The 72,089-nt window shown below is 46.8% G+C and overlaps 1 protein-coding gene, 1 long non-coding RNA gene and 2 pseudogenes across 15 annotated transcripts; 2 read left to right on the forward strand and 2 right to left on the reverse strand.

Annotated features, from left to right (window-relative positions):
* Positions 1-236: 236 nt before the first annotated feature.
* On the forward strand, positions 237-2,161 carry LOC147978157 (uncharacterized). 2 transcript variants are annotated; one of them, XR_015599545.1, is made up of 3 exons: positions 237-509; positions 677-742; positions 1,987-2,161. It is a non-coding gene; the product is annotated as an uncharacterized LOC147978157 (long non-coding RNA). The 2 variants fall into 2 exon arrangements; XR_015599546.1 differs by lacking the exon at positions 1,987-2,161 and adding an exon at positions 817-954.
* Positions 2,162-26,678: 24,517 nt separating this feature from the next.
* On the reverse strand, positions 26,679-28,296 carry LOC147978158 (lysine--tRNA ligase pseudogene; annotated as a pseudogene).
* LOC147978159 (lysine--tRNA ligase pseudogene) lies at positions 27,499-28,290 on the reverse strand (annotated as a pseudogene).
* A 353-nt stretch (positions 28,297-28,649) lies between the features above and the next one.
* Positions 28,650-33,204, forward strand: LOC147978160 (uncharacterized). 13 transcript variants are annotated; one of them, XR_015599550.1, is made up of 6 exons: positions 28,650-29,028; positions 30,449-30,510; positions 30,586-30,696; positions 30,873-31,189; positions 31,357-31,422; positions 32,662-33,204. XR_015599550.1 is itself a non-coding variant. In XM_087516526.1 (5 exons), exons 1-4 carry the CDS (start codon positions 28,800-28,802, stop codon positions 31,420-31,422), a joined length of 468 nt encoding a protein of 155 aa, XP_087372652.1. In that variant the 5' UTR covers positions 28,650-28,799; the 3' UTR covers positions 32,662-33,204. The 13 variants fall into 13 exon arrangements, 5 of the variants coding, with proteins under 5 accessions (XP_087372652.1, XP_087372651.1, XP_087372649.1 ...); XR_015599553.1 differs by having other exon boundaries at positions 31,361-31,422; XR_015599551.1 differs by lacking the exon at positions 32,662-33,204 and adding an exon at positions 31,497-31,634.
* The last annotated feature ends 38,885 nt before the right edge of the window (positions 33,205-72,089 follow it).

Below are 72,089 nucleotides of genomic sequence, written 5' to 3' on the forward strand. Positions count from 1 at the left end.
CCAATCTACTGTCGAGGTGAGCTTCTGCCTGAAATTATATTTCGTACTTGGATGCAACTTAGTAGTTGGTAGTTCAAAAGGTTTCGCAAATAACATTAGATTATACTATATGCATTTGATCCATGGAAGTTGATTATGTAGAATCAAATCATTTCAAAATTCCTTTTGATTTTGTTGATTTGAGGTAGACAGTACACCTGCTGCAGTGGACTTCGTCGTCTCATCGGCATGCTCGCCCGCGACAGTACACCTGCTGCAGCTCCGGTGAGACGCTGGAGCTCATGGCGGCGCTCACGGCGGTGTACCTCATACTGTACCTCAACTAACATATTGATCTTCTACTTCTTTTCTGATCAAACTGGGAATCATACTATTCTCTTTCTGTCCAGTAAGCCCCACTAATCACTTCTCATTACTCTTTCTATCCGACGTGGCATGTGAGAGCGGAGGATAGAGGTTGCCACGAAATACCCAACCAATGCACTTGTCGATCGTCTTGCTCTTATTAGGTAGTCGTTTCAATGAAAGTATATCTGCCGCCTGTTCATTTTTCAATTCACTTTCAATAGACAGTTTGCATTATTTGTTTTTTTGTGGGAGTTGAAGCAAAGAATTTGTTATGTTTCCTTATGCTGTGAATCTGAAGTGTTTCTTGCTAACTAAGAACCCTGCACAGCTAGATGCTGCACTGTCGGCCCTCAATCCTTGGATATTGGGAAGTTTGAAGAAGCATGTGGTGTAGGTATGTTTTTGCAATCAATATATATATTTACATGCTTCTGCAAATTATAAATCATGTATCCGCATGTGGTGTAGGTATGATTTGATAATGTGGTTGTTTGGATGCAAAAAGAATAATAAATCGATGCACATTTTTTATGATCAGACGTGGAACGGCCAATGTTTTGTAATGGAGTAGCATCATTAATGCCCAATTGGACCTTTTTTTTGTGTGTGTGTATTGAGGGGGGGGGGGGGTGTCAAACTTTGTATTTATCAACTATTAGTGAATTGTCCTGCCTGTGAATCCAATGGATCGTACAGTGGACCTACGACATTGTACTATAATTGTTCTCGGAATGTTCTAAATGTTTGGTGCTTGATAAATATCAAACTTCTAGGCCCTTTCCGAATAAATTTCAGTAGTCAACAGTGTAAGTGTTCTAAAAAAAGTCAGAGGACCAACCGATGGCCTAAAGTTACATATAATCAATATTTCATGTTCTCTATTACAATAACAGTGTTTAAAGAAATAGTAATACTAGAGTTGGAAAGCATAATGCGCCTTGGATCATGTCTTTTTTTCTCATTGCCCAAACACTGCTCGTTCTGCTATATGTCCCTTCTTTCAGTCATAAGGTTTATACATGTATTGATTTAACAAGATTAGATTCACAGTTAGTTCTAATGGTGTGACATGGATTGTGTTTGTGATCTTCCAGTTTTCCTGTTTCTTCCATGCATGTGAAGGACTCATATCTTACAACCTGAAAACTGAATGTACGTCGTACAAAGGCAGCTTGGCAGTTGTGGCGCTCTTATATAGTAGAAAAAATGTTATTTGGTGAAAAGAAACATAGCCTGTGCAGTAATAAAAATAAATACACTGATCCACTTCATTTCTGAGATAAATGATTAGTGTTCAGATATAAGAGGAGATGATTTGAATTCGTCTATTGCAGCTACAAATCAATGAACAATTTCAAAAATGGAGCTGCACTATTGTTTAGTGTTAGCCTTCACAATCTTTTCTTAGACAACGTTTGATTCTGCAACACAACTCCACGCTGTGACAAGCATTTCACCAATGAACACGTTTTACAAAAAATATCACCGGCCAAGCTTTATTGATTAGGGTTTAGCATAACCGGAACACAAAGAACTTTAAAATTGTGAAATCCAACGTATTCTGCAGCGGGCGTTCTGGACGGCAAGGTGATTGTTGAGGCCTCATATGGAGGCATGACCTTGCTGTTCAATTTGCAGATGGTGCCCACCGACGCTGCTACCTCCGGAAGGTCGCAGAGGAGGCCACCCGAGCTGGACGACGCACTACCAGAATAACGGCCGCTGCCGACGGCCTTCTCTACGCCGACGGCTGCCATCGGCATAGATGGTGGTATGCCGACGGCCGCGGAAAGACCGTAGGCGTACTAAAGACGTCGGCAAACCTCCATCTATGCCGATGGGGGCCGTCAGCGTAGTAAGGCCGTCGGCGTATATTCCACTATGCCGACGGGGGCTGTCGGCATAGAGCCGCCGTTGGCACACAGGTGGGTCCGCCGACCCAGGTCCAAACGGAGGGTCGACGCCGTCACCTCTATGCCGACGGCCTTGATGGAGGCCGTCGGCATAGCTTGTACATTTTTTTTTATTTGGCAAAAAATCACGTGGGCTTTCTATGCCGACGGGGATACCGTCGACATATATATAATATGTTTTTTATTTCTCATTTTGCATTTTTTTACTAAACTTTAGATTTGATTAATTTAAATCTAATTTATATAAACTTAAACATACACAAATTATATATGAAATTGGGGCAGAATTTTCCATAGATTATGAATATCCTGTTTGTTTTTACTTTTGATTATTTTAAAATGTAACTTCACGTAATTTTGCATATAGGTCCTTATACTTAGTAAAAATCACAAGTAATTGATACTTCACTAGATTTGGATAACTTTTAAATGATTTTCTTATCATAATCTCGCACCAGGACATGATGCGTGTGTGAATGTGTTGTGACATGCGTAGACGCCCTTCTTGGGCTTCGAGGTGTGCCCCCCCTCCCCCCCCCCCCCTTCACGGACGGCAGTGCCGCCATCACTTTGAGTGGGAATCGTGCGCGTCGGGTAGAACCGGAGGGAATCTAGTGGTGGGTTGGGTCCAGGCCATATTCGGGGATGTTTCTATGGGCTGACCTATCGCAACCAGTGGAAGAGTCCACTGGTCAAAGCCCGCCAGGAGAAAGTCAAAGGCCTAGATCTCCTGGTCAACGAGGCTAGGGTTAGTCCGGTCAGTGGGGCTTCGAGGTGTAGCTATGCCACCGAAACACCGTACCGGGTCCCGATGCGTGTGTGAAAGTGATGTGGCATGCATAGACGCCCGTCTTGGGTCTTCGAGGTGTTTCCCCCCTCCATGGACGGCTGTCCCGCCGTCACTTGGAGGGGGAATCGTGCGTGTCGGGTAGAACTGGAGGGAATCTATTGGTTGGTTGGGTCCAGGCCGTGTTCGGGGATGTTCCTATGGGATGACTATCAGGGCCGTCTCCAAAAATTTGGGGCCCCGGGGCAAAAATCAAAATAGGACCCTAAATTTACATTAGGGTCGAACTAAATAATCACACGATACATATATGATGATTTTCCAACAACCAAAAAAATCAAGAACTACTGAGTTCAAACTTAATTGTGTCCTAAATCTAGCCTCGTTCGGCACTTCCCGCCTAACCTAATCAAAACAAATGAACTTATTACCTGATAGTGGAAGACCAGAGGTGATGGCGCTCGTAATTGATGGGCCGTGGGCGATCGACGGATGCCGAAGCAGGCAGGCATTCAGGTAGATCTGGCACCGTAGTCTCTGGTGGGCGATCGGAGGAAGCAAAACCAACGGGCGTTGTTGGGGCCTGTTAGCAATCAGTGCACTATGGCAAAAAAACGATCGATTGATCGATTCTCTAGACCTCATGGGCCTGTTATACATGCTGTTTTGGGCGAATGGGCTCATGAGCTTTATTTTTCCTGATTTTAAACCTACAGCTAATAGACTAATACTTAGTGATTAGGGGCCCCAAATATTTGGGGGCCCTGGGCGGTCGCCCACCTCGGCCCCCTCCATCGACGGCCCTGATGACTATTCACAACCAGTTGGAAGAGTCCACTAGTCAAAGCCCATCCAGCGAAAGTCAAACGCCTAGATCTCCTGGCCAAGGGGCTTCGTGGTGGCCTTCCGGTTGTGGCAATGCCACCGAAATAGCGCACGCGGTCTTGATGCATGTGTGAAAGTGACGTGGCATGCATAGACGCCCGTCTTGGGTCTCCGGGGTGTTGCCCCCTCCACGGATGCCAGTGCCGACGTCATTTGGAGGGGGGGAACGTGTGCATCAGGTAGAACCAGAGGGAATCTAGTGGTTGGTTGGGTCTAGGCCGTGTTCGTGGATGTTCCTATGGGCTGACCTATCGTAACCAGGTGGAAGAGTCCACTGGTCAAAGCCCGTCCGACGAAAGTCAAAGGCCTAGAGCTCCTGGTCAACGGGAATAGGGTTAGTCCTGTCGGTGGGGCTTCAAGGTGTAGCAATGCCATCGAAACACCGTACCGTGTCCCAATGCATGTGTGAAAGTGATGTGGCATGTGTAGATGCCCGTCTTGGGTGTCCGGGGTGTTGTCCCCCTCCACGGACGGCAATGCCACCGTCGCTTGGAGGGGGGATCGTGCGTGTTGGGTATAGAACCGGATGCAATAAATGTCTCAAATATTCCAGGCGGGCCCAAAAAATGCCATGTCTTGGCACATGTCATGTAATGCCCCCCTTTGAGAGAAAGACAAGTTTCGAGGTCAATGGAGCAACGGGTAGCACACTTCCTTCACAAACCGGACACATTCCCTCTTGATAGCCAGATACTACCTAGGAGATGGTGCAATCTACAAGTGGCTTTCGGTCAGGCTTCTACGAAACACACTCAAACTTTTACTAGACCCTACAAGGAACATATGAACATCGTCCTAGGTCCTGAGGATTTCCGACATCGTATGTTTTCTGTGGATTTTAACAGCTAGATCCGGCATGCCGCCGAGGTACATTCGCCCCCCGGTGGTGTGTCCTTCCCCTCCTTTTGTTGCACTAGGTATACACATTCCGAAAAGACATCATATACGATTGTACAAACCACTTTTTGACATCATTTCAGGTGGTTGTCATGCATATCTGTAATTTCCCGCATTGAAACCCTACGGATGCAATAAATGTCTCAAATATTCCAAGCGGGCCCGAAAATGCCATGTCCTGGCACATGTCATGTAATACCCCCCCCCCCTTTAAGATCACGAGAAGTTTCGAGTTCAACAGAGCAACGGGCAACACCCTTCCTTCACAAACCACACACTTTCCCTCCCGATAGCTAGATACTACCTCGAAGATGGTGCAATTTACAAAGGGCCTCCGGTCAGCCTTTTGCGAAACGCGCTCAGATTTTTACCACACCCTACAAGGGCTATATGGTGACACCATGCCCGGTCCCGAGGGTTTCCAGCGCCGTATGATTTTCCGTGGATTTTAATGGTTAGATCCAGCAACAAGTATTCAGTATGGTTTTTACACAAAAAAATAATATTTTTCGGCAATCAGAAATTGAAAACTAAATTTTGCTCGAAAATAAAATGAAAACTCCCTTCATCAAAATTGTTTTCCATTCTAAGATGCATACTTATACACAATATGATATCACTATAAATATGCCATGAATTAGACCATAACATTCGTCATTTTGCGGATGTTTTTATTTATTTTTTAAATGCAAACAAGGTGTAAATAAATATGAAATTTTCCATGGTATTGGTTTATTATTCCTAGAAGATTTGGATTTTTTTTATTTTTTTACTAAATTTTAACATGAGTATTTCCTGTTCAAAAAACTGTGCAAAGAAACACGAAATCTGTGCTGGCTTCCTATTGGTTGGAAGCAACCTCCCACGGATCGGTGACGTGGCAGGGCAGCCTACCCCACACGACACCAGCCCCACCTCTCCCTCCCTGCCACCTCTCTCCTTCCTCTCTCTCTCTCGTCTCTCCCTACCCCCGCCACCGCTGCCTACGCCGCACGATTCCGGCATGTTCCGGCGAGCCTCGCCAACGCGCAGCACAGATCCGAGCCCCCTGCCTCCGCTCTTCCCTTCCCTCCGGCCAGATCCGCCTCTCGTGGCCCCGAGAGCTCAGCCACGACCCCTTCTGATGGCTAGGGTTCCGAGGGTGGCGTCCCCTCCAACTCCGGCGCGGCGACAGCGACTCTGCTCCGCCCTCTCCGAAGCCCACCGCAAGTCCCATGGGCGGCTCCGCCTCGTGGATGGTACTCCTGCACCCGGTGGCTGCGGGGCGGACGCGCGCAGCGGGTAAACTCCGGCGAGGCGGTGGCTCCCTCCGGCGGCTCCCGCCACGGCATGACGGCGGTGCACTGCATCGGCTAAAGCACCACCATGGTGAGCCCCTCTCCATCCTATGTTCCCTCCGGTTGCTGCCATGCACATGACGTGTATTTTTCTAACTGTACAATAACACTTACTCCTCTACTGTCACATACTAGATGATTGCTACTAGACTAATAGATTAGCCTTGAATTCATCTAGTTTGGATCAAAACAGAACCATTGATTAATACTAGATGATTTTTACTGTAAATTTTGTTACAGATTTCTTTGAACTAGTTTGATTCCCTGTTGATCTATATTTTTTACTTATTCACATGCTGGACTGAATTTGCTACTGCTGTTACTCTAGTGTTGAACGAGATAGGCATTCTATTGCTTGTTTCCTTGCTTCCACAAATTAAAATTCAGTAATCTTGTTAACTGCTACCGTTGTCATGAACCACACATCTGAGATGAACTTGACATTGATTTGCTCCTTTGTCAAGTATGGATAGACTTTGCTATTCACCAGTATTCAGGCAGTTGATGTGTGCGTGTTGCTGCAGCTGTTAGGACATTGTTGGATTGTTATCACTAGTACTAGTCCTATCAAATTGCATGTGAGTGGTTCATTACCATGCTATCCAGGGGATATTCATTTTTGTGCCTGTGAATTCGTTCTTGTTGTGTATATATGTATATGTGCTAGCAACATGAGTAGGATTTAGCATCATGCTGGGCCTGGATGAATTGCATGCATACATTGATCCTGGGAGAAGTGCCTGGCTGATACAATCCTCTTTTTTACAAAGCTATTATATACTTTGGGAAATATAGTAGTTTGTTATTTACTGCCTGCACTGCAAGTATGGATGCTCATGCATGCATGCATCCAGGGTGAGTCGTACCTAGTTGTTCTTTATGCATCTCCAAGTTACTATTGAAAAAGCTCTCATAACTAGTTGTTTCTTTTCAGTTTAAAACTGAGACCTCTTTTGTTTTATCTTGAGAGCTATGACTGATGGCCAAACCGTTGTTTTTCTGTGCTAGACTCACCCCACAGCTTTGTTTTGTTTTGTGCCACCTGATCATTATGCCATCCTATTGATATTGATGCAATGGAATTTATAGTTTTGTTGTCCCCTGAGCTGAGATGCTTATCTAGTGTTTATGGCTTAGTAACTGTCCTCTGAATTTGAAATTATACTAGTATTGCTCTACACTCAGCAGCTAGCTCTGTTTTGTGGCACCTGTTACTTATGCCACGGTATTGTTTCAATGGAATCAGTACAATTCCTTTGCACATTGGGATTGCTCTGTTTGCTTCATATTATGGTGTTAATGTCTTACTAGCTAATTGTGGTGGCCGTCTGGATTGTCGCTCATAGTATTGCTGGTGGTGGTGCTGTTGTGTAGGTTGACAAAAATGCTCTGCATCTTGAGAAGCAAATATCTTAAAACTTTGACTTGGATCTCGACGGCGACGGCATCCAACGAACACAAGGTCGCTCCCAACCAACAAGTTTTTTTCTTCCAAGTTAATAATGTGGATTGTGACGTTTATCTGTGCACTGATTTTCAGAGTGGATGGCCGTACCATTTAATTTTGATTACTAGCACTAGTAGTTGTATTCAGTGTGAGCTGGAAGACTAACTGATTCAGTTTTCGAAGCCATCTTTGCTGTTCTGGTTGTGTTTGCGCAGCTCACTTGTTGCCAGTGCAGTTCTCTTACACATATTTGTTTGTTGGGATTTAATTTCTAGAATCATGTCTCTAATTGCATTCGTAAATTTCTAGCCTTAATTGTTTTTTTTTGTTATGGTCAGCAAGTATGCCGATGGTCTAACCGTCGGCGTAGCTATGCGCCAGGCCTGCCCAGCAGCTGACATGTGGCACTGCTAGGCCGACGGTTAGACCGTCGGCATAAGTTCTAGAGCTATGCCGACGGCTTTACCGTCGGGATACCTGTGCAACGTGTCAGCACATGGTTGGCTCGGTTTTGACGGCGGAGCCGTTAGGCGGAAAATTTTGCCGACGGTGCATGTGTGCCGACGGTGGTACAGACGCCGTCGGCATAGCGGCCTATACCGACTGCTTTGCTATGCTGACGACCGCCCTGGGATATGCCGACGTACGAGTTGCCGACGGGGCTATGCCGACGGTGGCCGTCGGCATAGGCCGTCGGCAACGTAGCTTATTCTGGTAGTGACGGGGCGTCTTTGGATGTGGAGGAGGTCCGACCAGAGGAGCGGCATGTTTGATGTATCTAAATATGTCTTTGTTAACAATTTTATTTGGTAACTATTATTTATGTTTGTTACTTCCATCCTGATGCCTCCAGACCAAAATTAACGAGCTTTACATACTGGTTTGCTCACTTTTGTTTGTAGAGCAGTCCAACTCATTACCATCTTATGTAGTATCTCTTATATCTGTGCCTTGTATCCTTAGTAGAGCTCAATCATTGATCTGCTTCTATCTCCCATCCCCCAGTCTTTGATCCTTATGTTTTAATGGTTCAAATTCACATCGGGGAACATTACCTTGACCAATCTCAGTGACACACTCGAGGAAGATAAAATTATGATGGACCGTATAGCGTTAGGCATAATATACCATTGTTTTTCTGTGATTCCAAAGATGTTAGCTACTACTCCTTCCGACTAAAGTTGTACTAAACTAACGACAAGTCTCAAAATCTTAGTTCAAGTTTTAGAACTCAAGAGGTATCCTATACTCTTGAAACTTTTATTAGGAGGTGCTCTCTTTAAATACATGCTTTTGCTCTACCCCCTTTTACTAGCAATTCGATGGTGCTGCTTGAATATTTTGTTCCTAATGCATGAAACACAATACATCCCTTATCTGCATAGATCTGCTTGTTCTTGAATCGGTTCAAATAAGTATGATGCTGATTTGGTTCCTTCTACTTCTATAGGTTTGAATACTATGGTCAGATTTTTCCCCAAGAATCCACAAGTTTTGCTTGTCTTGAAGAATGTATTAAGTTCATTGCAAACTTAAAGTTCAAAGAAGATATGCAAGGAAGGGCGCCGCCTCTCCCTCACCGTCCATTGTCTCAAGACACGACGTCGTCAGCAGCACCTGCTATCTATATATATGAACTATCTATCATCTTTAGCTAATCTCTAGAACATCGCCATCAGCTGCACCTGCTATCTATATATATGAACTCTACTTTTCTTTGAAGATCGTTTTTCTTTTGGAGCATGTTAGTCTTTGATTTCAATTCAATGTTGTGCTCTATCATCCACCTTGTAAGATTGTGACCTACTATCTTATAATATGCACCTATTACCTTGCTATGTCTCTTGAATGAACACTTTTCTCTAAGTTTTTGTGATTTGTACCCTGGCCTGCATATGCACGTGCACAGCTGCACAGCCAAGGCAAGTGCGCACAAGAACACACAGGAGGCGCGCCCAGGGCGCGCCCCACCTACTAGTATGCAAAGAAGAAGAGACGACTATGCACTTGTTTGGACTCAAAATCGAACAGAACCTACCGTGACTTGCCAAACAAGCAACCCCACGACCCCACCCCGTGACTCGTCGGATCCTTTTGAGCGTAGCCGTTGGATCCAGTCAACGCAAAACTGGCTGCCACATCAACGCAGCCCCACGCAAGGAGCTCCCCTGAAGCACCCCGATTCATTGTCATCTCCAGCACAACATTGAGATAAATGGATCTTTAAGAAGAAGACGGACGTGGGCGGTAATGTTACCGTCTATGAAGCTCGACTTGTGGCAAAAAGGTTTTTCACAAGTTCAAGGAGTTGACTACGATGAGATTTTCTCACCCGTAGTGATGCTTAAGTCTGTCGGAATCATGTTAGCATTAGCTGTATTTTTCGATTATGAAATCTGACAGATGGATGTCAAAACAAGTTTTCTTACCAGTTTTCGTAAGAAAAGTTGTATGTGATACAATAAAAGGTTTTGTCGATCCTAAGGATGCTAAAAGGTATGTTGGCTCCAGTAATCCTTCTATGGACTAGAGCAAGCATCTTGGAATCGGAATATATGATTTGATGGAGTGATCAAAGCTTTTAGGTTTATACAATGTTTGCTAGAAACTTGTATTTACAAGAAACTGAGTGGGAGCACTACAACATTTCTGATAAGTATATGTGGATGACATATTGTTGATCCGAAATAATGTAGAATTTCTGGAAAGCATAAACGGTTGTTTGAAGAGTGTTTTTCAAAGGAAGACCTGGATAAAGCTGCTTACATATTGGGCATCAAGATCTATAGAGATAGATCAAAACGCCTGATGATACTTTCAAAGAATGCACACCTTGACATGTTTTTTGAAGGAGTTCAAAATAGATCAGTCAAATAAGGGGTTCTTACCTGAGTTGTAAGGTGTGAAGTTGAGTAAGACTCAAAGATTGACCACAGCAGAAGAAAGAGGAAGGACGAAGGTCGTCCCCTATGCTCTTCTCATAGGCCCTATACGGTATGCCATGCTGAGTACAGCACCTGATGTGCGCCTTGCCACATGTCTGGCAAGAGGGTATAAAGGTGATCTAGGACTGGATCGCCAGATAGTAGTCAAAATTATCCTTAGAGGAATAAGGAAATGTTTCTCGGTTATGGAGGTGATAAAGAGTTCGACATAAAGATTTACGTCGTTGCAAGCTTAACACTTGTCCGGATAGCTCTGAGTAGAGATACCGGATACGTATAATGGAGCAATAATTTGGAATAGTTCCAAATGGAACGTGGTAGCAGCATCTACGATATAAAGTTTTGCGAAATACATAGGGATCTAAATATGGCAAGACCCGTTGACTACAACCTCTCTCACAAGCATAACATGATCAAACCCAGAACTCTTTGAGGGTTTATCACATAGTGATGTGAACTAGATCATTGAGTCTAGTAGACTCTAGGTTGTTGGTCACATGGCGATGTGACCTGTGAGTGTTAATCACATGGCGATGTGAACTAGATTATTGACTCTAGTGCAAGTGGGAGACTGTTGGAAATATGCCCTAGAGGCAATAATAAATTAGTTATTATTATTATATTTCATTGTTCATGATAATCGTTTATTATCCATGCTAGAATTGTATTGATAGGAAACTCAGATACATGTGTGGATACATAGACAACACCATGTCCCTAGTAAGCCTCTAGTTGACTAGCTCGTTGATCAATAGATGGTTACGGTTTCCTGACCATGGACATTGTATGTCGTTGATAACGGGATCACATCATTAGGAGAATGATGTGATGGTGAAAGTGCGTTATATCGACTAGAGGGGGGGTGAATAGGCGATTTTTATGAAAGTCTTCAAAACATGGAAGTTATGAAGACAAACAGTAGAGATATGCCTATTACTATGCAGCGGAAACTTTAAACTACACTAGCCAAGCCATGGTCAAGTATCAACAGAGTGAAAGCACAGTGACAAATAGCTGTTGTGTAATTAGGATCAGGTAGGAAGATACTATGAAGTCAAACAGATCATACACTCACGTTGTGAACACAAAAGATAGAACAGACATGCAATGACTTCATAATGAGCGATCAGTAAGTAAAACGAAGTGAAGATGAAACCAGTGACTCGTTGAAGACAATAATGTGTTGGACCAGTTCCAGTTGCTGTGACAACTGTACGTCTGGTTGGAGCGGCTAGGTATTTAAACCTTAGGACACGCAGTCCCGGACACCCAGTCCTGAACACGCAGCTCAGGACACCAAGTCCTCACCGTATTCTCCTTGAGCTAAGGTCACATAGTCCTCGCCCAATCACTCTGGTAAGTCTTCAAGGTAGACTCCCAAACCTTCACAGACTTTGTTCACTGGCAATCCACAATGTCTCTTGGATGCTCTGAACGCGACGCCTAACCGTCCGGGGATGCACAGTCCTCAAGTGTAATAAGTCTTCAGATCACACAGACAAAAGACTTAAGTGATGCCCAATGTTCTCTGGCCCTGGGTGGTTAGGGCTTTATCCTCGCAAGGAATTCTCTCTCTCAAAGGCTTCGAGGTGGGTTTCTCTCAAACGACAAAAGCCGTACTCTCAATCTGAGGAGCCAACCGTTTATGGTTGTAGGGGGTGGGCTATTTATAGCCACTTGGCAACCCGACCTGATTTGTCCGAAATGACCCTGGGTCACTAAGGAACTGACACGTGTCTCAACAGTCAGATTTCAAACTCTCATGGCAACTTTACTTGGGCTACAAGCAAAGCTGACTTGTCCGGCTCTGGACAAGATTCGCTCTCATTGTCTTCACTCGAAGACATAGGTTTTTTGTTTAGGCATCGCTTCAGTCATTCTGACTTGTTCTCCTGGACCCCACTTAACAGTACGGTGGTTCCTATGACTCAACACAAAAGAAAAAGAACTACGAAAGATCTAAGTCTTCGAGCTCCATAGGCTTGATAACGTGTCTTCTTTTGTCATAGTCTTCAATGTGAATATCTTCATATACCACCTTTGACTTCAATGTCTTCATACATTTTTAGGGGTCATCTCTGGTAGTAAAACCGAATCAATGAGGACTTCTACCTGTGTTATCCTGCAATTCTCACAAACACATTAGTCCCTCAACTAGGTTTGTCGTCAATACTCCAAAACCAACTAGGGGTGGCACTAGATGCACTTACAATCTCCCCCTTTTTGGTGATTGATGACAAACTAGTTGAAGTTTTCAACGGGGAATATAGTCTGTGAAATTGTAAAGGATAAGGAATTGTCTTCATAAGTTGAAAGGGCTCCCCCTGAAGATGTGCATATAAGTTAATTTGCTTTTGGAATGCAAATGCACATGGCAGGTTGTACTTGTGGAGATCCACTTCAGCTTATGATGACAATCCACTATGCATGTGAAAGTATATGAAGATAATGACATGCATAATGGAAAATGGACGTCTGCAGAATGAGATAAGTGCGGAATTTATCGTCGCACATGCGGAATTTATCTTCGCAAAGCAGGGTGGCAAACAAGTAGCAGACGACCATCTGGTTTAAGTGTTACAACTCATAAGAACCAAATGTAGCAAAAACGAGAGTTGTAAGCACGAAGCAAAATATAAGGCACCCGCCCATATGAACCCGCTTGAAGACTATCAATCTCATATGCTTCTCCCCCTTTTGTCAGTAATGACCAAAAAGGTTTGAAGACATAGAGCCTCTACTCGTTCCCATGAGGAGTAGATGAAGTAGCAGGGTTGTTGGCGTTGTTTGGCGGTGCTGAAGAGCTTGGAGGTGCTGAAGCAGGTGGCGGTGAGGTAGCATCGTCTTCTTCATCAATGATTCTGGCAGTGACTGTGGCAGCAGAGGAAGAAAACTCAGAGTCTTCAAGAGATGGAGTCCCCAGCAACACAGCTCTTCGAGGAGGTGTGGAGTCAAATTTGAATCTCTCAGTGAAGCCATCCTCTTGAAGATCAGCTTCAGAAAGCATCATCGTTAGCCCTTTCCATGTGCGGCGACAGGTTTCATGGGCAATGAAAGCGTTCTTGGTGGCAAGATTTCGGATGCGATTTACATCTACGAAGAGGCTCTTCACCTATCTCTTCAACCAGTCATGATGCCTATCCTGCTTTTGATGAAGGGCCACAAGAAGCTCTCGGTCGTTGAGAACACGAGTGCGCTTCTTGGGTCTTGAAGCAGTGGCACTGTCAGTGGCTTCAGTTGAAGCAGGGTGTGGTGCACGTGTAGTGCCAGCCAAAGGATACACCCTGGAGATGGCTTCAACACCTTCAACATTCTGAGTGAAGCTCTGGTGTTCTGCATTCTGAAGACTCAAAGGTTGCTTGGCAGGCTCAGGATATCTAGCTTCAGCAGAGGTATCCACATCTGGCAAGAAGATCCGATGGTTGCGGGCTGAGGCCTGATATGAGATCGCAGAGTGAAGCTTGATCAGTCTCATTACCCAAGGAGCATAGAACTTCAAACCAAGTAAATCTGAGCCTGATGCAGCAAGTTGGCGTATGAAGAAGTCCTGTGCGTTGAAGCATTTGCCATGAAGTATACAAAATATCAGAGTCTTCATTGCACCCTCGATCTTGGCATTTGGAGAGTGCCCTTTGATAGGCCAGAGAGTCCACCAGATAATGTGATAGATGGTTCTGGGCAGGTACTCAAAGTCTTCAATGAAGAACTCTGTTGGATAAGGAGAATCATGGGGCAATGGCTTCATCATGGAGAGCATCTGACTCATATTCGGTTCAGGCCTCTGGAATATGCTCTCAAGAGCTTCAGTGTGTAGTGGACATCCTTCCTCGAAGGATTCGCCAGGAATGGGCAGGCCGGTGAGCTCAATGATATCAAATGCATTGGCTTCGTGATGGACATTGCCGGTCATCCACTCCAGGGCCCAAGTCTTCGGATCTCTGTTGTATCCTTTGATGTGGAGGGTGGCATAGAATTGCAGCAGAAGCTCTTCATTCCAGTGCTCTTCATCAGTTACGAACTGCAGTAGACCCACTTGCTTGAAGCAACCAACGCTTCCTCTAAACAGGGCAGACCAGCAATGGCTTCAACATCAAGGCGCTTGTGCGGGAAGATGCGACCTTGGTTGTATAGGATGCATGAATAGTAGCTGCGCTGAGGATAGCTCCAGAACCTATCTGATGAAATCCTTTCCCTTGAATAGGGGTTCTTGGAGCTGTTGAAGAACGTATTATCTGCCTTGAAGCTATTGATGTTAAAGGAGACAGGTGCTGATGCAGGACCTAGGAACCTCGGCAGCCTTTGGACTGGCTTCTGGACATGAGGCCTGTGCTCAACATGGTAATCAAATTGAGGACCTGCAGCAGACTCAGGAACAGAAGTGTCTGGATCAGTAGCTTCGCTGTCTTCTGAAGCTTTTGGTGGGGAGGGCTCCACATTGGCTTCAGTGTTGGTTGTGGCAGCCTCAATATTTTCAGCCTCCGCTTGACTAGCTGGAGGGTCGGTCACAAGCACGTTCTCCTGGAGAACTGCTTCTTGGTGGAGCATAGGAGTGGGCTCTTGTGGTGCTTCTTCTGCGGCTGATGCAGCCGGAATGTCTTCATAGACTTGAGGCCTTGGACCTTTGCGAAGCCTGCGGAATGCAGACGACGCCTGTGGGGTTGGAGTGGGCTAGGCCTCATTGTCTTCTTCCTCTTGAGGGCGATCCGCCCATGAAGCATCCTGTGCAATTGGCGTCAGTGGACGACCAATGCTGATGAGTTTGCTGTGTTCTAATTGAGGAAGGGCTGCATCATCTTCTACATTGTCACGATGACCAATGTCTTCAGCAGTGATGGGATCAGCTGCTGGAATGTCTTCAGGAACAGGAGCCTCTGTGGAAGCAGGCTCATGCACCGTCAGTTGATGTTCTGCGTCAGGGTGAACCATAGAAATAGGTTCAACTATCAAGGGCTTTGTGGGAGCAGCTCGAGAATTCTTGGTCTTTCTCTTTTTCTTGCTGGGGGCAGTAGGAGAGGCTTCAGAGCTTTTTCTTTTCCTGGCTTCAGCCTCAGCAGTTCTTGTCTTCTTGAGCTCTGAAGCTGTGGACCGGCTCTTTGGCTTCGAGCCAGTCGTTGCAGTTGGGAAGACAAGCGGAACTGCTTCCTGCCTTGGTGCCTCTGGTTCAGCTGGAACAGTCTTCTTCCTTTTCTTTGTGGCCATCTTGGGGTCGATGCCAGGACGCCCAAGTGCCTTGCGCTTCTCAGCCTCATTGTAGGCTTGCACACATCTGTCAGCCAGAGACTTCATCCGCTCACGTGAACCCTGAGCTTCTGCACGCTTCTTCAGAAAGTTTTCCTTTAGCTCATGCAACATGATCTTGAAGCTCTTCACTTCTTGCACGCTGAGCTTGGCCATATTCTTCTTGAACTGTGCCTTTTCATGATCAATTTTCTGCTTCAGTTCAACAATGCGCTGGGCAATGGCAAGTTCTGAAGCAATAGCGCCTTGGAAGGCGACGCTGAGGCCAACGGGCAGCTGCAGATCTTCGAAGCTGATGTTTGGTGTGGCAAACCATTCGTCGATGAAGTTGTGGATGATGGCGACATCAAAGAGAGGCAAATTGTTGAAGATTTCAGCTTCTTCTTTGCTCTTGATGAGCTGCTCGAGAGCGTCATCTCCAAGATCTTCATCACTTGACAGATCAATGGCTTCGTTGCGCAGAATGGCAGCAGCTGTGAGCTCTTTGCTGGTGTGTGGCTGAGGCATCTTGGCCTTCTGGGGCTTGGAGACGCGGGATACGTCTTCAGACTGCACACTGTCTTCAGGAGGTGCAGTTGCCAATGGCTTCGCCCTTGAGATTTTTGGTGAAGGGGCCGGCTTTGAAGCTTTTGGCTTCTTCGACTGCTTTGGCTTCGGTACAGCAGGAGCTTCATCAGACTCAGAGTCAGCTGGAGGGTCATTCACGGCAGTCCCTTGGACTAAGATGCGGGTGATGAGGCCCTCTAGGTTGGCATACGGACCGATGATATTGGGTTCTGCGTCGCGTGTGCCATCTGCCCTTGGTGCCGAGGGACCAGGGTTGAAGTCTAACCCAAATTTCTTCTTGTTCTGCTTCACTGATTGTTGGGCAAACTAGAAGTTGCGCTTGAACAGATTGTCGTCACGACACCAGAGTAGTGACGACGGATGTGCATCATCAGGCTGTGGCCCACAGACCATGCATGGATAGAAGCTTTGGGCAATAGCTTCATCTCTGGACCTGGGTACAAGGTTCTTGTATAAGATGTCTCCCCACGGTCTTTTGATGGCACTTTTCTCATCATACTCTTTGGTTGTGAAGCGGTATTTGAACCATTGTTCTGTCCAATAGCGTCGAATCCATTGGATTCGGGTCTTGCGCTGCCCATAATTCTCTTCAGGATCTGTTTTATACATTTCTGCCAGTTCATCAGGCAGATCTTTAGATGTTCCTCCACATCGCTGTCTGCCCCCCTTTCTTGCTGCTGTTTCTGAAGCCATAAACCTTAACTTGGAAGGCTTCAAGACGTTCAAAGGCTTCAAAGGCTTTCTTTTGCTGGACCAACAGGAACTGGCTTCAGGAGAATTTATGTGATGCTGTAAGAACTCTGCAAATGAATGCAGACTATGAGAACCAAAGGATTCTCCCACGGACATGTACCTGTGACAGCATTAAGGTGCGAGGGAAGGGGAAGAGGTCATATGCATTCTCAGAAGATTTTGAAGATAAATCAGTTTAGAAGACATTGACCTCATCGTGCGAAGACATTCACTCATAGATAAGAAGTTGGTTTCAGATTTGTACGAATCCACAGATCAGTACAAGTGAGGAATCTAACTACTTTTTGAAGCACAAGTGAATATTCTAGGCATGTTATGAGATGCAGTTTGAGAGAGATCTAGTTTGTGTCAGCAGAAACTTCTTGTGGTAGAAAGTGACAGATCAATAGGATCAACGGTGCTGTAAAAGGCAGTTTTATTTACCACACTGAGAACTGCTAGACGGAGCGAGAGATGAGGCCGAGCAGTTCACTCGTCCGTGCCCTAACTTGGCGATGGAGGAGACCTACGGCGACGGCGGAGAGGATGATGTCCGTGGTCGGCGTGAAGACGGCGTCGGAGAGGTTGCGGCAGCGAAGCGCTTCGTCGCCGGCGTCGTCGAGAGCTAGCGGTGGCGCTAGGGTTCGTGCGAGGGTCGAAGAAGAGATAGTTACCGCTGTGAGTGTGTATTTATAGGCACAAGGGCGGCACTGTGCTATTACACAGGTGCCCCTGGCGATTCACATCTGAGGAACGCGTGGCCAGTTTGCAGAAGTTTGGGGTTTGTTCCACGTCCCACGCACGCCTGGATTGTCGGGTGGTCGTTCCTGCTTCTCCGGATTTTATGTGGAGGAATAAGCATTGAAAACGGACTTTATGGTTATCTCTATATCTTCTGCTGACAAGGACGCAGTGAAGACATTCGACAGTTTCAATAGAATGCATATAACTTAGAGAGATAGAGTTTGAGATAGAAAGCATAGAGAAGTTTGGGGTCCGATCACATTCACTTAGTTCAAAAGATTCAACACGAAGACATAGCTATAAGTGAATGTTGTAGAGGACAGAACACTAGCATATATATATATATATATATATATATATATAGTCAACACAGTGAAGATAATCATGATAATATGTTCGAAGCCAAACCAAATGTGAAGACATTGCAAGGTAACGCCATGAGTGAAACACTTCAAAATAGAACGTTTGGTGGTGGCGTTACCCACCGTATAGGAAGTATTAGACCCAGACACGGCGCACAATTATCGTGGCGCTCCGAAGTCAAATTCCACATTAATGTATTCACACTTAGAATGTATGTCTTCATTGATTGAAGATATACTTTACTTTGTGTGTTGCACATCTAAGTCATCATATGCATAAGTGTTAGGATGTGTGCCTGATCACAGGACATTTGAGGATTCCAGGATATTTAGCTCACACCGTAACTTGCAAAACCTCTTCTCATCCAAGGGCTTGGTGAAGATATCTGCCAATTGCTCTTCAGTGTTGACGTGTATGATATCAATGTCTTCCTTCACAACATGATCTCTGAGAAAGTGATGACGAATTTCAATGTGCTTTGTCTTCGAGTGCTGAACTGGGTTGTTGGCAATCTTGATGGCGCTTTCGTTGTCGCAGTAAAGTGGCACTTGCTTCAGATGAATGCCATAGTCCTTGAGTGTTTGCTTCATCCACAGAAGCTGAGCGCAGCAAGATCCAGCAGCAATGTATTCAGATTCAGCAGTGGAGAGAGATACACAGTTCTACTTCTTTGAAGACCAACATACAAGTGATCGTCCCAGAAAGTGACATGTGCCTGATGTAGACTTGCGATCAACTTTGTCACTAGCATAATCATCATCCGAGAATCCAACCAAATCAAACTCTGAGCCCTTTGGATACCATAATCCTAGAGTTGGTGTGTGAGCCAAATATCGAAGAATTCGCTTCACAGCTAAGTGATGCGACTCCTTTGGTGCCGCTTGAAATCGAGCACACATGCAAACACTAAGCATAATATCAGCAACAGTGACACCTTCTCCAGCCTTGGGAACGCCGTTCTCGACGACATACCATAGGTCGACGTCAATGGCTTCAAGATGCATACGCATCTTATTCTTCCAGTAGGGATATTCAGTTCCATCAAAGACGGGGCACGCAGCGGAGACTTTAATTATCCCTGCAGTCGACATAGCTAAAACTCCAGGTGGTTAAACCGAATCACACAGAACAAGGGAGCACCTTGCTCTGATACCAATTGAAAGTGCGTTATATCGACTAGAAGGGGGGTGAATAGGCGATTTTTATGGAAGTCTTCAAAACATGGAAGTTATGAAGACAAACAGTAGAGATATGCCTATTACTATGCAGCGGAAACTTTAAACTACACTAGGCAAGCCATGGTCAAGTATCAACAGAGTGAAAGCACAGTGACAAATAGCTGTAGGGTAATTAGGATCAGGTAGGAAGATACTATGAAGCCAAATAGATCATACACTCACGTTGTGAACACAAAAGATAGAACAGACACGCAATGACTTCACAATGAGTGATCAGTAAGTAAAAGGAAGTGAAGATGAAACCAGTGACTCGTTGAAGACAATGATGTGTTGGACCAGTTCCAGTTGCTGTAACAACTGTACGTCTGGTTGGAGCGGCTAGGTATTTAAACCTTAGGACACACGGTCCCGGACACCCAGTCCTGAACACGCAGCTCAGGACACCAAGTCCTCACCGTATTCTCCTTGAGCTAAGGTCACATAGTCCTCGCCCAATCACTCTGGTAAGTCTTCAAGGTAGACTCCCAAACCTTCACAGACTTCGTTCACTGGCAATCCACAATGTCTCTTGGATGCTCTGAACGCGACGCCTAACCGTCTGGGGATGCACAGTCCTCAAGTGTAATAAGTCTTCAGATCACACAGACAAGAAGACTTAAGTGATGCCCAATGTTCTCTGGCTCTGGGTGGTTAGTGCTTTATCCTCACAAGGAATTCTCTCTCTCAAAGGCTTCGAGGTGGGTTGCTCTCAAACGACAAAAGCCGTACTCTCAATCTGAGCAGCCAACCATTTATGGTTGTAGGGGGTGGGCTATTTATAGCCACTTGGCAACCCGACCTGATTTGTCCAAAATGACCCTGGGTCACTAAGGAACTGACACGTGTCTCAACGGTCAGATTTCAAACTCTCATGGCAACTTTACTTGGGCTACAAGCAAAGCTGACTTGTCCGGCTCTGGACAAGATTCGCTCTCATTGTCTTCACTCGAAGACATAGGTTTTTGGTTTAGGCATCACTTCAGTCATTCTGACTTATTCTCCTGGACCCCACTTAACAGTACGGTGGTTCCTATGAATCAACACAAAAGAAAAAGAACTACGAAAGATCTAAGTCTTCGAGCTCCATAGGCTTCATAACGTGTCTTCTTTTGTCATAGTCTTCAATGTGAATATCTTCATATACCACCTTTGACTTCAATGTCTTCATACATTTTTAGGGGTCATCTCTGGTAGTAAAACTGAATCAATGAGGGACTTCTACCTGTGTTATCCTGCAATTCTCACAAACACATTAGTCCCTCAACTAGGTTTGTCGTCAATACTCCAAAACCAACTAGGGGTGGCACTAGATGCACTTACAGATGGACAAGACCCAATCCTAAGCCTAGCACAAGATCGTGTAGTTCGTTTGCTAAAGCTTTTCTAATGTCAAGTATCATTTCCTTAGACCATGAGATTGTGCAAATCCCGGATACCGTAGGAGTGCTTTGGGTGTGCCAAACGTCACAACGTAACTGGGTGGCTATAAATGTACACTACAGGTATCTCCGAAAGTATCTGTTGGGTTGGGACGAATCGAGACTGGGATTTGTCACTCCGTGTAAACGGAGAGGTATCTCTGGGCCCACTCGGTAGGACATCATCATAATATGCACAATGTGACCAAGGAGTTGATCACGGGATGATGTGTTACGGAACGAGTAAAGAGACTTGCCGGTAACGAGATTGAACAAGGTATCGGGATACCGATGATCGAATCTCGGGCAAGTATCATACCGCTAGACAAAGGGAATTGTATATGGATTGATTGAATCCTCGACATCGTGGTTCATCCGATGAGATCATCGTGGAGCATGTGGGAGCCAACATGGGTATCCAGATCCCGCTGTTGGTTATTGACCGGAGAGTCATCTCGGTCATGTCTGCATGTCTCCCGAACCCGTAGGGTCTACACACTGAAGGTTCGGTGACGCTAGGGTTGTTAGGAAGACTTATATGTGATTACCGAATGTTGTTCGGAGTCCCGGATGAGATCCCGGACGTCACGAGGAGTTCCCGAATGGTCCAGAGGTGAAGATTTATATGTAGGAAGTTGTCATACGGTCACCGGAAAGGTTCGGGGGCATATAGTTATTGTACCGGGGCCACCGGAGGGGTTCCGGGGGTCCACCGGGAGGGGCCACCTCTCTCGGAGGGCCTAATGGGCTGTAGAGGAAAGGGGACCAGCCCTACATGGGCAGGCCATAGCCCCCCCTTGGGCCCATGCGCCTAGGGTTGGGGGGGGAAACCCTAAAGGGGGCGCCCCCCTTGCTTGGGGGGCAAGGCCCCTCCCCTTGGCCGCCCCCCCCCCCCCCTCTAGATCTCATCTAGAGGGGGCCAGGCCCCTTCCTCCTTCCCCTATAAATAGAGGGGCAAGGGGAGGGCTGCATAGAACATCCAAGGCACAGCCCCTCCCCTCCCCAACACCTCTCCTCCTCCGTAAGAGCTTGGCGAAGCCCTGCCGGAGTACTGCAGCTTCACCACCACTACGCCGTCGTGCTGTTGTTGGAGCCCTCTTCCTCAACCTCTCCCTCCTCCTTGCTGGATCAAGGCGCGGGAGACGTCCTCGCTCCGTACGTGTGTTGAACGCGGAGGTGCCGTCCGTTCGGCGCTAGGATCTTCGGTGATTTGGATCACGACGAGTACGACTCCATCAACCCCGTTCTCTTGAACGCTTCCGCTCGTGATCTACAAGGGTATGTAGATGCACTCCTCTCTCCCTCGTTTCTAGATGACTCCATAGATTGATCTTGGTGATGCATAGAAAATTTTAAAATTCTGCTTCGATTCCCAACACTAGCAACTCCCGAGAGGTGGCCGGCCCTCCTAGCTTTGTCCAGGATGCCTGCCAGAGCGTCCACGGCGAGATTGAAGAGCAGGGGGGTATCGGATCCCCTTGCTTCACTCCCGTGGAGGATGAGAAGAACGGCCTCACATCACCGTTAATGTTAATCGCAGTCTTGGCAGACCGTACCAACTGCATAATCCAGTTGCACCATTTGTCCTCAAAGCCTCTGCGCTGCATAACGAGCCGCAGGAAATCCCAGTCTAGCCGATCATAGGCTTTCTGGAAGTCCAGCTTGAGGAAGACACCCTTTTGTCCACGCGATCGTACCTCGTGCACAATCTCATGCAGGGACAGAAGCTCGTCATGAATTCGTCTCCCTTTCAAGAAGGCTGTCTGAAGTGGGTGGTTCATCCTCTCGACTACCAGTGCGAGTCTAATTGTGCATACTTTAGAGAAGATGCGCTCCAGGACGTTGATAACTGTGATAGGTCTGAATTGGCGAATGTCCGTCGCCCCAACTACTTATGGGATCAGGGTGATAACACCAAAATTTATACGCGCCATGTCAAATGTTCCGATATAGAATTCTTGGAACATTGGCATGATCACAGGTTTTAGGACGTTCCAGAATTTCTGGAAGAAGGCAACCGGCAGGCCATCCGGCCCCGGCGCCGACCCCGCCTTCATTGAGGCGATCGACCTCCCCACCTCCTCCGGCGAGAACGGGATAGCGAGATCAGTGCATACATGCTGTTGCTCCGTGCTTGTCCTGCTAGTGCATCCGTTTTGTTTAATATGCAACTTTTTGGACCTTTGTATCCTTATTACAGGGAGGGTCTGCGCTCACAGGCTGATATGTGCTTTTGGGTTACTAGTATCTGGAAACCTGTAGTACCTTGAAGACAATAACGCACGGGTCTATCACAGCTCGGCTGCACCTGCTTCTGTGTTTGCCCCCCTCTCCTTTCGATTTGCCCTCCTTTGTGTTACACTGAATTTTGATTGCCATTCCTTTTGGCGTCCATTCAAGGGAAAATATTTTCACTGCCAAATAGAATGTCGCAAGACAAAGTAACATGTACGAGTCTAGACTGTAACTTCTATATGCTGCAAACCTGCTGCAAAACATAATTCGTAAAATTCCGAGAGAACAAGCTGCGCATAACACCAATCAGGTATAGTTTATGATCTCTCAATATGGTGCAGAATTTGACTCCCTAAAATTGTTGGAGCACAACATCATTAAGTGTCCAAAATGTGTGACATCTTATGATTCAAAGTTGAAGTGTTTCATGGTTGCAACTTTTGCACTGTACAATGGCAATGTGTAAAACTTTTTGTGTACATTCTGAGGATCAGTAATGGTCATCCCTCTAATTTTTTTTACATGAACCAACACATCGCTAAACTATATTGGATGGATTGAGATTTCTGTTGGACAGGAAGTAAAATTCTGTGGCAAATTACAACAAGTTACCTACTGGGGAGCCGAGGTGGTAATTTCGCTCCAATCTGCTTCTGCTGTTCGGAGCAGAAAATTCTTGTTGTATCTGGGGTGTGGTGGCCTGACAGGAGGTGGACCCCTGTCGGGATTGAGTTATCCTCTTTTTCAGAAAAAAAAAACATCAAAAAATATTACATGCAGCATGGTCAGAGATGAGGTTAATTATATGCAACTCAATGAAAAGGAAAACCATATTGACAATGGGGAATTACTGTCCATTAAAATACGACAGAACTCGGAAACATTGCCTTGTTATTCCTCAAAGTACAGAAATAAACTATTTGTGAAAAGGAAGAGAAATTAACTATTTGTGATTACCACCACCAAGGTTTTTAGTTTGGAAAAGAAAACAATTTTGGAACTCATCGAAATATGTGAAATTTCATTGAAAATTTTAACCATGACGGCCACTACGGCACTACCGGGTCACTGGAATAACAATATCAAACACAGCACTTAAAAGAACAGTACGAAGTTGCGTGACTTGCGGCCAATGGAAGGTGGCTGCCGAGATCAGGGAGACGACTAATAATCAAGGCCCCACACAAATTGATTCTACCTCCTGGATCCATCTTTAAAAGGGAGGAGTCCCATTCCTTGCCCATTTCATTTTCCTCTTGCCACATGCAATACTCACAAACACAACTTGTACGCCTGCACATTTGAAATCTCGATTGTTTCTAGTCATTCTGACTGACAAATTAAAAATGATGATTAAGTTGTCAGAAAATAATACTTGGATGGCATTTATGTCTTGCCTCTCTACTTGTAGGAGCAGGAGGCATCAGGAAGTTAGGGAGATCCAAGCAACAATATGCCACTACTGAAATGTCTCCCCCTTTGCAGCCCACTACTAGGATACGTAGTGCTAAGAAAACAGCCTCTCTTTCCTGGCACAAGATACTCTCACGTAGCCAATACTATGTAAGAGAGACAATGCAAAGAAGTTTACTAAATTGCATTAGATGACAAATATATTTTAGCCCCATGTTTTTTGTGTAACTTGCTTCAATTGGACGTTAGAAAAAAAATACATCCAGAATGATGGTAGTACCAATATGTAACACTAGTTTCTTATACTAGTTTATACTTGGATGTATCTCTAGGTGATTTTAGTAATATACCCAAACTAAACCTGTCAAACTATTGCTTTGGGTCTAGCTCATTTCCTCACTTAATGGACACCTGGTGGTGATTGCACATACATATTTTTGGTTTGTCCAAAGTGTAAATCTACTGAAAATAACTGGCAACATAAACAGTGACATACTCCGGCCTGGTCTACATATGATGGTAGTCACTTTATAACATGGTGAGTTATATCACTATTAAGCGACATTGAAGGATCGATCAACATATGCAAGTGACTTTTCTCCTTTCTGCTACAACTTATTACAACATCACTGGGTCTGTGTACCACATGATGGGTGACGTGGCTAACATTAAGACCGCAGGCGTGACAATACTTCTACATCCTCTACTTTTAAAAGCTCACCCTTTCACTTGCTGCTTTTCCATTCTTCACTAACCTCCCCGACCCTCTTGCATGCAATTGCTGACACACTATGGTGAAACCTAAACGTATATCAGAATGCAGTAAAATCGGGATCAGCTCTAAAGCTTCAATAGAAAAATCGTAGTCAATGTTGCTGGAAGCATATAGGATTAGGAGGCATCAGAAAATTAGCAAGACATGGTGGCAATGCTCGGAATTCTGGGAATGCTAGCGCAGACGCTTCGACCATCTGTCGTACTAGTGAAAAATTCCGGTGCCGTGGGGTCTGCATGCCCCTCGTCTGCTGGCCGGTAGCTGCCTTTCTTGCTTTCGTAATATGGGTCCGAGTGAAAGAAAGAAGCTGCGGCGGCGTTGTTATTTCTTTGGATTAACGACTACTTCTGGTCGATAAGGGTCGATCGAGCCAGGTGTAAGGGCCCAGGGTGAAAATTATCCTAGACCAAGCAAAAACCCAATTTATGCTATTTTGTCTAACTGTCCATCAAAACCGTGTCATTTAGTCAGACAAAAGGAATGATGTGCTACTGGATCAAAGCCCCTGTGACATTTTGCTCAAAGTATAAACCGCTCCCTTCCGACCTGAAGACATGAGAATAAGTTGAGCATGTTTATACACAATCTGTAAGTAGATATGTCCATTGCAAATCAATTGATGTATTATGTGAGGACTACTATGTGACTTGTAGATGTTTGCCAGATTGGAACTTCTATACGCTGCAAACCTGGCGCAGAACAAATTCCATGCAATTCTTGGAAGAACAAGCGACACATAACAGCAATCAGGTGTAAGTTTCTGATGTTTCCATATGACTCCCTGCGGTTGTTCCAGTACAACATCATCAAGTGTTTAAAAAGGGTGCCATCTTACAAATTTTAAAGTGTTCCATGGTTGCAACCTGTGCTGTCTCTTGCTTAAGGTTGAGTAATGATGGCATTGCGTCTACTTTTTTACTTGGACCAACACATCGCAAAGCTTTGTTGGATGCAATGAGATTTCTTTTGAACAAAAGATTCTGTAGCAAATCACGGCAACTTACCTACCTGGGGAGCGGAGTTTTTTAAGTTTGCTCGCATCTGCTTCGGCCGGCGAGTGCAGATGTTTCTGCTCTACCGTTTGGAGCAGAAACATCTTGTCGTATGTGGGATTCTGGGACCGGAGTTGTCCTCTTTTTCAGAAGAAAAAAACACCAAAACATATTACATGAACATGAGGTTAGTTATAGGCTTATAGCAACTCAATGAAATAGAAAACCATATTGACAATGGCAGTTACTGTCCATTAAAATAACATAGAACTAGTTAACATTGCTTGTTATTTCTCGAAGTACAGAAATTAACTATTTGTAAAGCACAGAACTAGGAAACCTTATTGACAATGGGCAATTACTGTCCATAACTTAAATTCCATTTTGTTTCTTTCATAGGACAAGAATTTCATCTTTTCAAACAGCTAGCTGTCTTGAGGCTTCACGGCCGGGAACAGGAGGACCTCCTTTATGTTCTGGGAATCCGTCAGCAACATGGTGAGGCGATCAATCCCCAGACCCCAGCCTCCGGTCGGTGGCAGGCCATACTCAAGGGCAGTGCAGAAGGTTTCGTCCATGGCCATCGCTTCATCGTCACCGTCCTGACGATCCCTGAGCTGCTCCTCAAACCGCTCCCTCTGCACGACGGGGTCATTCAGCTCCGTGTAGGCGTTGCACACCTCATGCTTGTTGATGAACAGCTCAAACCATTCAGTCAGTCCAGGCCGGGCTTCGTCCCTGTGTGACTTTGCGAGTGGGCTCATGATCACCGGATGGTTGATGATGAACGTCGGGTTCACGCATGTCTCCTCCAGGAAGTGCCCGACAAGCGTGTCCAGCAGCCGTGCCGTCGTGTGTGGAAGCGGGCACGTAATGTCGTACCTGGCACAAGCCTCCATCAAGTACTCGTTGGCATCATCGGTCGACAGATCCTCCTCCGGTATGTTGAGATCGGCCATGTCCTCCAGTCCCTTGATCATGTTGATCCGCGAACGGAGGAGTAAAATCGATCTCGATAGGCGGCTTGTCGGCGCCGTTGGCGTGGTACTGTACCTTGTAGCCGCCCGTGAGTTCCTTCACCATGCCGCCCAGCATCTCCTCCGTGAGCTCCATCAGGTCGTTGTAGTCCGCATAGGCCATGTAGAACTCGCACGTCGTGACCTCGGGGTTGTGCGTCGTGTCGATGCCTTTGTTCCTGAACTGCCTCCCGATCTCGTACACGCGGTCCAGTCCGCCGACGACGAGCTATTTCAGGTAGAGCTCTGGCGCGATGCGCATGTACAACTTCATGTTCAGGTCGTTGTGGTGCGTGACGAACGGCCTGGCGGCGGCGCCACCGGCAACCACGTTCATCATCAGGGTGTCCACCTCCAAAAACCCACGCTTGTCAAGGAAAATCCGGATGAAGGAGACGACTCTGGCTCGCTCCATGAAGACGGACCTCACCTCAGGGTTCACCATGAGATCGAGGTACCGTCGGCGGTACCGTGTCTCCTGGTCCTTGAGGGCGTAGCTCTCCATGTTCCTGGGCATGCCGGGCGCCCATGGCAGCGGCGGCGCGCGCCGGTGCCTATTAGCCTGCCGCGGCAGCATGTGCAGGCAGGGTGAGAGCACGACGAACTGTGCAGGGAATATGTTGAGCTCGCCTCGGTTGCTTTTACCAGGGAACCCACGCACGTCCACCACGTCGCCAAGCTTCACGCTAGAGTGGAAAGCGGAGAATTCCTCGAGAGTCTCCAGCTCCGAGGTCCCGGAGTCTGCCATGACCTGGACCTTGGCGCCGCCGCGGTGGAGGTCGTAGAAGAGGAGGCTGGAGGACGACGTCCTCTTGCTCATGATCCTCCCAGCCAGGGACTCAGTGACGTCGACCAGCTTCTCCCCGTCGGCCAGGCCCCTGTACCTGTGGACGTAGTCGGCGACGGAGACGGTGGGCTGGAAGGCGTGCGGGTAGGGGTTGACGCCGGCGGCCTTCTGCGCGGCGAGCGCGCCCAGCCTGTTGTGGTAGTACTGGGTGGGATCCATGCCGTCGTCCGCCATGGCGCGCCGTGCAAAACTCTCTCCCGTACCGTAGTTGGGGAAAAACAGAGCGTAGACTTTGTTGACCTAGCACCGATTTCGTGTTCTCGTCGGTTTATTTATATCCAAAACATTAACGTGCGCATCAAAGGCGCCTCCTCACGTCGTTCGCATTCCTCGCGCGTTCGCATGTACGACAAAAAAATGCATCCATCAGGCTCCCATCGGCATCCCTCATCCCCGTCTTTACTGTGGCGAAGTATAAAAAAAATTCCATCAGGCTCCCATCGGCATCGCTCATCCCCGTCTTTACTGTGGCCAAGTATAAAAAAACTAGCGATGGATCCCTTCCTTCCCTTGGAAGGTAACTTCTACTTTTCTTTCGCCCCACATCGTCACATCAGCTCTCGCACGCAACCTCCAAAGCCGCCGCCGCCGCCGCCGTCTCAGCCATTTCTCTCGTCTGCTCCTCCCCTTTCCCCTGCCCTAGCCTATTTCTAGCCCTCCGCCTCTCCCTTTCTTCCTCGAGTATGGCAGCGGAAGGGGGGCCGCGACGGGAGAGAGGTTCTCCACCCCTGACAGACGACGTCACCGCCTCCGACCTCGGCCTCGTCTGCAGCAGCAGCACGGACCTCTGCCCGTGTGTCTCTGTCTCGCTGCTCATCCTCCGGGAGGGGACTCGGAAGGAGGGTCATGGTCCTGGTTGGGATCTCCGTGCTCCCTCTCCTGCGCCTCCATCTGCGTTCGATCTCGTCACTGGTGAGTAGTGCTCTGCTCAGCGTGGGGATGACCTATGAGATTCTTAGTTTGAATTCTGATGTGAATGAGTAGTTCTCTGCTCAGCGTGGGGATGACCTATGAGATTCTTAGTTTGAAATCTGATGTGAATCTCCTAAAAACCGAAGCAAATCTGTCTTGAGAACATAACCTTCGAATCACGGAACCTTGAGATTTTCTGAAGCTTTATTCCCAAGCCTGAAAATGACTAGCTGGCTAGGTTAATCGTCGCTCTGAGGAAATCAAAATCGTCTGTGGGAATGGCCCCTCAGAATGTTCTGAACCATCCCTTGATGCTGTCTCTAGGTCTGTCCAGGCCCTGCCGTCCACTTGCTGACTTCTTCTTGGCGCAATGGGTTGAGTACGTTGGTCTGTGTTGGTCGCGAGTTTTGGTATTGTTGTAGAGGTCTTCGGCAGCGGTTGTGATGCGGCTCGGTTGCTCTGTGGCTTGCCCAATCGCCATCGGCATGAGGTTGGCCTAGGTGAAGCAAGTATTGTAGTACGCGTGGTGGGTGTGTTTGGTGGATGTGGATGCTAATTCCTGTGATTGGCATTGTAATGGCCGAAAGGCATTCTATCCGGCTTCTTTGCCGCTTCTTCTTTAATATATGATATGCATGCTCATGCGTATTCGAGAAAAATGTTCTGAACCATCCCTACCCATATAAAGAAAATGTGGGAGCGGGACGGCGGGATCTGCTCCAGGCGGTGCGGGACGCGCTACTGTCGCTCATGCAGCAGAACGGCGTCGACCTGATCTTGTGGAGGGCGGGTGAATTATTTCTGTTCTTTATTTTTTCCCTATTCTTAACATTGGCAAACGATCTCAGGATTCCGCACATGTGCAATCTTCACAATCAATAATTCCTTGATATAGAGTCGAACCAGAACATGTATTAAGGGACCATGACATATCTAGGATCGGTATCTGAAGATGGCAAGATCTGGTCATGGCATCTGACTTTTGACAAGTCAGTATCTTCCAAGAAAATTAATCCTTCTCGGCCTCTTCGCGTGGTTCGTTGAGTGCTGGGTCGTGCCATTGTCTAACTGGGTGCCCCTCGCGGCCACCGTCTGGGCGATCATTCAGGTAGCTGTTGTTTCTTTCCCCTGTGTTGGTCAGATCATAAATGGATTCATAGTTCGTTTGATGCCATCTTACTTTTAGTATAGCATGTATAATGTCTTATATTGGGCATTCACATGATACTTTGTAATTTCTGAAAGAGAAACAGAGTGTGAACTATAGCTTTTTATTTGTTAGGAAATTCTGATATGTTTTGTTTTGTTAAGTGCTAATAATGATTTTGAAAGTGAGATTAGCAGAAAACAACATTTTATCTAGGCCCCTAATGGTTCTGTTTGTCTTCTTAGTTCTCACCCTTTTGTATCCGTGATGCAGTATGGGGCTGTAGAAGATTTGAACAAAAGATGGAAGCACCATATACTGAACACAACAGTACAGTATGTGTTGTTTCCTTGCTCTATTTACGTTATTGTTTGTTTATGGAGATAGTCATGCTCACTTTACCTCTATAGTACCTTACAACTCCAATAAAGCCTTGGGAGGGGTTGAACAAACTTTTGATTGAAGTTCGGCCCAACTACATGGAACCGAAACTATCAAGGAAGTTCCAATCTACTGTCGAGGTGAGCTTCTGCCTGAAATTATATTTCGTGCTTGGATGCAACTTAGTAGTTTGTAGTTCAAAAGGTTTCGCAAATAACATTAGATTATGCTATATGCATTTGATCCATGGAAGTTGATTATGTAGAATCAAATCATTTCAAAAATCCTTTTGATTTTGTTGATTTGAGGTAGACAGTACACCTGCTGCAGTGGACTTCGTCGTCTCATCAGCATGCTCGCCCGCGACAGTACACCTGCTGCAGCTCCGGTGAGACGCTGGAGCTCATGGCGGCGCTCACGGCGGTGTACCTCATACTGTACCTCAACTAACATATTGATCTTCTACTTCTTTTCTGATCAAACTGGGAATCATACTATTCTCTTTCTGTCCAGTAAGCCCCACTAATCACTTCTCATTACTCTTTCTATCCGACGTGGCATGTGAGAGCGGAGGATAGAGGTTGCCACGAAATACCCAACCAATGCACTTGTCGATCGTCTTGCTCTTATTAGGTAGTCGTTTCAATGAAAGTATATCTGCCGCCTGTTCATTTTTCAATTCACTTTCAATAGACAGTTTGCATTATTTGTTTTTTTGTGGGAGTTGAAGCAAAGAATTTGTTATGTTTCCTTATGCTGTGAATCTGAAGTGTTTCTTGCTAACTAAGAACCCTGCACAGCTAGATGCTGCACTGTCGGCCCTCAATCCTTGGATATTGGGAAGTTTGAAGAAGCATGTGGTGTAGGTATGTTTTTGCAATCAATATATATATTTACATGCTTCTGCAAATTATAAATCATGTATCCGCATGTGGTGTAGGTATGATTTGATAATGTGGTTGTTTGGATGCAAAAAGAATAATAAATCGATGCACATTTTTTATGATCAGACGTGGAACGGCCAATGTTTTGTAATGGAGTAGCATCATTAATGCCCAATTGGACCTTTTTTTTGTGTGTGTGTATTGAGGGGGGGGGGTCAAACTTTGTATTTATCAACTATTAGTGAATTGTCCTGCCTGTGAATCCAATGGATCGTACAGTGGACCTACGACATTGTACTATAATTGTTCTCGGAATGTTCTAAATGTTTGGTGCTTGATAAATATCAAACTTCTAGGCCCTTTCCGAATAAATTTCAGTAGTCAACAGTGTAAGTGTTCTAAAAAAAGTCAGAGGACCAACCGATGGCCTAAAGTTACATATAATCAATATTTCATGTTCTCTATTACAATAACAGTGTTTAAAGAAATAGTAATACTAGAGTTGGAAAGCATAATGCGCCTTGGATCATGTCTTTTTTTCTCATTGCCCAAACACTGCTCGTTCTGCTATATGTCCCTTCTTTCAGTCATAAGGTTTATACATGTATTGATTTAACAAGATTAGATTCACAGTTAGTTCTAATGGTGTGACATGGATTGTGTTTGTGATCTTCCAGTTTTCCTGTTTCTTCCATGCATGTGAAGGACTCATATCTTACAACCTGAAAACTGAATGTACGTCGTACAAAGGCAGCTTGGCAGTTGTGGCGCTCTTATATAGTAGAAAAAATGTTATTTGGTGAAAAGAAACATAGCCTGTGCAGTAATAAAAATAAATACACTGATCCACTTCATTTCTGAGATAAATGATTAGTGTTCAGATATAAGAGGAGATGATTTGAATTCGTCTATTGCAGCTACAAATCAATGAACAATTTCAAAAATGGAGCTGCACTATTGTTTAGTGTTAGCCTTCACAATCTTTTCTTAGACAACGTTTGATTCTGCAACACAACTCCACGCTGTGACAAGCATTTCACCAATGAACACGTTTTACAAAAAATATCACCGGCCAAGCTTTATTGATTAGGGTTTAGCATAACCGGAACACAAAGAACTTTAAAATTGTGAAATCCAACGTATTCTGCAGCGGGCGTTCTGGACGGCAAGGTGATTGTTGAGGCCTCATATGGAGGCATGACCTTGCTGTTCAATTTGCAGATGGTGCCCACCGACGCTGCTACCTCCGGAAGGTCGCAGAGGAGGCCACCCGAGCTGGACGACGCACTACCAGAATAACGGCCACTGCCGACGGCCTTCTCTACGCCGACGGCTCCCATCGGCATAGATGGTGGTATGCCGACGGCCGCGGAAAGACCGTAGGCATACTAAAGACGTCGGCAAACCTCCATCTATGCCGACGGGGGCCGTCGGCGTCGGAAGGCCGTCGGCGTATATTCCACTATGCCGATGGGGGCTATCGGCATAGAGCCGCCGTTGACACAGGTGGGTCCGCCGACCCAGGTCCAAACGGAGGGTCGACGCCGTCACCTCTATGCCGACGGCCTTGACGGAGGCCGTCGGCATAGCTTGTACATTTTTTTATTCGGCAAAAAATCACGTGGGCTTTCTATGCCGACGGGGATACCGTCGACATATATATTATATGTTTTTTATTTCTCATTTTGCATTTTTTATTAAACTTTAGATTTGATTAATTTAAATCTAATTTATATAAACTTAAACATACACAAATTATATATGAAATTGGGGCAGAATTTTCCATAGATTATGAATATCCTGTTTGTTTTTACTTTTGATTATTTTAAAATGTAACTTCATGTAATTTTGCATATAGGTCCTTATACTTAGTAAAAATCACAAGTAATTGATACTTCACTAGATTTGGATAACTTTTAAATGATTTTCTTATCATAATCTCGCACTAGGACATGATGCGTGTGTGAATGTGTTGTGACATGTGTAGACGCCCTTCTTGGGCTTCGAGGTGTGCCCCCCTCCCCCCCTTCACGGACGGCGGTGCCGCCATCACTTTGAGTGGGAATCGTGCGCGTCGGGTAGAACCGGAGGGAATCTATTGGTGGGTTGGGTCCACGCCATGTTCGGGGATGTTTCTATGGGCTGACCTATCGCAACCAGTGGAAGAGTCCACTGGTCAAAGCCCGCCAGGAGAAAGTCAAAGGCCTAGATCTCCTGGTCAACGAGGCTAGGGTTAGTCCGGTCAGTGGGGCTTCGAGGTGTAGCTATGCCACCGAAACACCGTACCGGGTCCCGATGCGTGTGTGAAAGTGATGTGGCATGCATAGACGCCCGTCTTGGGTCTTCGAGGTGTTTCCCCCCTCCATGGACGGCTGTCCCACCGTCACTTGGAGGGGGAATCGTGCGTGTCGGGTAGAACCGGAGGGAATCTATTGGTTGGTTGGGTCCAGGCCATGTTCGGGGATGTTCCTATGTGATGACTATCAGGGCCGTCTCCAAAAATTTGGGGCCCCGGGGCAAAAATCAAAATAGGACCCTAAATTTACATTAGGGTCGAACTAAATAATCACACAATACATATATGATGATTTTCCAACAACCAAAAAAATCAAGAACTACTGAGTTCAAACTTAATTGTGTCCTAAATCTAGCCTCGTTCGGCACTTCCCACCTAACCTAATCAAAACAAATGAACTTATTACCTGATAGTGGAAGACCAGAGGTGATGGCGCTCGTAATTGACAGGCCGTGGGCGATCGACGGATGCCGAAGCAGGTAGGCATTCAGGTAGATCTGGCACCGTAGTCTCTGGTGGGTGATCGGAGGAAGCAAAACCAACGGGCGTTGTTGGGGCCTGATAGCAATCAGTGCACTATGGCAGAAAAACGATCGATTGATCGATTCTCTAGACCTCATGGGCCTGTTATACATGCTGTTTTGGGCGAATGGGCTCATGAGCTTTATTTTTCCTGATTTTAAACCTACAGCTAATAGACTAATACTTAGTGATTAGGGGCCCCAAATATTTGGGGGCCCTGGGCGGTCGCCCACCTCGGCCCCCTCCATCGACGGCCCTGATGACTATTCACAACCAGTTGGAAGAGTCCACTGGTCAAAGCCCATCCGGCGAAAGTCAAAGGCCTAGATCTCCTGGCCAAGGGGCTTCGTGGTGGCCTTCCGGTTGTGGCAATGCACTGAAATAGCACACGCGGTCTTGATGCATGTGTGAAAGTGACGTGGCATGCATAGACGCCCATCTTGGGTCTCCGGGGTGTTGCCCCCTCCACGGATTCCAGTGCCGACGTCATTTGGAGGGGGGGGGGAACGTGTGCATCAGGTAGAACCAGAGGGAATCTAGTGGTTGGTTGGGTCTAGGCCGTGTTCGTGGATGTTCCTATGGGCTGACCTATCGCAACCAGGTGGAAGAGTCCACTGGTCAAAGCCCGTCCGATGAAAGTCAAAGGCCTAGATCTCCTGGTCAACGGGAATAGGGTTAGTCCTGTCGGTGGGGCTTCAAGGTGTAGCAATGCCATCGAAACACCGTACCGTGTCCCAATGCATGTGTGAAAGTGATGTGGCATGTGTAGACACCCGTCTTGGGTGTCCGGGGTGTTGTCCCCCTTCACGGACGGCAATGCCACCGTCGCTTGGAGGGGGGATCATGCGTGTTGGGTATAGAACCGGATGCAATAAATGTCTCAAATATTCCAGGCGGGCCAGAAAAATGCCATGTCTTGGCACATGTAATTTGCCGTCTGTGGATCACAGACGGCAAAGACCCAAATCCAGACGGCAAAGATTTTGCCGTCAGGAAGCAGACGGCAAACTCAGACGGCAAAGATTAGCCGGCAAAGAATACTTTGCCGTCTTCCTTTTATCGAGATGACAGCAAAGAATTTGCCGTCAATCAATTCGGTTTTGCCGTCTGTCGCAAAAATAACAGACGGCAAAAAACATGTTCTTTGCCGTCAGTCAAAACATGTGCTTTGCCGTCATCCAGACTAAAGTACAGACGGCAAAGATTGTTTTTCATTTTTTTTAAAGTGACATCCTAGCAGAGCATCTCACCGGAACCAGGAACAAAAAACCAAAACAGGTTACAGAGAAGTTACAAGAGCTGTCCTAAAATTTACAGAGAAGTTACAATGGATTCAGCACGGCCTTGCTGTCTTGCAATCATCGTTGGTGGTTACAGAGAAGTTACAAGAGTTGTCCTAAAATTTACCCAAGGACCCCTAGAAACTAAAAATGAAAATCAATTAAGTCCTCCATGTCCTCCATCGCAGCAACATGTACTTCACCACCGGCCTTCCTTCTTCTCGCCATGTGCTCGCTGGATCCTGGAGAGAGAGGGGGGGCACTGTCGCGCGCCTGTGCAGCGTCGGGCGGCCGATGCCGGAGGGAGGAGGCCGCCGCGCGGAGGAGGGAGGACGCCGCCGCGCGCCCGAGGGACGAGGCCGCCGCGTGCCGGAGGGAGGAGGCCTCCGCGCGCCGAAGGGACGAGCCGCCGCGCGCCCGAGGGACGAGGCCGCCACGCGCCCGAGGGAGGAGGACGCCGCCCGCCGGAGGGAGGAGGCCGCCGCGCGCCGGAGGGACGAGGCCGCCGTGCGCCTGTGCTCGCCACCCGCGGGTCCGCCATGCTCGCTGCCCGCGCGGCTGGGGGCAGGCAGGAGCGACGGGGGCTGGGGCCGAAGGTAGGCAGGGGCGACGGGGGACGAGCCGAGGCCAGCGGCCGGTGGCGGCGACGGGGGACTCGCGCCGGGGGCCGGTGGGGGCGACGGGGGACTCGCGCCGGGGGCCGGTGGGGGCGACGGGGGACTCGCGCCGGGGCCGGCAGGGGTGATGGGGTCGGGGACGGCGAGGCAGAGGCCGGGAGGAGAGATGGCCACGGGTCGTGCGAGGCAGAGGTGTTGGGGCGTGGGGGAGAGAGACATGGGAATAGTGGTGGGGCGTGGGGTCTCGGATGGATAAGGTGGAGAGAGGGCGTGGGACGTGGGGCTGGTGGGTTTTGCTTGGTGGGGATGTGCGGAGGAGATTTAGCCATGTCAGCGATCCGCGTGATCCATCCGTGGACTTGTGTTTTCTCTTTGCCGTATGTGGTTCTAGTTACAGACGGCAAAGTTCTTTGCCGTCTGCATTTTATATTAAAGACGGCAAAATGAGCTCTTTGCCATATATAATTAAAAAGGCAGACTGCAAAGCTCTTTGCCGTCTGTATTTATTGTTACATACGGCAAAGTTTACTCTTTGCCGTCTGTAATAAAAGGCAGACGGCAAAGTCTATTTTGCCGTTACTTTTTCTTTGCCGTCTGTTGATGACGACAAACCCTTTCTTTGCCGTCTGCCCCGATGAAATGCTGACGGCAAAGAAATTACTGACGGCAAATCTCCTGTTTCCTATAGTGTACCTAGGAGATGGTGCAATATACAAGTGGCTTTCGGTCAGGCTTCTACGAAACACACTCAAACTTTTACTAGACCCTACAAGGAACATATGAACATCGTCCCAGGTCCTGAGGATTTCCGACATTGTATGTTTTCTGTGGATTTTAACGGCTAGATCCGGCATGCCGCCAAGGTACATTCGCCCCCCGGTGGTGGGTCCTTCCCCTCCTTTTGTTGCACTAGGTATACACATTCTAAAAAGACATCATATACGATTGTACAAACCACTTTTGGACATCATTTCAGGTGGCTGCCATGCATATCTGTAATTTCCCGCATTGAAACCCTACGGATGCAATAAATGTCTCAAATATTCCAAGCGGGCCCGAAAATGCCATGTCCTGGCACATGTCATGTAATACCCGCCCCTTTAAGAGCACGAGAAGTTTCGAGTTCCACAGAGCAACGGGCAACACCCTTCCTTCAGAAACCACACACTTTCCCTCCCGATAGCTAGATACTACCTCGAAGATGGTGCAATTTACAAAGGGCCTCCGGTCAGCCTTTTGCGAAACGCGCTCATATTTTTACCACACCCTACAAGGGCCATATGATGGCACCATGCCCCGTCCCGAGGATTTCCAGCGCCGTATGATTTTCCATCGATTTTAATGGTTAGATCCGGCAACAAGTATTCAGTAGGGTTTTCACACAAAAAAATAATCTTTTTCGGCACTCAGAAATTGAAAACTAAATTTTGCTTGAAAATAAAATGAAAACTCCCTTCATCAAAATTGTTTTCCATTCTAAGATGCACACTTATACACAATATGATATCACTATAACTATGCCATGAATTAGGCCATAACATTCGTCATTTTGCGGATGTTTTTATTTATTTTTTAAATGCAAACAAGGTGTAAATAAATATGAATTTTTCCATGGTATTGGTTTATTATTCCTAGAAGATTTGGATTTTTTTTATTTTTTTACTAAATTTTAACATGAGTATTTCCTGTTCAAAAAACTGTGCAAAGAAACACAAAATCTGTGCTGGCTTCCTATTGGTTGGAAGCAACCTCCCACGGATCGGTGACGTGGCAAGGCAGCCTACCCCACCACGACACCAGCCCCACCTCTCCCTCCCTGCCACCTCTCTCCTTCCTCTCTCTCTCTCGTCTCTCCCTCCCCCCGCCGCCGCTGCCTACGCCGCACGATTCCGGCGTGTTCCGGCGAGCCTCGCCAACGCGCAGCACAGATTCGAGCCCCCTGCCTCCGCTCTTCCCTTCCTTCCGGCCAGATGCGCCTCTCGTGGCCCCGAGAGCTCAGCCACGACCCCTTCCGATGGCTAGGGTTCCGAGGGTGGCATCCCCTCCAACTCCGACGCGGCGACAGCAACTCTGCTCCGCCCTCTCCGAAGCCCACCGCAAGTCCCATGGGCGGCTCCGCCTCGTGGATGGTACTCCTGCACCCGGTGGCTGCGGGGCGGACGCGCGCAGCGGGTAAACTCCGGCGAGGCGGTGGCTCCCTCTGGCGGCTCCCTCCATGGCATGACGGCGGTGCACTGCATCGGCTAAAGCACCACCATGGTGAGCCCCTCTTCATCCTATGTTCCCTCCGGTTGCTGCCATGCACATGACGTGTATTTTTCTAACTGTACAATAACACTTACTCCTCTACTGTCACATACTAGATGATTGCTACTAGACTAATAGATTAGCCTTGAATTCATCTAGTTTGGATCAAAACAGAACCATTGATTAATACTAGATGATTTTTACTGTAAATTTTGTTACAGATTTCGTTGAACTAGTTTGATTCCCTGTTGATCTATATTTTTTACTTACTCACATGCTGGACTGAATTTGCTACTGCTGTTACTCTAGTGTTGAACGAGATAGGCATTCTATTGCTTGTTTCCTTGCTTCCACAAATTAAAATTCAGTAATCTTGTTAACTGCTACCGTTGTCATGAACCACACATCTGAGATGAACTTGACATTGATTTGCTCCTTTGTCAAGTATGGATAGACTTTGCTATTCACCAGTATTCAGGCAGTTGATGTGTGCGTGTTGCTGCAACTGTTAGGACATTGTTGGATTGTTATCACTAGTACTAGTCCTATCAAATTGCATGTGAGTAGTTCATTACCATGCTATCCAGGGGATATTCCTTTTTGTGCCTGTGAATTCGTTCTTGTTGTGTATATATGTATATGTGCTAGCAACATGAGTAGGATTTAGCATCATGCTGGGCCTGGATGAATTGCATGCATACATTGATCCTGGGAGAAGTGTCTGGCTGATACAATCCTCTTTTTTACAAAGCTATTATATACTTTGGGAAATATAGTAGTTTGTTATTTACTGCCTGCACTGCAAGTATGGATGCTCATGATTGCATGCATCCAGGGTGAGTCGTACCTAGTTGTTCTTTATGCATCTCCAAGTTACTATTGAAAAAGCTCGCATAACTAGTTGTTTCTTTTCAGTTTAAACCTGAGACCTCTTTTGTTTTATCTTGAGAGCTATGACTGATGGCCAAACCGTTGTTTTTCTGTGCTAGACTCACTCCACAACTTTGTTTTGTTTTGTGCCACCTGATCATTATGCCATCCTATTGATATTGATGCAATGGAATTTATAGTTTTGCTGTCCCCTGAGCTGAGATGCTTATCTAGTGTTTATGGCTTAGTAACTGTCCTCTGAATTTGAAATTATACTAGTATTGCTCTACACTCAGCAGCTAGCTCTGTTTTGTGGCACCTGTTACTTATGCCATGGTATTGTTTCAATGGAATCAGTACAATTTCTTTGCACATTGGGATTGCTCTGTTTGCTTCATATTATGGTGTTATTGTCTTACTAGCTAATTGTGGCGGCCGTCTGGATTGTCGCTCATAGTATTGCTGGTGGTGGTGCTGTTGTGTAGGTTGACAAAAATGCTCTGCATCTTGAGAAGCAAATATCTTAAAACTTTGACTTGGATCTCGACGGCGACGGCATCCAACGAACACAAGGTCGCTCCCAACCAACAAGTTTTTTTCTTCCAAGTTAATAATGTGGATTGTGACGTTTATCTGTGCACTGATTTTCAGAGTGGATGGCTGTACCATTTAATTTTGATTACTAGCACTAGTAGTTGTATTCAGTGTGTGCTGGAAGACTAACTGATTCAGTTTTCGAAGCCATCTTTGCTGTTCTGGTTGTGTTTGCACAGCTCACTTGTTGTCAGTGCAGTTCTCTTACACATATTTGTTTGTTGGGGTTTAATTTCTAGAATCATGTCTCTAATTGCATTCGTAAATTTCTAGCCTTAATTGTTTTTTTTGTTATGGTCAGCAAGTATGCCGATGGTCCAACCGTCGGCGTAGCTATGCGCCAGGCCTGCCCAGCAGCTGACATGTGGCACTGCTAGGCCGACGGTTAGACCGTCAGCATAAGTTCTAGAGCTATGCCGACGGCTTTACCGTCGGGATACCTGTGCAACGTGTCAGCACATGGTTGGCTCGGTTTTGACGGCGGAGCCGTAGACGGCCGTTAGGCGGAAAATTTTGCCGACGGTGCATGTGTGCCGAAGGTGGTACGGACGCCGTCGGCATAGCGGCCTATACCGACGGCTTTGCTATGCCGACGGCCACCCTGGGATATGCCGACGTACGAGTTGCCGACGGGGCTATGCCGACGGTGGCCGTCGGCATAGGCCTATGCCGACAACCCTGGGCCGTCGGCAACGTAGCTTATTCTGGTAGTGACGGGGCGTCTTTGGATGTGGAGGAGGTCTGACTAGAGGAGCGGCATGTTTGATGTATCTAAATATGTCTTTGTTAACAATTTTATTTGGTAACTATTATTTATGTTTGTTACTTCCATCCTGATGCCTCCAGATCTTAATTAAAGAGCTTTACATACTGGTTTGCTCACTTTTCTTTGTAGAGCAGTCCAACTCATTACCATCTTATGTAGTATCTCTTATATTTGTGCCTTGTATCCTTAGTAGAGCTCAATCATTGATCTGCTTATATCTCCCATCCCCAGGTCTTTGATCCTTATGTTTTAATGGTTCAAATTCACATCGGGGATCATTACCTTGACCAATCTCAGTGACACACTCGAGGAAGATAAAATTATGATGGACCGTACAGCGTTAGGCATAATATACCATTGTTTTTGTGTGATTCCAAAGATGTTAGCTACTACTCCTTCCGACTAAAGTTGTACTAAACTAACGACAAGTCTCAAAATCTTAGTTCAAGTTTCAGAACTCAAGAGGTATCCTATACTCTTGAAACTTTTATTAGGAGGTGCTCCCTTTAAATACATGCTTTTGCTCTACCCCCTTTTACTAGCAATTCGATGGTGCTGCTTGAATATTTTGTTCCTAATGCATGCAACACAATACATCCCTTATCTGCATAGATCTGCTTGTTCTTGAATCGGTTCAAATAAATATGATGCTGATTTGGTTCCTTCTACTTCTACAGCTTTGAATACTATGGTCAGATTTTCCCCCCAAGAATCCACAAGTTTTGCTGGTCTTGAAGAATGTATTAAGTTCATTGCAAACTTAAAGTTCAAAGAAGATATGCAAGGAAGGGCGCCGCCTCTCCCTCACCGTCTATCGTCTCAAGACACGACGTCGTCAGCAGCACCTGCTATCTATATATATGAACTATCTATCATCTTTAGCTAATCTCTAGACACATCGCCATCAGCAGCACCTGCTATCTATATATATGAACTCTACTTTTCTTTGAAGATCGTTTTTCTTTTGGAGCATGTTAGTCTTTGATTTCAATTCAATGTTGTGCTCTATCATCCACCTTGTAAGATTGTGACCTACTATCTTATAATATGCACCTATTACCTTGCTATGTCTCTTGAATGAACACTTTTCTCTAAGTTTTTGTGAACTGTACCCTGGCCTGCATATGCACGTGCACAGCTGCACAGCCAAGGCAAGTGCGCACAAGAACGCACAGGAGGCGCGCCCAGGGCACGCCCCTCCTACTAGTATACAAAGAAGAAGAGACGACTATGCGCTTGTTTGGACTCAAAATCGAACAGAACCTACCGTGACTTGCCAAACAAGCAACCCCACGACCCCACCCCGTGACTCGTTGGATCCTTTTGAGCATAGCCGTTGGATCCAGTCAACGCAAAACTGGCCGCCGCATCAACGCAGCCCCACGCGAGGAGCTCCCCTGAAGCACCCCGATTCATTGTCATCTCCAGCACAACATCAATAATGCCAGCGGCCTCCAGAAGAACCACGTCGCCCTCTGCAGCACTAATTGAAAGTAGAACATTGGTGACTGCCGGCCGGCGACAGCCCGCATCGCATCGCAGCCAAGCGAGTGTTGCGTGGCAGCGCCGTCGGTCGAGGGCTGCGTTGCAGCACAGACAACCGCTGACGACCGTCGCATTGTGGTGTCGGTAGCACCATCGACGCTGCATCGCAGCACTGGCAACTACCGCGGGGTTGCATAGCAGCACCAGCAGTTGACGACGACCGCTGCGTCAGAGTGTCGACAACAATTGAACGATGCATTGCAGCGCCGTTAGACACCAAACAAACGCTTTCCTACTTTTTATACCTAACAACGGAGCTAGCTATACATCCAGCAAGAACAAATAGATCAAAGATGAAAGAAAATATGTTGCCTCGATGACACAACTGTAGAGAAAGATCAGTATACATATGTGAACTCAAAGAAAGTGAAATACGCATACTTACGATGAGTGATATCCCGGTTAATCTGTTTATGTGTCCTAATTAACGGCCCATGAGCACACCCGAAACAATATCGGTAGTTAGACGAAGAAAACCCATCCTGGTTAAAGGAGAAAGAACAGGAAAAAGGTCCGTAGATTTGAAAAGAGTGTGGGGGGGCTTACATCGAACTCTCTGCTGCCTTGAACACTTTCATGGAAAAGAAACATCGGCTTTGCCACCAGAGTAGGAAGAAAAAGGATTGCCTTTCAGCTTGTTGCCCGTACCTGTTAATGAGCGAAAAATATGAACAGTGTCTGAAAAAAGGAGAACAGTAGCAATACGCTTAAGCAACAGTGGGTTTATTGATATTTTTGCGGCGAAGAGAACTATTGCATATTTTTGATCCAACTCAAGTCAGAAAGATCGATGATGTTCAGGTTAAAACTCTGAACTCTCAACTATGTCCACTAGTTGATATTTGTTGCTCGAAGCTTAACAAGACAAAACAAGGCATTCCACTTCCTTAAAATTATTCTTGCTATCATGAAAAATAAAAACTCCTTTAATTTTCTCGCTTCACCGATCGAGATCACTACTACATGCATGCATATGGAGAAAAGTGCAAACACTGTTTGGACAAAAAAAAAGTTTGCTAGTTCTTGGCCGGGCACCAAACACCTTACGAACCTGCATTGTCAATGAATTAGCTTTCTCTATTCCATGGTAGTGGTATAATTTACCTGAATGTTCTCTGCCATACAATTTTCTTAAGATTAATTAAGCTCTCGTACTGTTAGCATTGCAGCAGCGATCTGTATGTTACCATCCTAGTATTACCCAACATCGACGAACAGCAGAGATAAGATACTACCAGTAACGGATGGACACAATTGACAAGAGCACAAACAGAATGGTTACAAACTGTACAGTTCTGCTTTCTTGGTGAGTTCTATTTGATGGAATGGTTAAAAAAATCCCAGTGTCGTGCACACACTGAAACTGCATCGTGCACATGAAGGAAAATCATGATAAACTCCATTGACTAGATATGAAACAACAGCCCATTATGGTTATGATTCAGCAAAACACATGACTTGAACTGGTTGAACCACATCTACATTTTCAAATGAAACTACATCCATGCTGTCCCATTTATCATCAGAACTACGGCTATGGGACTATGACCCCTAAAATATCATGGTAAAATACATTGACGGCAACCTTAGTCATGATAAACAAACTACTTGTAGAACAGAGGGCAAAAGCTACATCCATTAAAAAAACAGAAATAGAACTACAACCCACTATGGTGATGATTCAGCAAAATGCATGCCTTCAACAGGTTGAACTACATCTATAGTTTCAGTTAAGAACTACGCCATCCCACTTGTCATCAGGAGTCAGGATAACAAACATGGCCCCTAAATGTAACAATAAGATTACATCCATGACAAAACTTTGGATAATCACTGATTACTCGATGTAGAAAGCTGCATCTGAAAAATACACACAAGAACACATGAAGCCCACAATGGAGAGTTTGAATTATGAGAACGTTAATCATCTAACCCACAGGGAAGCCATGGAAAAGTACATCTACACTAGGCATGGAAATTAAGAAGAAAAAACCAACATCCAGTACCTGGCAAAAATACATTGTAGAACTAGATGAAAACACACACTACTAGGAAAAGGCCTACTAATGGCGCACCAGTTTTGCCTACTAATGGCGCATCACTGGTGCGCCATTAGTATCACGCCACTAGTATTTATTACTAATGGCGCACCACTGGTGCGCCATTACTATCTGGTATACTAATGGCGCACCACCCAATGCGCCATTAGTATATAATACCATGCGCCATTAGTATGCCTCCCAGGGGCCATATTTAACCATGTGCTTTGGCACACTAATGGCGCACTGCGGATGAATGCGCCATTAGGATACTTGGCATACTAATGGCACATTGTTTGGTGATGCGCCATTAATATACTTTGGCATACAAATGGCGCACTCTGTAGTGATGCGCCATTAGTATGAATATTAGGTTTTTTTTACTTTTCTGATTTTTGCACAGGTTACAAAATATATTATTTGACAGAATATAGACAGTAGCACACAGCAACAACAGATTCATCGAATACAATAGAAGATTAGTCTCCGAATACAATTCATCATATTAGTCTCGGAATTCAAAAAACCGAATAAAGATAAAACATTACAAGTCTCGAGACCGCGAGTATCGAGTTTGTCTTCACATTACAAGTCGATATCGATCATCTAAACTACCATCACATAGAAGAGAGCTGCGGTCATCACGATGAGCATCATCGTGATGAAACTGGTCTTCATCCGGTTCCTCCAACGCTCCCTCCTCTCTCCCGCTAGATAGCGGGCGTATCTAGATTCCGCCTCCGCCCTAGTGGTGTACCCTTTGTAACTGTTACCGCTAAAACGGTGAACCTGTCTCCGACACTCCTCCCAGTCGTCGTAGACTCCGGGAACCTTACCCTTGTAGACGACATACGACGGCATCTCTATGCACAAGCCAAACAACAGACAATACATACATAAGCAATATATAAGTATGCAACAAAAGGATCGGAAGAGAAATGCAAGACATGACATTAATAGCATGATTCATGGTCCTACTAATAAATAGCATCGATTACATCTAAGTTGAACGACTGTCCAAACCAAAGAGACATACAAGTTCATTAAAGTTTAATTACAACATGAGCCAATCAATGTTTCAGAACTACACATAGCATCACTACTGTCGACTCGACTCATGGGACCGGAGCGTGGATGAAGCCGCCGTCTGTCGTGATGGTCATGAAATCGCTGGCGTTGTCAGCCTGCATTTGTAGCGTTCCGTCTATCTCCCTGTTGGACGGTTGATATCTGAGGTAGAACTACCCCGAGGTATGAAGGACATCTTGATGGATGATGTCCGCAAACTCCGACTGGATGCGAAAGAATTCTTGTCTGATGTCCGCGTCCTGGATTGCCGACAAGCTCGCGGCCCAGTCTTTGAGATTATTTGGTAGCAGAAGGTGATGATGGTCCCTTACGATCGCCCACATGTGATGGAGGGCATAGTAGGCATCCTTCTGACCGCGAGGAGGCTGCTTGATGCAGCAGAATGTCGTAATTACGAACTGCCCTGGTGAAGGTGCCTCCAGATTTGGCGTAGCCGGGGAGAACATCATCAAGAACTTTCTTGATATTTGTGTAGTCTATCTTGGAGTTACGATTCGGGTCGAAATACGTGGCATGGAATATTTCGGGCTTAAGAGGATGAGTGTGCAATGTGTGTCACTGCACAGAACATGGAATGTTAGAAAAAAAAGAACGATCGAAATCTAAGAAATCATATGTTATGGGGCGGTTTAGGGATGACTTACTCGGGAAAGTAAGCCACAAGGAAGTTATCCTTATCTGGGTTTGCCAGAATGACGTCTTCGAGGTGTGAACTCGCGACTTGGTGGTCCCCAGCGCTGCTCAAGAGCTTGGCACGCATGTAGAAGGGGTCGACGATCACGATGTCCGGGGTCTTGTCTCTAATGATCCGCATCTCCATACTCAGCGAAAACAGCCGAACGAAGGTGTAGTGCAGCGGATGAAGGTTAAACATAGCAAAGATGTCATCAAACCGCAGGACGATCGTACCCCCGATGTTGCCATCCACAAAGCCCTTGCCCTCTGGCACCTTGGCCACGAAAACCGGGTATGCCACATCATTCTCTCTGAGACGCTGCTTCTCCAAAGAAAGAACATTGTCGTGCAGACTCCGCATAGCACCGGTTGCAGCATTGAGCATATTTGTCGGTAGCATCGCCCTACCCGCCACATGCACCCTCCTCGAGATATCCTTAGGTGAAGGTGGCCCGTCCTGACCACGGATCGTACTCGGTGCCGGCTGGCTCGCACCGGCGCCCTTTTTAGTCTGCCGTTTCCTGCCCTTCTTCTTGATCTGCTGTAATGGGACCGAGTTCTGCTCACAGACCACCTTCTTGAGCGTGTTGGGGCTGATAATATTTGGCACCTCCACTATCTGAGGCTCGGTGAAGGCGGCAGCTAGAGGCGTCTCCTGAGAACTAAACGCCAGACGACGCCTGTTGCAATTGGGTTTCTCCGCCGTACCAGCTAGATCGCGGTCGTCTTGTTTGATTTCTTGAGAAGGAGGCCCGCAGAACTCGTCACCGTACCCATGTTCGGCAAAGTACTTATCGACGTTGGTAAATGTACCATCATCGTTGTCGTCATCGTCCGGATCCTATGCCATATGCATGTCCGGATCCTGTGCCATAGGGATGTCCGGCATGTCCGGTAGAGTTGCGGCGTTCTTGCCATGGCTTGGCGCCGACACGACTTGCGGTCTTGTCTGTGGGGCGGTGTCCCGCGCCCCCAAACGAATCTGGCTCTTCGGCCAAAGCAGGGGCCAGCTTACGCAGGCGCTGAGGGTCATCTCATCTTCTTCGTCGGCCCCAGCGGGTCGAATCGGAGGTAACAGCTCGTCGCAGCCTGGCAGCACCTGAACCACTTCAACTCTATACATTGTGGGTGGCATCGGATTACCGTGGAACACAGGGTTGCCCGGTTGAATGATTCTACCCTTGGCGACATCGACCAACTCGCCGCCCACGAAGTGCAGGAGAGTGCAAGGAACGTCGGCGGCGCCCTGCGAAAACATGTATGGCGTCAGGGATGCCCAGTCAAAGGCAAGGAGATGAAGTCCTCGGCCGAGAGGCTTAGTTACCGTGATGCCGTCGAGCTCGGCTAATGTTGAGGCACCGCCAACGGCGGGCGTGCAACTGACGGAGGGGCCGCTTGCTAGCGAGGTGCCGGCCGGCGTACACCCGGGTGCATTAAGCTCCAATGCCGGTGTCGGAGACACCAATACCGCCGCCGCCGGAGACACCAATGGCGCCGCCGCCATAGACACCAATACCGCCGCCGCCAGAGACACCAATGGCGCCGCCCGCGCGTTGTGCGAGTTGCTGGTCGTGAAGCTGGGAATCGGGGGCGGCCCCTGTTGGCCACCCACAATCCACGTTGTTATCCCATGAATCAAGGTAGGCATAATGCCGGTGAGCGTCGATCCCAGTTCTTGTTGCACTTGCTCTTGGACCATCTCCGGAATCTGCGCCACTTGCGCCTTGAGTGCTTCAACCTCGCGCGACTGGCTTTCCGAGCTGGTCTTTTTCTCCTTTTGCCCACCAGCGGTATAGTATGACGACCATTTTGTGGACAAGTATTTGCTGGCCACACGACCAGCTGACGTTGGCTTACTGAGCTTATCCTTGTTTTTCATTACGTTCAACGCCCTATTCAAAGGGGTGTCGAAAGGGGAGCTCTGAGACGACCCCGCGCTACTGCTTTCTTTGTCCTGCGGAAGGACCGTGAACCATTTAGAAATATTGGGGATTAATTAGAATGCAACCATATGGAGCTAATTACGCCGGGGTGTATTCTTTACCAGAACAAGCTCAAGCGCCTTGGTCTTCGGATCCGTGGTAAGCTCCTTTGTTACCGGGTCCTCCTTGTACCGGGCCCTGAGAAAGTTCCTGGTCTGCTTGTCAGTGTATTTCTCGAAGCGGGGCGGTAGGCCTTGCTCGACACGCTCCGCGTCCTCCTTGTCCCATATAGGCTCCGCCACTCTGTAACCGCCGGGACCGAGTTGGTGGACCCCTATGTTCAACTTGATTCGGAGGTTGCGGGGCTATTGCACTTGATCTTGAACTCCTTGTAGTCATCTTTGCTAATCAAAGGATATTTCGCGTTGATCTTCTCATAACTATCACCTTTGTCAATCATTGCCTTCACCATGCTTTTCCAAGTAGACAGGGCCGTGCTCATCATCGTGAGGGCGGCACCATTCACTTTATTCCCCGAGAGGCGTGTGTTTGCGAACTCAAGGGGAACTTGTATCGTTCGTGCAGCTTCGTGAAGAGGAGGCTGCGCAAATTCCCTCGGTCCTTATGCCTTAGGTTCTCGGTGTTGATCGAGGCGGTGCTCCGTAGAATGCACCCGAGCTGAACCGAGTACACCTTGACTACATGTTTGGGTGCCGTCCGATGCCCGTCGGAGTTCACTTCAGTAAATTCCTCCCTGACGGTGCCGAGCACGGTCGGGCGCTGGTCCATCCGTTGCCTCTTCGGTTGGCTGCCATCTATGCGTGCGCCACCATCATCAGTGGTGGCATCCGCGGCGCCATCATCAGTGGTGTCATCCCCGACGCCACTAGGGGTTGTGTAGTCAGGATCGGTGTCTTCCGCGGCGTCCTCATAGCGGTGAGGTTCTTCCTCCAACTCCTGGGACAGCTCCCAGAATTGCTTGCCGCCCGAACCGCCGGCCTCATCGTTGTGGGCCATGTTTCGCGCTAAATAGGAAAAAAGTTTGGTCAAAAAGTTGGTTATTGTCAAGGAACAAGATCATGGTCTCATCATTTAGGGTTTGTCGACACCGAGGCATCCTAAAAGCTAAGCTTTTATCATTTAGGGTTTGTCGATGGCGAGGCACCCTAAAAGCCTAAGCGTACATCATTTAGGTTCTCATCGACACCGAGGCACCCTATAGAAGCCAAGTTAAGTTTTCATCATTTAGGGTTTATCGATGCCGAGGCACCCTAGGTTGGGCCTAATCACTTGGCACTAATCACTTGGTTCTATTGCCACCTATGTTGGGTTTATGATCTAGGGTTTATCGATGCTAAGGAGAATTCTAAGTTGGTCCTAATCACCCCGGCCCATGCATTAGTCGCAAGTACCCCATATGTCCTATTTTTAGCAAAGTCATGCTAAAATTCACGGAAAATTTCAGCATGACCTTTGCTGAAAAAAGGACATATGGAGTACCCGAATTTGTCGGAACGGAAGTTAATCGACATTCCGGCAAACTCAAGGGCCTCTCTGGATACCTGCAAATTCATCACGACACAATGGTCGGAGACAAAACCCAGCCACAGACCATATGGTCCTCTGCTTTCATATGGAAAAAATCAGCTCAACTTATGTGAGCTTCCATTCTAGATATAATAGGTCACCCAACAAAAAATCATCAATAGTATGATCAATTTTGAATCAATAGACATACTTCTCAAAAGAGGCATGATCAAATTCTGGTGCCCTTGACTTACTAGTATTTATCTCTTATGACTGATGAATGTGCATTGAGTCTAGAAGCAAAGACTCTACAGTGAAATGAAAAAAACCTTGGAAATATATTTATGATAACTCTAAATGGATCAGAAGGTGCAGATGCACTTGTAAAAAAAGGTATGCATTTGTAGCAGCTTTGTTTTGATTATGACACCATTCTGTTAAGAAGGCAAAATAACATTATCATCCCAATTCATGGTTGAAGTTGAAGACCCTAAGCTTTAAAATGCCAAGTCTCACTTACGCATGTTAACTTATTTACCAGTTCAGAACTATCACCAGAAAATAGTAAATCCACATTGACCACATAATATTATTTTGCAACCACTCAGTTTGTCCTTGACTGGGACACTTGAAGCACAAAACAACTAATGCAGAGCTAGGTTGTATGTTTGGCTTAAGGGTTTTCCTTTTCAAATTCTGACTCTGTTTCTAAACAAAGTAGGCTTCTATCCTGCCTAGAATGTAATGAAGATGTCCTGGATAAGCTGAGTGTTTTTTTAACAATTTTCTCATTTTGACAGCATCTGTATCACATTACACTTGATATATTTTCACTCCTGTGTGTTGTAATGAAGATGTCTTGGTGAGACTTGATATATGTCCAAAATTAGAAAAATCACAAGGTACTTTCTCTACCTAATAAACTCCATATGACCACATAAAACCCTGTTTAACACACTTGTAAAGAGGAACAACCCCCCTAAGGAGCTAGAAAGCTATATCGCCCACTGCCTCGTCGAATGTCTGTCAAGGGAAGAGATAAAGAGCATATAAAACATTACCCACACAAAAAAAGGAGAGCATGTAAAAAATTTAAAAACGAGAACCATGAGTTATGAGAACTACAAATTAAGCAGTGCAGTGTTCAACTAGGCCTCGGACTCCAACTGTCAGATAACAAGAGAACAATTCACACGACAGCAAGCAGGTGTAACCAGAGGCAGAGGAGCATGAAGAGACGAGTCTCCAGAACTAGTCGATGAATCCATGATGGTGCTACATATTATTAATATTAAAACTAACAGAAAATGCTAACAAGTCTTGAGAACTAGCGCATGATGCTACGTAACCCTATCACCCAGAAACAAACCATCGAATCATCATGCAAATGTAGTTACAGGCCAACGGAGAGATAAGCAGTTGGTCCAAAAAAACGCCTAGCTAGTGGAACATTAATTGATAGCTAAGGAGTGGCGTTAGATACCGAACCACCGGCATAAGAATCAAGTGCTAGGAAGTCATGATTTCTCAATCGTGGCTCTGAACCCAAGCCCTTGGTAAATCTCTGGCTCAAAAGAGAACACAGCCAAGGCTAAGCGTGACGCAGGCCAAACCAGAAGAATGAATAATTAAGGCGCTCGACCAGCAAATCAACTACACAGAGCGATTCGCGGGCGGCACACAAAGCACAGCCCAATCCAATCCAATCCTATGAGTCCAGCCCTAGGACCAAACCCTCCTAACCCTAGCAACCACGGGGCGCACCGACCCACATCTGACGCTACCAAATCGCATCGATCGCGCGGCGGTACCAAGGAAGGAAGGGGGGTTGGGGGATTGGGGGCGCGTTACCATACCTTGAGGATGCCGAGCTTGATGGAGCCGTAGACGACGCCGACGCCGAGCGTGGAGACCCTGGCCACCTGCAAAGCAACATCCATCGCGAGGACGCCGATCGTCGGTCAGTCAATCAGTCAGCCAGATCTGATCCGCGCGGATGCGGAGGAATCGGGGGGAGGGGCGCGGGTGGGTTGCTTACGAGGGCGAGGGTGCTCTTGCCGGAGTCGTCTCCTCCTCCTCCTGGTCCTCCTCCTCCGGCTCGGGGCGCGGGGGAGCTGCAGTGGTGGGGGGCGCGCGGGCGCGGGGGTCGCGGTGCGGGGAGCTGCGGTGGTGGAGGGCGTGGGGGCGCGGGGGCGGCGGGGGTGGATCTGGAGAGGGAGAAGGACGAAGGGGATCTGGCGAGAGGGAGGGAATTAGTTAGGGGGGATCTTACTAATGGCGCACCCGCGGTCGGTGCGCCATTAGTAATCTTTTTTTACATAGCAATGGCGCACCAGGCAGAGGTGCGCCATTAGTAATCTTTTTTTATATAAATAGCAATGGCGCACCAGCCAGAGGTGCGCCATAAGTAATTTATTTTTATTTTTTGTTGCATGTAATAATTTTTTAGAAAATGAATATGAATATGAAAAAGTAATATTTTTTTATAAAAACAGTAATAATTGTTGTTGAACAACAATTGTAGTCTACACTTTATTATTATTATTATTTAAAAAAATGAATATGAATATGAAACAGGGGGTGCTCGTCGGCGGTGGTGGAGCGGGGGAGGGTGCGGGGGTTGCTCGTCGGCGGTGGAGGAGCGGGGAAGGGTGCGGGGGGTGCTCGTCGGCGGCGGTGGAGCGGGAGAGGGTGCGGTGGGTCGTCGGCGGCGGTGGAGCTAGCGGGGGAGGGTGCGGGTGGGATCGAGATCGAGATGGAGGGGGATAGCGATCGAGATGGAGGGGCATCGAGATCGAGTGTCCTCATGAATATTCAATGTTTTATCATATTGAATATGAAAAAATATCATCAAATTTGAAAAAATATTCATGAATTCAAAAAGTGCCCATGAAATTTAAAAATATTCATGATATCAAAAAGTACGCATGAAATACAACCGAGAAATGAAGACTATGATTTAAATACAGTCGATCTTAGCTAGCTATCTATTCATAATCCTCTTGCCCTTCTTTTTCGCAAATGGAGTTCTTCTGTGGAACGGACGTCCTTTAGGTAGGGTGGTCCTGCTTCTTCTTGTGGTGTATGCTACTACTACTTCATCGTCGTGGTCATGTTCGATCTTCGGGTCGCCGTACTTGTCGAAGTCTTGCTCATTGGCTACTCCATCCATTCCGATGATCTTCCTTTTGCCTCTCCTCACGACAACACGGCTGGGCTTTGACGAGTCGGTAATGAAGAAGCATTGGTCCACTTGGGAAGCCAGTACCCATGGTTCATTTTTCGCGATGACGTTTGCACCCGCGGTCTTGGATTTGGCTTCGGGTATAACCATGGTGGTGAAATACCGGTCTTCTTTTAAGACGCTCTTGGCCCATCTGACACGGAATATCGGGACCTTCTCTCCAGCGTAGCTCAGCTCCCAGATCTCCTCGATCCTTCTGTAGTATCTGTCCTTGTCATTACCGGTGTAGGATTCCATCGTTACCCCGGAGTTCTGATAACCATCGCTCTTCATGTCCTTGTCCTCGGTGTAGAATGTGTAGCCGTTGATATCTTACGCCTCATAGGTCATCAGGTTGTGTTCGGCGCCCTGTGACAAGGCGAATATGAGTTGTTCTTCCGCGGAAGAATGCTCATGTAAAGGGTACGACAGAAGCTTCTGCTTGAACCAACGCGTGAAACATGAGTTGTGCTCTTTGATTATATCTCCGTCCGTCCTTTGTTGGCCTCGGTCATTGTACGTCTTCTCAATAAAGGTTTTGTGCTCTACCACCCAAGGATCGACCACGTCTATGTGTTGTAGCGCAACTAGGTTTGCTCTTTCATAGTCAGCGAGTCGACCCTCGAAGTCGACATGCATTTCGCGGCGACCCTCACGGTGACCCCATCCAACGAGTCTGCCGAGGTGCCTGTTGACGGGCAGACCAACGGGGTTCTCGATGCCTAGATAATTCGTGCAGTAGGAGATGCACTCTTCGGTCAGAAAGCCCCTGGCTATACTTCCCTCTGGACGTGACATGTTGCGAACGTATCCTTTGATGACACCATTCATCCTTTCGAATGGCATCATGCTGTGCAGGAACGTCGGCCCGAGTTGGATGATATCCTCCACGATATGGACCAGCAGATGCACCATAACTTCGAAGAATGCGGGCGGGAAGTACATCTCAAGCTCTCATAGTATCACCATGATATCTTCCTGTAGCCTTCTGAGTTGTCTCACGCCAACCGACTTCCGAGAGATGATGTCGAAAAAGTTGCATAGGCCAAATAGCATTTCACGGACGTGCGCGTCCATGATCCCACTGATTGCAACTGGAAGTATCTACGTCATCAGCACGTGACAGTCGTGAGACTTCATCCCACTGAACTTCTGCTTCGCTAGGTCTAGGTATCTGCTTATCTTCCCCGCGTAACCGTAAGGAAGTTTTACTCCTACGAGGCAGGTGAAAAACTCCTCGATCTCCTCCTGACTTAGAGTGAAGCACGCGGGAGGGTAGTCATTTCTGGTCTTCTTGGCCTTTTTGCCTTTGCGACGACTTTCTGTGTCCTGCTTCGCCTCATCATCATCATTATCATCATCATCATCATCATCATCATCATCATCATCATCATCATCATCATCATCATCATTAGCGTGAAGCTCCTGCCTGATGCCCATTGATTTCAAGTCTGCCCTTGCTTTCGGCCCATCTTTGGTCCTCTCTGGCATGTTGAGCAGGGTACCAAGCAGACTCTCGCACACGTTCTTCGTGACATGCATGGCATCAAGGCTGTGAGGCACATGGTGGATCTTCCAGTACGGCAAGTCCCAGAAAACAGACCTCGTTTTCCTTACCTTCAGCAGCGGCTCTGGCGGCTTTCGCTTCTTTCCCGGCTCTGGCGCCTTTTGCTTCTTTCCCGGCAGTGGGCAATCTTTCCAATTTTTCAATAGCCCGTCTATTTCCTCGCTGCTCCTCGTACGCGGGCGTCTTCGGAGTTCGGTTTCACCATCGAACAGATCCTTGCGTTTCCTCCACGGGTCATCGTCGCGAAGCCACCTTCGATGTCCCATGTACACGGTTTTCGAAGACCCGAGATCTCTATCTAGCTGGCGATACATTGTGTCATCCGTGCACCTGACGCATCCAGAAAATCTGTGGACCACCTGCCCCGCGAGATATCCGTAACCGAGATAGTCGTGCACCGTCATGAGCAGTGCAGCTCTCATAGGGAAATATTCTTTCTCTGCGGCGTGCCACGTATTGGCTGGCGTTTTCCATAGCATGTCTAGATCCTCTTTCAGCAGCCCCAGATACAGATTGATGTCGTTCCCTGGTTGTTTCGGCCCTTCAATTAGCATACTCATGTGAATGTACTTCCTCTTCATGCACAACCAGGGGGGAAGGTTGTACATCCACACAAACACAGGCCAGGTGCTATGTGTGCTTCTCTGGCTGCCAAACGGATTGACTCCATTGGTGCTCGCGCCCAGCACGATGTTCCTTGGATCCTTCCCAAATTCTGGGTGTTCGAAGTTCAACGCTTGCCACTGGCTCCCATCCTTAGGGTGACTCAGCATCTTGTCTTTTTTATTTATCTCCGGATCATTTGCGTCATCTTCTCGCTTCTTCTCCCTATCCGCGTGCCAACGCAGGAGCTTTGCTACCTTAGGGTCCGCGAAATACCGCTGCAGACGAGGAGTGATCGGAAAGTACCATACCACTTTTTGAGGAGCTTTCTTCCTCTTCTTGTATCGAGTGACGCCGCACACCGGACATATGGTAGACTCCGCGTGCTCGCCCCGATAAATGATGCAATTGTTAATGCACAGATGTTATTTCACGTGCGGTAAATCCAGAGGACACACGATTTTCTTCGCCTCCTCGAAACTGGTCGGGCACTTGTTCCCCTTGGGAAGACATTCGTGCTAGAATGACATGTTCTCATCGAAGCATGCGTCGGTCATTTTGTGTTTTACCTTCATCTCCAAAGCCATGAGCGTTACTTTTAGGCGGGTATCCTCGGGTCTGCATCCTTCATAGAATGTAGTAACCGCGTCTATCTCCAGTTGATCCAGCTTGGCTTTCTCTCGGGCGGCAGCTCTTGCGTTATCCGTCTGCTTGAGAAGCAGCTCTTGAATATGAGGGTCCTGCACCCAGCCCATCGATGGTCCATCATCGTCTGCTCCTCCGGCATCTAGATCTTCATGATCATGCCCTTCGTCTGCTCCGGCATCTTCCTCATCATCATGTCCGGCATCTTCTACATGATGACTGTGTACAGCATCACCGTCGTGATCATGTCCTGGAGATTCTTTGTCTTCTCGCCCGCCCGAGCCGCGGTGGTTGTCTTGCTGCCCTTCCTCATTTCTTGCCCGGCTCCCATGGACGACTTCATAGTCATCTTCATCACCTTGCCACCGAGAGCCATCCAGGAAACCACACAAGAGCAGGTGGTCCCGCACCTGCCCGGAATCCGGGTCCGCAATAAGGCTCTTCAGCTTGCATCTTCGACACGAACATCTTATCTCCGTCTCGTTCTTTCGAAGCATCTCGGCCTTCGCAGAGCTCAAAAACCTATTCACGATGACTTCGGTCATCGTGCGGACCATGGTCGCCTGCGGGGTAGAGCAAAACGATATTTTAGAACCAAGAAAAAAATTTGGCATGACTTTCCCTAAAAATAGGACCAAAAAGAATGCATAGTGCCAAAATTCTCGCCGAAATGGAAATGAATCAACATTCCGGCAAAATATTGGCAACTATCGCATTTCAAATACCGGTACCTGCAAACACAAACATGTATGCAACACCACAAACATACACTAGTAGAAAACAGGGCTATGGTCCAGGCCGGCTCAGCCCATTAGTCCCGGTTCAGTCTAGAACCGGGACCAATGTGGGCATTGGTTCCGGTTCGTGAGCCCAGCGGGCCGGCCGGGCCACGTGGGCCATTGGTCCCGGTTCGTCTGGACCTTTTGGTCCCGGTTGGTGGGACGAACCGGGACCAATGGGCCTCGCTCATGGCCCACCACCATTGGTCCCAGTTGGTGGCTTGAACCGGGACCAAAGGCTTCCCTTTAGTCCCGGTTCATGTCATCAACCGGGACCAATGAGGTGCCTATATATACCCCCTCGCGCAAGAGCAGAGCACAGTGCTCTATTTTTTCTGGCCGAGGGGGAGAGGGCTTTGTGGTGCTCTAGCTCACCTCCTATGCACATGAGGTGTTCGATGGAATGCCCGAGCCACTCTACTTAAGCTTTCTCCTCTCGAAGCTCGACCTCCAAGCTCCATTTTCCTCGAGATTTGTCTAGATTTAGCGGTCCGTCATGCCCCGTCCCCGTCTTCACCGTCGTCGATCACCCGCGCCGATCTTATCACCGACACCACCGTGGTGAGCCTCTTGTTCTTATCTTCTTTCTGAAAGGAAAAATATTCTTACTTGTATGTTTAGATAGATACTTGTATCATTTTCTTACATTTATTATTGCATCTTATATAGTGCGATGGTTTTGGTATCTGCCCCCGTCGGCCCTCGTCCTGTCTATGATTCGGATTTGGTATGTATATTATATTTATAACTATTGGTTCATTTATTGTTTATGAAAATTATGCCGACCAACGTGACATAGATTTTATTTATCTAGGATGTATGTGAATCGGAAATGCCAACCGACCCTATTGTCGAGAGGTTAAATTTAGTTGAAGAAGAAAACAATTTGTTGAAGGAAAAAATAAAAAAAATTGAGGAGGAGAAGATGATATTGGAGTTGCATGTCGCGGATGTCGTCGATGATCACAAGATCAAGATGGATGCAATGTGCTTGAAGATTAGAAAGATTAGAAAACAATTTTTGTGACCTAAAATCAAAAAGAAATCACTAAAAAACTATAAGTATTTAGTTGTAAGTATAAATAAAAAAAATCTATTTTTATTGTAAAGTTATTCATAAACTAGTGATTCACACAAATTTTTAAAAATTCAAATTTAAACTATTCAAAATTTAAAACTAATGGCACTAACAGAAAGTTTATAATTTTTGTGACCTAAAAGCAAAAAGAAATCACTAAAAAACTGTAAGTATTTAGTTTTATGTAGAAATTAAAAAATAAAAAACCAAAAAAATGTAGAAATAAAAAAGAAAAAACCAAAAAAATGCCACCTACTGGGCCTCCACGGCCTGAATACGACTAGAAACCCTACATGGGCCAGGATTCAGGCTCGCAGAGGCCCAATAGGCCCATAGGCAGTAACAAGTTTAGGCCTGAAAGCCTGCATTAGAGAGGAGCTTGAATGGGGAGGCACAGCAGCGCTTATAAACAAGTGCCGACGCCCTTCAGCTAGCGATGTGGGACTAAACTTCAGCTAGCGATGCAGCACAAGGCCATTGGTCCCGGTTGGTGGCACCAACCGGGACTAAAGGGGGCATTGCTCACGGTTCGTGGCACCAACCGTGACCATTGCCCCCCTTTAGTCCCGGTTGGTGCCACCAACCGGGACCAATGGCCTTCGCTTCCCGCCCTTTCGGCTGCCGAAAATTGGCATTTGGTCCCGGTTCGTCGCACCAACCGGGACTAAAGGGAGCATTACTCCCGGGTCGTAGCACGAACTGGGACCATTTCTCTGGCTATATAAGCCACCACTTGTGAAATTTTGGCCAACCGCTGTTCGCCCCGACGCCCCCAGGCCGTTCGTCGTCGTCGTTGCCGCCCCGAGCCCGTCGTCGCCCCGCGCCCGCCGCCGTCGCCCCGCCCCGCTGTCGCCCCGCCCCGCCGTCGCCCCACCCCGCCCCGTCGCCGCCCCGAGCCCGTACGTCGTCGTCCCGCGCCGTCGCCCCGAGCCCGTCGTCGCCCCGCGCCCGCCGCCGTCGCCCCGCCCCGTCGCCGCCCCGAGCCCGCCGCCGTCGCCCTGCCCCGTCGCCGCCCCGAGCCCGTCGCCGCCCCGAGGCCGTCGTCGCCCCGCGCTGGCGCCCTTTAGGTTGATGATATGATGATGTTTTTTTTTCTGTTGATGATATGATGATGTTTTTTTTTCTGTTGATGATATGATGATGTTTTTTTCTGTTGATGATATGATGATGTTTTTTTTATATATGCATTTTTTCATATATGTATTAATTTTTTTAAGTTGTTAGTAGATATCGATTTTAGGTTAGTGCATTTTATCACTGATTTTAGGTTAGTTGAGCCTCTTTAGTGCATTTTATGTTTGTTGCATTTTAGGTTAGTGCATTTTATGTTAGTGGAGAGGAAAAAGTAAAGTAAGGAAAAGGAAAATAAATAGAGAAAGAAGGAGAAGAAGAAGGAGAAGACGAGGAGAGGAAGAAAAGGAAGAGGAGAAGAAGAAAGGAATAGAGGAGAAGAAGAAAAATAGAATTTTTTTTTCTATTTTTTCTTCTTCTCCTCTTTTTTTTCTTCTTTTTTTTCTTCGATCTTCTCCCCCTCCCGATAGGAAAGTTTTATATAGAAAGTTACAATTTTAGAAAAGTTTTATATATGCAAAAATTACAATTTTAGAAAAAGAAGGATAGGAAAGAAGAAAATAAGAAGAGGAAAGAAAGAAGAAGAGGAGAGGAAAACAAGAAAATAGAATATTCTATTTTCTCTTCTTCTCCACTATTCCTTTCTTCCTTCTCCTCTTCTTTTTCTTCTTTTTTCTTCTTCTTATTTATTTCTCCTCTTCGAGGGGTCGAGGGTCGGGAACTAGGGTAGAGGGTCGAGGGTCGTTAAGGGGTCAAGGGTCGAGGGTTTCAGGGTCGAGGTTTCGAGGGTTCTATAGGTTCGAGGGTCGAGGGTTCCAGCAGGGTCGTCTAGGGGTCGAGGGTTCCAGGGTCGTCGAGGGTTCGAGGGGTCAAGGATCGCCGAGGGGTCGAGAGAGGTTTCCTAGTGTCAAAGTATTGAAGAAATCCATGCCTTCATCATTAGCCGGAAGTAACCAGGGCATATTGGTACGAAGTTCTGCAAAGTTATTCTGGAATGGAGTCCCGGATAGAATAATCCGCCTTTTGGTACGAATTCAGCAAAGGCCTTGCAAATAGCGATATTCGGAAGGCTCTTTCTGAACTTTGTACCAAAAAGCGAATTATCCTATCTGGGACTCCGTTCCAGAACAACTTTGAAGAGCTTTGTACCATCATGCACATGTTACTTTCGCCTAATGATGAAGACATGGTTTTGTTGAATCCTTTGACACTAGGCAACCTCCCGACCCCTCGGCGATCCTCTCGAACATGAGAGGAAGAAGAGGGTCGTCTAGGGGTCGAGGGTTCCTGGGTCGTCGATGGTTCGAGGGTTCGAGGGTTCTTCTCCTCTATTCTTTCTTCTCCTCTTTTTCTTCTTCTTCTTCCTCTTCTTTTTGTCGGGAACGAGGGTCGTCGAGGAACATAGATGTAGTGTCGTCGTTGTCGATATATACCCCCACCCGATAGCTTACTATGATTAGGTAGCTAGTTCTACGTTTGGCACTAATATATCCATCTGTCATGTTTGAATAATAATTGCCATGTTGTAAATATTTGTAGAAACTATGGACACCGCCCTAGATGAAGCAACAAAAGAAGCGTTGTTGAGGGACATAATCGCAGAAGGAAGTGATGCCATCTCGTTGTTTCTCAACGAAACCGATGGTCTGGAAGGAGAGGGTGAACAAGCTGGCTACGGTGACCTAATGCCGGTGCAAGAAGTACATGAGGACGGCTCCGGTGACCCAATGCCGGTGCAAGAAGGAGACCGTGATGACGGCTCCGGTGACCGAACCCGGTCTGGCTAGGTATATATATTAGTTAAGCCTATGCTGACTAGCTGATTGATGCATTCATTGTTTTGGTATGTACACATATTAATTAAGTCTTTGTTCTTTTTTCTAGCCCTCCGAATCGAGCACAACTTCGGTAAAGAGACGAGGCCCGAAGAAAAAGTTGAGCTCGGATGAAAAGTTTGAGATCATAGCAATCGCGCCCGACGGCCAACCTATTGAACCCCTCCGGACAAAGAGCGCATTTGTTGCTCAGTGCGGGGTTCTGGTTAGGGACAAGATCCCGATAAGCATCCAGCAATGGTTTAAGCCGGCTACAGAAGACCCTGAGGTGTCTTATGTCAATGATATGCAGAAAAATGATCTTTGGACTGAGCTGAAGTCAAATTTCACCCTACCGCCTGAGGATAATTCCGAGAACCCAGTTAAAGAGAAATTAATCAAGTCTTTTTCTCTGAAGAGGATGGCAGAACTATTCAGGAGGTGGAAGAAAGAGCTGAATAAGTTTGTCGAAAATAATGAGACACCAGAATTCAACGGCAGATATGAGAAGATCAGAGATCACTGGCCCGCATTTGTGGCCCACAAGACATCGGAAAAGAGTCAGAAGATGTCGGCGGAAAATAAGCAAAATGCTGCGAAGAAGAAGCTTCACCATCGCACGGGGTCAGGTGGCTACCTCGTAGCCCGGCCTAAGTGGTCCAAGACTGAGAATGATCTGGTTCATAAAGGGATCGAACCAGAGACAATTAACTGGCCATACCGTTGCAGGACTTGGTTCTTCGGGGCTGGTGGAACCTTGGACCCTGTAACAGGGAAGTGTATTTGGGCGAACGATCAAATGGACATACCAGTCAGTAAGCTTAAGCAGTATATCGAAGCAGTGCAGGAAGGGACGTTCTTTCCAGACAGAGAGAACGACGAGCTCACAATGGCCCTCGGGAATCCTGAGCACCCTGGACGGACACGAGGCACGCCAGGCTCCATTCCATGGAAGGTTGGGTTTCCGGACGCAGGCGGTTACAAATCCCATGAGAGGAGGAAAAAAGTGCAGCAGACCCAAATGCAGACTCTGGGGGAGGAGTACTTTGTATGTGAAAGTTAAAAAGGAGCATGACCTCGTTGGAATTGATCTGTTGCCTGTTCCATTTGAGGAGTTCTATCAGTTTTTCAATCAATTGGCCCTCGATAAAACAACGGTCGCCTACTACTGTCTGTAAGTAGTACTACTTCTGTCATTAAGTTTCTCTATATAGCTTAGCTCTTTCATTGCATGTATTTATAATCATCCTCACTATATTATGCAGATTGAAGATTGCCGAATTGAAGAAAAGACAAGTCGGTGATATTGGGTTCATTAACACATATCTCATAGATGCAACTCAGGTTAAACTTCATGCCACAGCTACCGAGGCCAACTTGCTACGATCGTTCGTAATAAATCAAAATAAAGATATAATACTCTTTCCTTACAACTTCAGGTGAGTGTTACTGTCTTGTGCGTATTCGGTTTCCCTTATATATTAGTCAAGGTTATAGTAATGTAATTCATGAGTTATGCATGCGTGTGCAGTTTCCACTATATTATCCTAGAGATTAAGCTTGAGCAGGGACTAGTAACCGTCTTAGACTCAAAACGAAAAGATCCCCAGGACTATGCAGACATGACTCAAATACTCCAGAAGTAAGTTAAATCGATCATTATCCACCATATCAGCAACTTTGTTCATTTCCTGATATCAAGTAATTGTTTTCTTTGTCCGGCAGGGTTTGGAGAAAATTCACCAAAACAGTTCCGGGACTGCCGAAGGAGCTGGAATTTAGACACCCGAAAGTAAGTATTATAGTAGCATGTTCTGCGCATCTCCTAGTGATTCAAGCGCTAGTTTCATCAATACCATTTAGCATTCTTGCTTATCAGTTTGATTGACCTCTATTTCTTGTAAAGTGGTTGTGGCAGGAACAAGGGAATGATTTCTGTGGATACTACATCTGCGAGTCCATCCGCCACACGACCTGTGAGCGGGGCGGGTACTCTAACGAACAATATGTATAGTACGTAGCGTCGACCAAGCACAGACATAAGAGAGGACACTTCTCTCTATTAATTATAGCTAGCTAACACAATATATGAAACACCTAAATTAACCCCCCAAAACCCCCAACCCCCCCCCTTTCAAAAAAAACAAAAACCCCAGCCACAGAAATGCTGACGCGTGGATGCCTATTGGTCCCGGTTGGTGCCACCAACCGGGACCAAAGGGTCTCCTGACTGGGCTCTGCGCACTGCCCACGTGGAGGCCCATCAGTCCCGGTTCTGGATTGAACCGGGACTAAAGGGTCGGGGCATTAGTACCGACACTTTAGTCCCGGTTCAGGAACCGGGACTGAAGGCCCTTACGAACCGGGACTATAGGCCCTTTTTCTACCAGTGATATGCAACACCACAAACATATGCAACACCACAAACATACATAGATCTAGCTAGGCCACAAAAAGTGCATGTGCACGTTGTTGGAGTGAGCTAGGGAGAAAAAAAGTAGATCCACAATATGAAGATAGCTTTCCCCTTACTTACCTATCAAAAAAGGTAATTTCAACACTTAATTTTGATGAATCTATGGTGCAAATGAGGTGAGGAGGAGGAGGCAGCCGACAAGCTTAGAGAAGGAGGTGGGGGGATGAAGTGGGGAAAGTGAGTGTGTAGGTGTGGCTGTCCAAAAATATCTAGCTGGTCCCAGGTTACTAATGGCGCACCACACAGACATGCGCCATTAGTAACCCAACATACTAATGACGCACCACACAGACATGCGCCATTAGTAGTTTTGCAAAAAATTAAAAAAAATTATACTAATGGCGCACCGTGGCACAGTGCGCCCTTACTAGTTTAAACTAATAATTGCGCACTATGCAACGGTGCACCATTAGTAGTTTTGCAAAAAATTAAGTAAAATACAGTAGTGGCGCACTCTATGGCTGGTGCGTCATTAATAGTTCTAACTACTAATGGCGCACTCTGCCCGGATGCGCCATTAGTATGTTTGAAAAAATAAAAAAAAACATTTTGTTACTAGTGGCGCACCGTGTGCCTGGTGCGCCATTAGTGTCTTCCACACTAATGGTGCACTAACACATGGTGCGCCATTAGTATATAGTAATGGCGCACCACATGTCTGGTGCGTCATTAGTGTCAATTCCATCTATAGCTCTTTTCCTAGTAGTTACAGGAAGAAATAACATACGTGGTGGTCAAAATCCATACGTCGGCCCAGACAAGCTTATGAAAGGCTACATGTAAATATGCGTGAAGCTTATGAAAGGCTACACTATGCGTGAAGAAAAAGCACTCATAAGCATTAGGGGTTCAAACACATACTAAGAACCATGGATTTCGAGTTCACTCGACTAGTCGACGACTAGTCTATGAGTTGCAAAAACATGGTCGACTCAGCTTAGTGTCGACTCGTGACTCTGAGTCGCAACTAGTCACAACGAAGGCTCGACTTCTTTTGAGTCGCTGCCCCAGAGAGACTCGCATGAGTCGCGACTTGAAAACCATGCTAAGAACTTGGGAGATAGATCAACCGATCATCCACTAACAGCCTAACGACAAGGAAGGAAGTAAGCAGCCAAGAATAATGAATATTTTAATCAAAACAACAACAAACGAGCCAGGTAATTCCTAAATTTCCCCTATTTTCCTCTGACAAACTCCTCCCAACACGAGCACAACGCAATTTCGTTCAAAAATTGCTATTCACTCCGCCATCAAAATCCAACCCTTGTTTCTCTCGCAGATTATGCCACAACTACCTCAACGAGTCACAGTAGCCAAATTTGCCATTGTACAATGTACGGATGGGCTTAGGCATTTCGTCGAACACATTGGCTCTATCCGTTGGAAACAACCAGATCACATGTACAGGAAAGCTAGCAGTAAACTTCGAACATCGAATAGACAAGAGGTTGGGGCGGGAGCAACCTTGGGGAGTGCTGCGGTCGACGACACCGTCCGGGACCGCTGTCCTAGTGTCAGGCCAGCTAAATACATCTCTGAAGAATTGCTCTGTTCTAGCGTGTCGGAAGCAGCACGGACCGTCGATCTGCCATCCATTGGCTCCCGTAAGAAGATAACGGTTCGCTACTGGAATGTCATCTCCACCCTGGATCTCCCATCCAACGGCTGTCATCGCTCCGAAGGTCGCTGTTGGTCATCCGACAACGCATGTGCTCTGCTTTTGCTTTCTGCTTTGCTTTTCACCTATAATGGCTATATAGCCACCGCTCCTTCTCCATTTTGGACACGATTATTGTAACTGGGTACAAACCCTAGCCGCCGGTGGCATGCTTGCTACTTTCCCCTTTTGCTGCAATACAAACCCTAGCACAAATTCTCTCAAATTCACCTCTGAATTCGCATCGTTGAGTGTCTAGTTCGACCGATTCCCTGTCAGGTTCTTGAAAATTGGTATCAGAGGCCCAATTGGTTTTCAGAGGCATTGGATCTGGCAAGTAGAGGTTGGCGAACAGGCCGGAAAATCCCTCTGCTTGTTGTTGATCTGGTGGCGGTGTTGTCATGGTTCTAAGTCTGACAGTGAAGTAGGGGGGTAAGTGTGGAGAGGCAAGATCTTAGCTATGGAGAAGTTGTAAGAACGCAAGGTTTACGAGTTCAGGCCCTTCTCGGAAGAAGTAATAGCCCTACGTCTCGGAGCCCAGAAGCGGTCGACTGGATTATGAGAGTATCAATTACAAGCGTGCGAACCCTTGTCTTGGAGGAGGGGGGTGGCTTATATAGAGTGCGCCAGGACCACGGCCAGCCCATGTTCCAAAGGGTTCAATGTACATTAAGGCAGGGCGTTACTGGTAACGCTAGTAATAAAGTCCTATGATGACCATAAAAGCTACTTAATGACCGACCGTTAGCGTGCGGAGTGATTTAGGTCTCCTGGCCGTCGAGTGGTTGGATCTTGGTCGAGTGATTGCTTCTTGCACTACAAGAAACCTAGTAATACATGACGGATTTCCGGTGACAATTTCAAAAACCGTCATGGGCAGACTAGTAAAGCCCCGCAAGCCCGCCTAAGCCCGCCTGAAGCCCTAAACCATTCCCCTCATAAAACCTAAACCTAACACCAGAGACACTCCTTCCCCACTCCTCCTCCGCCGCCGCCCCATCGTCTCAGCCCTCTCTATTTACTTCCTTGCCCTGCCCACGCCGCATCACCATCTCCTCCTTCTCCGCTGCACCGCCGCCGTCCTGCTCCTTATGCTCCACCGGAACCAACCGGAGCACGCGTGGAAGCGTAGTAGATCCCCGTCCGTCTCTCTACTGGATCTGGATTGGCTCCCGTGACTCTTCCTCCCTCTGTTGGTAAGGAAACAGTAGCTCTACTACTACCTTTTGCGGTGAAGAGTCGAACTGAATCCAATTCAATCTAGGTGTATCTCTTATCTTTGCGACCTAATGTGCAGATCCAGCATGGAGCTCAAACCTGACGTCGGCTTGTCGGAGCGGAGCGGCCGTGCGGTCGCCGGTCTACTGCATGGCACACTGGAGGCAGAAGCGACGGCAGCATCACCCTTTTCCTTCCCCGTCCATGAAGTCAGACCTCTCGCCCGCCCCCTACATCCAAACTTTAGATCCACTTGTTCTTGTTTTCCCCCATTTTTCTTTGGAATAATCTCATAGCTTCCGGGTCAGTTCGTCTTCAATCTTCTGTAACCCCATGATAATATCCATGAATCAGTATCTTAGTTGATTTTGGTCTGTGGCTACCTAATTCTAGAGCTAGAATAGAATAGGTTGAGGGGATAGATCTGAAACTGAGTAGGCAAGCATTTCAGTCTAGGTTAGTCGTTGGTTTTGAAGAAAAATAGAGCGCCCCTGAAAGAAATGATCTGCACACGGGAGAAAAAAGGTATTTCGAAATATGTGAACAACATTTCATTGCACGGAGAGCGCCATATTGGTCAGAGTGCTAGAGCTGCACTTGTTGTTTTCATTTCCTGCTATCCGATATGCCATTAATCTTACGTTCTCAATGTACAAATGTGCTTCACAAAATTTTAAAAATAATCTTGATGGTTAACACTTTAACTTGAGGAGATATTTCCATAAGCATGTTTAGTTTTTTCCTTTGCTAGGCTCCATTAGCTTATTCTGAATCTGAACATGACATGATGAACCACTAGAATGTAATCAGACCATTTTCTCTCTATGTGTGTGTCTGTGTGTGTGTGTAACAAGTTCCTTTGATTGATTGTCATACTTCTCACGTGCACGGATTGGATCCCGGCTGCGAGGGCAACCTCTGGCCTCTGCATCTTCCTCCCTGACGGTAGCGGCCTAACACGCATGGACTGAAGTGTTGGTCAGGTGCCCACAACTCGGCTCTTCATGCTTGAGATTTTGTGCTTCTCTGATCTGGTTTTAGTAAGTTGTAAAAGGCCATAGCTGGTTCTCAGGGAAGAGCCTTCACCTCATGGCTGAATATTGGGTAAAATTGCGGGCATACAAATTACATCTTTTTTTTGTTGCCTTATAAACATGGCTGTAAACAAACTGAATATTGGCAAACAAACTGTATGTCCATTCTAACTCTGATATTTCTGAAAGTGAAAGGGACGTAGGATAGCGTAGAGAGCAGAGAACACACAAGTTATGTTGAAAATTTTGGCCGAAGTTACAGTGCATTAGCTAGTATAAATATAGCACAACTAGCATGCCTAGATGCAGACGAAGTTGATGGTAAGATATGCTTGACAACTAACAAACATGATCATATTATTCATTTCATAAATGTAGACAAAAAATATCTCTTTGTTTTGACATAAAAATAATCCAATTTATCTTCTCACTTATGTTTTGGATTTCACTATGACCTGACTCTCTTTCTTTGATTTTTTTACACGACTTGTTGCCTATAGGTGTAGATGCTGAAACCTTCCTACAGTAGGTGTGCCTTTCACATGTTTGCTAAGATGTTTGATAAATTTTTTGGCCTGATGCAATAACATCAAAACAGGTTAGTGATTGCTACTGCATGGCGTACATGCAAGTGCCCTGATAAATTTTTTGGCCTTATGCAATAACATCAAAACAGCTTAGTTTGTCGTACTTAATTAATTTGTGCATGAAGTATTCTAGTTTGCAAAAATTAATGTTGCTTCTTACTGTTATGTATATGCGTGTAGTAGTTCAAGCTTGCATACACTAACTAAGATCACAAGAAAGATAGACATACTTTTGTTTTGCAATAAAGATGTTAAATATGAAATTTTTGGAGGATATGTGCTAGGATTTTATAGTTAAGCAGTGTTTTTTGTTTCATGCTGATACATTTTTGGCTCCCCTAGATTGAGCATATCTAAAATGCAATCTGTACAAGATGAACCAATGAAAAAAAAGGAACTTCAAACTCTGGCTTGTACCTTAATAACCTTGCATTGCTTAGATACACTACTAGAGTGGTCGTCACCTCCTGTTCATTTGTTTTGATTTGGCTTGTACATTAATAACCCTGAAGTAATTTTTAAGCATGCATAGATTAATTTGTAGTTCTTGTGCAAGCTGTTAGGTTTGCTAGACATGCACAAGCCTTGTTCCTACCGTTGTCACCCAATAAACATATATACTGGTTCAGTTTATTTCATTTCATTATTTTTTTCCTGTTATAGATAATACTACTATGTTTGTAAAGTGGGCAGCCATTTGCAGCATAACCATTAAGTCTTATGGCGCTACTCGTTGACCCGGTTGGCGTAAACATCACAGCAATGATATTGTTTGTTAGTGATGCCATTTTGTTGGCATGTTATGGCCTCAACTAGTACTACTATAGTACTTGAGTTCTGGGATGTATGTTTTGTTTCTTTGTCATTTGACTTTCATTTGACATGCTTTTCTTTGGATTAATTTTCGTCCTCATGTTTACTCTTGTTTTATAGTAGATGCAAAGTTATTCTCATTTGTAGGCACTGTAAGATCTAAGAATTTTGGACAACATGTAGTTCGTTTTTAACTTTGTTGTAATTCTCTTTTTTCTATGAACTACTCATATAAGCAAATATCTAATAAGGTCCCTCTAAATATGCTAGGTAAGATTAGGTAGCGAGCTACTTGGTGTTGCCATCACAATCAGCCACGACATGTTAGTTGCCACAGGAGGGGTGAGGAGGGCCGACGACAAGAACATGAATAAAAACCTCAATAGTTCATATGTTATGTTGATGTAAAATGGATTGTAATGGTTCCTAACTTTGCAGCGAGGATTTTGTAAACTGCTATGTTGTAGATACATATAGATGGCTGCAAGCTGTATTAACTATGTAATGTTCTGATACTTTGAAGACACATCCTCTTGGTAAAAATTGTCATTTGGATTTGTGAGACGCACTATGCTAAAAACGTAATGGTCAAAATTAGGCAGAAATAAATGGGCTAATGCGGCAGAAATGAATGGGCTAATGGGCTCGCCTAAATTGATGACGATTTTTGTGACGGAAAATAGTATCCACGTAGGCAGCCATGTCATTTGAATTGGTCAACCGAAAATCCTACATGGCGTTAATCCATGACGGCTTGTTCCCGTCACGGAGGTTTGGGCTTGGGCGGGCCTGGTGCATATCCATGACGGTCAAAAACTGTCAAGGAAGGTACGACGTCAAATTATGATGCGATATACATGACTGATTTCAGATCCGTCATGCACGGGCACCCATTACAGTTTTTTATTGATTTGTGACGGACTAGATCCGTCATGTATTAACAGATTTCTTGTAGTGTTGGTCGAGTGTCTTCGAGTCTGTCGAGTGGAACACCTCCAAGTCGATTGAAAGGTGATTTCTTCTAGAGATGTCCTTGGGTAGGGCAGTTAGGACAGGTCCATGATCCTACCCTAGGTACATAGCTTCATCATTAGCCCCCGAATGGATCGAGGTTTGAGTGGGGAAGGAGTTGACAACTTCTTTGACTCGTTTTTCATGCCGTGAGCATATCTTGTTTCGGATCAATGGACCTGAGTGATGACAGCAACTTCCTTTTCAGTCGCCTTGATCCATTCTTAATTCTTCGTCGAGTGAGTTCCTTTACTTGTAAGGCTCCGAGTGACGGTGCGGAGGAGATCTTTGGTCTGACAAGTTGTTTGTTGCCCGCAGATTTCGTCGGATCCGAATTTTGGGAACCGCGCGGGACGGGGGAGGCCGCAGTAATCGGATGGGATAGAGCGGAGCCGCCTCGATCCCCGCACCGCCTTTTTCGCCACGTATCGCGCGCGCGATCGTTACGGGATTTGACAGAGCCACCTGGGCCTATCCGTCAGCCACTCGGAAGCGGCCTCATATAAGGCGTTGGACCGGAGTCTCCCGAACGGTGCGTTACCATTTCCTCTTCTCCTCTTCACACCCCTCCGCTTCGCTCGTTCTCGCCCCAGCATCACCGCTCCGTGCGCGTCTCACCGGCGACAATGGGGAAGGAGAAGACGGCGGCTCTGGAGCAGGCAAAGAAGGCGACGGCGAGGTCGAAGGGGAAGGCGACCAGCCGGGGCGGATCTTCCTCGTGGACCGGCCTGCCGAAGGGCTGGATCTAGGGCGACTGGATCCACTCGAGGATCACCCAAGAAGACCTCGATGACCTGGCCAAAGGGGGGCTGATCCCCTATGACTCGGCACGGCTTCCGGGGAAGGAATCTGAGCCGCAACCTTGGGAGGGTGAGCGTGTTCTTCTTGCCACCCACGTCGACCGTGGATTTTCGTTGCCTCGTCACCCTTTCTTTCAAGGGTTTCTGAACTTCTTTGGGGCACAACTCCACCATTTTACCCCCAACTCAATCGTTTATCTCGCCGCTTTCATTCCTTTGTGTGAGAATTTCCTGGGTTGCCGGCCTCACTGGGGTCTTTTCAAGCATATTTTCACTTGTCGCTCCCAGACAATGAAAAAGGCTAATCCGAGTGACGAGAGGACCCAAGTGATCCAGATGTGTGGGGGTCTTGGCATCCAGACGAGAGGGAGAAGCTCCTTTCCAGCCATGATTCTTCCTGACTCAGTTCGCGGATGGCAGTCGACCTGGTTTTACTGTAAAGACCAGTCGACGCCAGGGCAATCGACTGGCCTCCCTCCCTTTACCATGGACCGAGTGGAGACCCTCCCCTTTGAAGGTGCTCCCGGAGGAGAAGGTGCACGTGAAGGTGTTGGTCGATCGAGTGGTCCAGCTTATTCGTGACGGGGTCACTGGTATGGATCTCTTGGAGGTCTTCCTTCAGCGGCGCATCCAGCCTCTTCAAGCTCGAGACCATCCGATGTGGATGTATTCGGGTCTTGAAGACTCCACTCGGATCCATCCGGAGGAGATCGATGATGACACACTGGAGAAGTGACTGTCGGGCATTACCGGGAACAAGGACAATCCCAGGGGAGCCAGGAGAGTTCCCCCATTCGACCAGTCTCATGCACCAGAGCAGGTCTGATTCTGAGTTTTTGCTTGTAATCTAAATTCACTCGCGCAGCTTCCTATATTGCGTCGACTGACTTTGTTCTCCCTGCTTTCTTTCAGGCCATTATTGAAATGTATTCAATGCCCTACGGGGAGCAAGAGCAAGCTCTGGAAGGCGAGGCGAGTGGCGGCGACAGTGGCGAGTGGACTTCCGATAGTGAAGGGGATGGAGGAAGCAACGACTCAAGTGATGGAGAAGAAGTTGAGTCGCCCCCTCGCAGGGAGAGGCGATCCAAGCTTGACCAAGAACGACCGAGTGCCTGCGACAAGGCAACTACTCAGGCTGGTCAGTCTTCGTAGTGTCCTCGGATCTCTTCACAAACCCCGACTGAGAAGGTGCCAAAGCACCCCAAAGTTGCAGAGCCGAGGACTTGGAAGGCGTTGCCAAAGATCAAGATTGATAACCCCATCGCCTCTTCGTGAGTGTCTCTCTTTGTATTCACTCGACGCTCCGCGCTGTTTGTTTTTCTTGTTTTAACTGGACGAACTTTGGAATTGTCAGCGCTGCTACTTCCGGGACCTCAGCTTACAGGGATTATGATGAGGTGATGGAGGATGCGGTCACTTCTAATCCGGGTATGATTTCTGCCATACTATCTTTATTCGGTCGATTCAACTGCAATGTGCATCATTGGGTGACGTGATTTTGGCAATTGAACTTTGCACAGCTCCCAACATTATTGACCTCCCTGATGATGATGAAGAGCCCGAGAGGCCTTTGACGAGGAAGAATAGGCGAGCTCCTGTAAGTGAGGCGCTACAGTCGACGCCGAGGGTGGAACCAGTCGTTCAGGACACTGGCGACGTCAATCGGGGTTCTGTTACCTTCGCCGAGCCACTGTCGAGTGCCTTGCCTTCTTCGTCGACTGCTCGGGCCCCTGTCGACCCGCCTTCAGTTTTTGCGACCCATCATGTCCCAGAGGACGAGGTGAATGCTGCTAGGGAAGCCATACACCAGGCGGGCATTATGATGGAGAAGATGAAGATGGTGCGGGACGCCAGCCAAGCCGCCTATGATGCCAGCTCGGCTCTCCAGAGCAACGTTCAGGTTAGTTGGTTGCTTCTTGTTCTGTTAGGATATGCTACCTGAAGATTCTTTCCAAAAATCTTTGCATCTGTACACCCACTGGGTGCGCTGATTGAATATTGTGGGGGAAGGCTGAGTGCACCCACTGGGTGTAGTCCCCGAGACTACGGTGGACTGCTGGCAGTCGACTGTAGTCTTTGTATTTTGCCGAATGTATAAACCAAACTGGTAGTTTGTTTCTTCCACTCGGTCTGGTTGAGTGGGATCAGAACCGGTGGGGGCACGCAAAGTGCACCCACTGGGTGTAGTCCCCGAGACTACAGTGCACTGCCGGCAGTCGACTGTAGTCTGAGTTCTACTTTCTCTCTTTCTGCCTTTTTTTGGACTCGACTTCGGCGGGCC

This window comes from Triticum urartu, chromosome 3A (genome assembly GCF_056163025.1).
Source record: "Triticum urartu cultivar PI428250 chromosome 3A, HENAU_Tu73, whole genome shotgun sequence".
Classification (NCBI taxonomy): Eukaryota; Viridiplantae; Streptophyta; class Magnoliopsida; order Poales; family Poaceae; genus Triticum; species Triticum urartu.

Excerpts from the sequence above, each read along its gene's own strand:
- LOC147978160 (XM_087516522.1), top strand. The coding sequence starts at position 28,800 with ATGGCAGCGGAAGGGGGGCCGCGACGGGAGAGAGGTTCTCCACCCCTG. Across the intron at positions 30,511-30,585 it reads ATACTGAACACAACAGTACA|TACCTTACAACTCCAATAAA; the intron begins GTATGTGTTGTT and ends TTACCTCTATAG. Across the intron at positions 30,697-30,872 it reads AGTTCCAATCTACTGTCGAG|TACACCTGCTGCAGTGGACT; the intron begins GTGAGCTTCTGC and ends TGAGGTAGACAG.